Here is a 72089-nt window from a genome sequence, read left to right on the forward strand (position 1 = left end):
TGCATTTTCCCCCTTGTAGAAAGATTGCACTGTAATCACGTGATCGAACGTCTCGGTGGGCAATGACATGATTATATCACAAGTAACAGTAAAGGAAAAAAGTAACAAATAAAGAAAAGAAAAGTTGGAAGTTACAAATATTGCGCAATCTAGGTAACAAAAGAACCCCATGGGCCTACGTGTATATAAAACACCAAATGTCCATGCATCATGAGGGGCATGGCAGGTGCAGAAAACTGCATCATTGATTTAAGATCAACAAACAATGCACGCCAAAATAAACAAACAAACAACCAACCTATAACTAACTGACTGACTGACTGAATAACTAACTGGACACTAAAAATGATGTCTGTTTAGACACCTGTTTTCTTGATATGTATGATTTTATGATGGTCTGAGTCACGAGATTTCATTGCATGTTTTTTAAAGTGCTTTGTTGAAATTACTATGATGTACTTTGTGTTCAGATGAATATACGTTTGATGTAAAATGATAAATATCCCAATGGGGAAAAATTGTACCATAAAAAACTGACTAACTAACACTGTACCAACGAGGCTTGGAAATGTACACAACAAAAGCCTTGCCATTTTCAGCAGTACAAAAATGCTGCGAGACCCTTAAACACACCTAGACAAGGATAGTACGAAGGCATGAGATAAGCGTGAGAAGGTTCTATCAGATAGATAGAAGAGACTAACTTGTCTGGTGGTACTGGCCGGGAAGCGCGCGGCCGGGAAAGGGGGGGGTGGGGGGGGGGGGGCAGTAGAAACGTCGCACACAAAGATATCACAAGTGATATGAACTTTGTTCCTATTTGACATACAGCTTAGAGAGCAAGTCCTGCTTCTGTGAAGAAGGAATATTGTCAGTACTGCCGAAATTTCTAACTTGAAAATTAGTATATGTACTTCAAAGTCTCCGAAATTTGATCAAAACAGGATAGGCCCAAGAACTAGATCATGTCACGTTGCAGCTTACATTGCCTCCTTGCGTGGTATTAGAAATTGAAGTCTCTTAGAATGCTTTTTTCTCCCTTTGAACCTTGAGGGCGTCTTCCCAATCACGCCCAATGTATCAAACAACGACTTAGATAGTTATAAGAATTTGTATCCCAAGCACTACTATGATTCTGAGTAAATTAACCACAAGCTATAATGGCTCTCGAAAAGAATAGCACTTTTGAATGACAATATTTCTGCTCGGGATATCTCTCCCCGATATTTCTCGTTCAAGTTACCCCATCTCTTCAGAGATGCCAAGTTCAAAAAACTTTTATGAGCGAGATTTTCATGACTGGGCATCTCGGCACTCGCGCGCATGCGCGCGCTAACGAGAGGGGCGTCCCCCTCCCATGGTAGGGAGCTTATTTAAATCATTAGCTCTTAAAGGTACTAGCCCACATTTGCAAACCCACGAAAATCAAAACTGCATAAAACAGGTCCAATATGACTTCAAGTTAAAGTTATAACAGTAACATACCTCACCTGTTGCTCTTTGTCTATACCATTCGATAAAAGAGAGAAAAATCATCGTTTTAAAATCAATTTTCAAACCGGGTCAACCCGACCCAAAATCGAATTATGAGCGCGGGCTAGCTACGTACATGTAACTTACACATGTATCGCATGCATGTAGTACGTACGTGGACCGGAGCTAGCGAGCGTTATACGCATGCATACGGTGCATTTTCATTTATTTTTATGAAAGTAATGGACTAATTGGAACGAAATTTTGCACAGGTGTTACTGCAATCACACCCAAACTCCATGCTAACTATGAGACCAATTGCTGCAGGTTTACACATGTGGGCTAATACCTTTAATGATGCGATCTGATGCATACTTAAGTGACTATTTTTTACTAATTTTGAAAGACAAAGGGGAAATATACCTTCAATTGCAACTATCACTTTAATCCTTTGAGCTATGCTCCTTATTTTTGGCCCAAATTGCAGACTTCACCCGATGCGTGAGAAAAATGGGTGCCATGCGTGAGATCGTGAGACATACCCTAAATGCTCGAGTCTCACGCAGAATGTGTGAGACTTGGTAGCTCTGTCTCTTAGATTGATGCAATAAAGGCTTTATAGAGGGGCGGTTGTGGTCGCTGGAAATGTCTTCATTATAGCCTTTATTATCTATCGTGCACATCCATTGTGGAGAAACTTGCTATATGGAGGTGGTTTGCTATATCGAAAAGTGGTAAACTTAGCAAAATAATTTTCGTACAATAGACATTTCAAAATAATTCACAATGAAATGTTTGGCACTTTGGCTTCATAGAATTGTCATAGTAGACTGTTATTGTGGGGGGGGGGGGATAAGAACCTGAAACCATGTTATAAGTTTAGACTTCATTGAAGACATGGATTATTAACGTCACAAAATAACCAAGACAAGCCAAAGACAGACGGACAAACATACAGACAGATAGACTGGAAAGGAAGTGAATGGGTTATAGAGATGGATAGATGAAGCTTGTATGTAACGGAATTTACATGATCCTTATTGGCAGACAGACATTCATTTTGTCTCGCACAATCGTAAATTCACCCATCTTCCAAACACACACACACACACACACACACACACACACACACACACACATCACACACACACTCACACACACACATACACACACCACTACCACCACCACAAGTCCACACCCATCAAGGGTCAAAGGTCGCGACAAGCCGTTCCCAGCTCGGCTCCTTGTTAGTCTTTTCTTTGAGCGCGTCAGGGCCAAGTCTCGGGGGAAATCTCAGAGAGTAGCCCAAAAGGAAGAGAAAGGTTTGCGATGGGCCAAAAAGAGAAGACAAAAACATCGGGACCATCAATCCAGCGCTTTGTATTTACCTACAAACGGTTCTCACTTTATTGAGGAATTGTATTTCCGCCTTGGACAAATACACACAGAAGACAGGAGCTACCACTGGAAAAAAAGAAAGAAAGAAGAAAAAGAAAAACAAAGAAAAAAAAAAGAAGAAATAGCGGAAAAATGGAATGCATTCTTGGGCAATCATTGAGTGTGTCAACAAATTGTAGGTGCAAATGGAGAATCGCTCGAAATGAATGAGATAAAAAGATTACACCGGATCTGCTGAGTAATTGGAAAATAGCGATACCTCGGTGAAGGGGGGTGGGGCAGATGGACAAGGCAAGCTGGGCTGATTTAAAAGTGATAAAATCAAGAATCTTTCCAAGCCAAGGCTTCTTAGATAATTAGAATAATAACATCACTGACATCCTTGTGACAGAGGTATACAAAAAAAATGTTGATTAAGACGATTCCTTGTAACACACTTATATCACAATGATCTAATCTAGTAACACTTCATTACAGTAATTACATCCCTCACTCATAAGGAAATTTAGTTCAAGATGATACATTCTATAATCCCGGTAGGATTTGTTGTCACAACTTTAAAACATTTACAGATAAGACACTTGCAAGCAAAACATACAAAGTCATAAAATTTTGAAAAGCTTAATTGATTCACAGTGGACATTTCTGGTATAAAAGTAAAAGTTTCTTGGAATATAGTACGCAAATCTATGATATCTTTGGTGTGAGGTACAAAGTGTGATATGTAATCTACTGAGTGAAGAGGTAAGCGCTAACCTGAGGCCTCTTTCCAATCTTCTGATGATATCTACTATAAACATGAATACACACTTGGGGCCGTGGTTTGAGGGTTCCCTGTAATAAGGCTGTTGTCGCAATACTTAACTAGTCGCAGCAGCAAACCTTCTTGCTGGGAACTGGCAACCTCTGAAGCGGAACTTTCGCTGCGGATTTTGGCTTGCATTTTACTGGCCAAGCCTGAAAGAAAACTTGGTGGGACTCAAGTCTCCATTTGTGCCAATTGTACGTAGCCTTTGTAGTATCAGCCTCTTGTTGTGAACGATAACGTAATTTCTCAGAATACACAATAAACTTCTTTTTTTTTTTCAAATATCTGATGGCAAAAAGACATGTATAAAAGCTGTGATGCAATTAAGGCATGGCTGTGCAATATCTATCACATGACAATATATCTGCACCACATATATTATTAGCATGTTCGATCTACACAAGGAAAACTTACATAACCTACAGACAAATGACCAAGTAACATTGAATACTCTTTACCACACTGTTGTCATATTGTACCATATCAACACCACAAGCTGAACCAAGTTATTGAGAGTTAACAGAGAACACTTTGTTACTTCAACCCGGTCAACTGCAGACAAGCGGATCAAGATAGAAAAACAAACATCCCAATATCGCTAGTTTGAAAATTGGAGAAAAGTGTTGGGAATGTCTACTTGCCATTCAGCATCCACTCAAATGTGGTCACTTCAGTATTCATTTTAAGAGGCACAAATGAAGTAGTTCTACAATTACTGCATCCGTGATTAATCTGAAAACATGACCTTATCTTTAAACTTCGTCCCTCTTAACGTCACCTTTCATCTAATTCAAAATGAATAAATGTTATCAACCCTTCATGATGTTAATCAGAATCATAGCCCAATTCTGCTATCTATAATGAATATGAGCCTTCATGACTGACATGATTAATCGCAAAGCATTATCTAACTCCAGTGACACAATTTTAATAATAATCATCGCAAAATTTCATGATTAATATCTCATCACAGAATAACACCTCAAATTAGTGGCACAAACTTCAACAACATAATCTGTAAAAGCTACCTGCACAAATGTACATTTGAAGGATAAAAACATTGATAAATAGTATTTCAGTCACAAAGGTCACTCTCTTAAAACAGTATATAATTTAGAATACATATATTCACACACAAAGCTTGGAGGATGAAGTGAAAGAGATTGAAATATATGTAATACATCATTTTATCTATACAAGACTGTTGTTAATCACACAGTACACAGACAATATTACTGACCTTCGTTCAGACACAAGACAACTGCATATCATCATCACATACTCAAAATAATAATAAAAAAAAAGAGAAAACAAAGAGAGGTCATACAGGCATGTTTCTAGAGTCACAGTGGAAAAATAAAGGCACAAATGTCTTGGTCTACACATACAGTGCAGTGACTCCAAACTTACTAACAATGAAACACAACTCGACAGTACAGTTGAACCTCTCTTATCCGGCCTCCCTTTATCCGGATCTCTCTATTATACGGACGCAATCTCGCCGTGATTTAAAAAAAAAATAATTACGGGAGGAAAGGGGGATTCCCAATTCCTTGAGAACTCCTACACAAACACACATGAATTACATATACTTGATACATTTCTTACTAATTATTTAGGTAAATCATCCCAAGAATTTATAAAAGAAAATGATTTCATTCTTGCAAACACAAACCTCTATTTTGGGGTCTGTTACTGAGTGTAACAATGAAAAGGTTGCAGTATACACATTACTACATGTGGTACTACAATGGGCTACATCAGTACATGTGTATGTATATGTACATGTATAAAGCATTGAGTCTCCCGTATCCTGCCAAATCCCTTATCCGGATGAGCCCCGGTCCCGACTTGTCCGGATACGAGAGGTTCAACTGTACTTGATTCCTCCTCTTTAAGTGTTTCACAACAGTAGTCGGCAGTTCAAAATGACGAAATGGCTCTCGCATACAAATAAAATGATCCAGAGTGTTCCACATTATTAGTGTCAGACACAGAATTGGCATAGGCTATTAATGACTTCAAAATGCCCTCTTCATTGCTGATCAAACATATGATTATGCTATCAATGTTCAGCTTAATTTGGAGAGCGTAAATGGATTCTTAGATGTGTTTTCTAAATCATACGATTGAACATGAACACTTGAATTTGGTGTTGCTCTCCTACAAATTTTCATCTGCAGCCACTACAAAAAAAAAAAAAGGAAAAAAGAAGAAGCTAACATTCACTGAATAGTGGGCATTTACTTTCACTTGTTACTGTCACTGACACTAAAATTCCAGTTGTCAACATAAAAATAATACAAATACATTTGAGCATTTTTTCCTTGTCTTAAGAGTACAGGACAAGAAATGTTCACATCTACTTACACGCGTTTAATATACCTGCTGTAATCTCTCAGAGTTGAAGAGGGAAATATGTTTGCTCAGCTAATCATGTGATGTGGCAGAAACTCTGTTGGAAGAGTGCCTTTATCACTCAGACAATAAATGAATCTGAAGTTAATCTAAGTTCACTGGAGTCAGGACCATGCCACATGTCCCTGCGTATGGCGTTCAGTAAAACTCCTACTATTTTCCATCAACAAATCCCGAGTAATACCTCCTGTCAATCAGCCATCTAAATCATTTATGCTTATTCACAGACACTGCATCTTAAGAAGCTCTCCACTCAACATCAAGGCAATGTCATTCAAGGCTTTGCTAGCAGTATGGCCATTTAAAATTCCAGTTGTCAACATAAAAATAATACAAATACATTTGAGCATTTTTTCCTTGTCTTAAGAGGTATTTCACAACTGCCCATGTGAAAATGCTTAGATAGAAATTATCATAAAAACTATACTTTAACTTCATCTCTGTTATATAACTTTCCAATCTAGTATACATATATGTTGTTTTTCTGATACGACCATAAAAATTATAACACTGTATACAAAAAATGGCCACAGTTTGGTGTCCTCTTGCTCTTAACATAGGCATACAAATATTTGTAAATGTTTCCATATCCCATGAAAATATAATAAAAGACTGATAATACTGACAAATTGAATTCCTTGACTTTGCTGATGCTTAGGATTGGACGACTGGTGGAGATGAAGATCAAACTGTCTTGACAGTTCCTTCTGCTATCTTCTTGCGTAGGACCATGACCAGTCGCTCCAGTCTGTTTTTGAAAGAGAAGGAAAACGTGAAGGGATTTTGGAAGTCATATCTGATTTTTATGAAGACACCTCTTCATACTCATGTCTCTTCATACTCATGGAGCAATAATCCTGTCAAATTTGGGAATGATGAGTACCATTTGGAATGGGCATGAAACGGTCTGCATAATATTGATACTTTACAGCCGATAGAAATGCAATGCTTCTTTCTTGTCTGGACATGTAATTTGTTTGAAGAGGACCATTCCATGCAGGATTAAAGCTTGCATGATATGTGGTGAGCAAGAAGATTGTGTCTACAGTGGAAATGTGACCAATTGCTCCTATTATACATCATACACTTCAAACTACCATTGTTACGTCATATTCAGTGTGTTCCTGCACTCATGTTCACTAAATATGCTTGCAAATTCCAGATAGGTTCCCCTAATGATTTTATCTGACATACTGTTAAAGGTTTCACACAATATTGATAGCTTTTCTGTTTTACAGCAGTATTACCAGCTACTTCACTGATGCAAACAAGTGATGGACAATGCCACTACAGACAAGAATGCCAGGAAAAAAAAAATCTATATAGTACCAAACCAAATGTTCACCTTGCGGTATTCAACACTTTTACATTCAATTTGCCATGTACTGAATATCACTTTTCGGCATTTCGCCAGGCTCTGCAGGAAGAAGTGCAGCTTGCTTCTCTCTATTTTGTTGCATTTTTGAAGACCTTCTGGCATCTAAAAGTGATGAGAGCCATTTTTAAGTATCAGGGTAACTTTGATACAACAAAGACCTAGAAACCACAAGAAGTCACAGATTAGGATTCTCTGTATTGGACCAAAATATGTCACTTGGGTTGACCAGCTCCAATTTTTAAAGTTTGTCTTACCTGAGAAGGTAATCTTTTCTCTACCTTCTGTCAAAATTGGCAGTTTAAAACAGAGCCGAAATTAAGATATCAGCAGTTTTCTCTGGACCATATTTTGGTCACTAATACTTTGCACTGCACACTTGATGGCCCTCATCTTTACATCCTCTTCTCTTTGTTTTCTATGTCATGGCACCTCCTAACTCTCTCTTATTTCAATCATTTTTTGAATGGGTTGGGATGGTCGAACGTTGAATAAGTTATATATCTTAAACAAGAGACCCGCGGGTCTAGCGCTCACCTGAGTATCGCAAGTTCACCTTTCACGCAGTCACTAATCTAAATTATTCACAGCTCTACCAAAATTTGACCAGGCATTCTCAAGTAGAAGATGAAACTGTACAATAAGGGCCCAAATTTTTTAAGATTCCTTAATTTGGGGGGGGGGGGGGGGGGATTGGGGCCCCCTGGGGCCCTCTGGGTGGGGCATGGTGCCCATTTTTATAAATTGAGATCCTGACCCCCTAGGGATGCTACCTGCCAAGTTTGATGAAAATACATCATGAGGTTTTCAGGAAGAAGATGAAAATGTACAATTCAGGTCCCCATTTGGATCTTCCCAACCACCCCCCCCCCCCCCCCCCCCCCCCCCCCGCCCCCAAGAGGGGCACCCCTTGATCTCCTATGAACAAACTTGAAAATACAGTCATTAATGTACTCACTCATAGTATTATCTTACCTCTATAACTTCTGATTCTAGAGAAGATTTTTAAAGATTCCTTCATTTTGGGGGTTTGGGGCCCCCCTGGGGGCCCCCTGGGTGGGGAATGGTGCCCATTTTAAGAAATTGAAATCCTAACTCCCTAGGGATGCTACCTGCCAAGTTTGGTGAAAATGGGTCATGGGGTTCTCAAGAAGAAGATAAAAATGTACAATTTAGGCCCCATTAGGACCCCTCCTCACCCCCCTCCCCTGGGTCCCAAGGGGGGCACCCCTGATTCTGCCATGAACAAACTTGAAACTACAGTTATCAATGTACAAACTCATAGTATTAACTTAGCTCTATCACTTCTGGTTCTGGAGAAGAAGATTTTTACAGATTCCTTAAGTTTGGGGCGTTTGGGCCCCCTGGGGGCCCCCTGGGTGGGGCATGGTGCCCATTTTAACAAATTGAGTTCCTAACCCCCTAGGGATGCTACCTGCCAAGTTTGGTGAAAATGGGTAATGGGGTTCTCAAGAAGAAGATGAAAATGTACAATTTAGGCCCCATTAGAACCCCTCCCCACCCCCCTCCCCTGGGTCCCAAGGGGGGCACCCCTAATTTTGCCATGAACAAACTTGAAACTACAGTCATCAATGTACTAACTCATAGTATTAACTTAGCTCTATCACTTCTGGTTCTAGAGAAGAAGATTTTTACAGATTCCTTAATTTTGGGGGGTTTGGGCCCCCCTGGGGGCCCCCTGGGTGGGGCATGGTGCCCATTTTAACAAATTGAGTTCCTAACCCCCTAGGGATGCTACCTGCCAAGTTTGATGAAAATCGGTCTTGGGGTTTTCAAGAAGAAGATGAAAATGTAAAAAGTTTACGCACGACGCACGACGGACGACGCACGACGGACGACGCACGACGCACGACGCACGACGCACGACGCACGACGCACGACGGACGCCGGACGAAGGGCGATCGCAATAGCTCACTTGAGCCTTTGGCTCAGGTGAGCTAAAAAGCTTAGAGCTTACTCTTTTAAACTACGTAGAAAAGTGGAAATTCATTTTGGCCTACTTTTTGTGGGTCTTGAGCAGGGCACTCACACATGAACATGATACATTTCAGTGTACTGAGTCTGAGTGAGAAATATGATGTCTTACTGCTCATGCTTCCTCCTCAGTTGCTGGTTCTCTTGCTCCTTGACCTGTAGCTGGGCGGCCATCTTGTTGCGTTCCTCGTTGGCCCCGCGGACCTGGGCCGCCAGCTGGCTGTTGTTGAGCTGGGTCTGGGCCAGGACCTCGTCCCGGGCCTTCACCTGGTCCTCGATGGTGCCCAGGGTGTTGTTGAACTGGTCCCTCAGACTGGCCTCCTGGGAGAGAGACTTGTGGAGGCTGAGAGTGGGACATGAGCGGAGGAAAAGCAGAGGAGAATATAATAGAAAGATGGGCATGTGATGAAACAAAAGATTAATAGTTGTTGTTTCTAGTAAGTACTGTAAAAACCAGAAATTTTCACTAGCACGAAACTTTTGTGAATTTTGCAAGGAGCCAAGATTCGCAAAAGTAAAGTGCACTCAAAAGTTTTTTTTTCCACGCAATGCATTGAATATAGTACATGTAGTACATTCAAGATTTTGTTGGTCAGCAATCTGTGAAAGTTTCATGCCACAAAAAAATGGCCATTTGTTTGAATCTGTGAATATTTCTGGTTTTGAAGTAATTTAAGCACCAAGCATTTTACGTCAATGTTTTGTAGACCATATTATACCTTTATTTGAAAAAGACATTTAAAACAAATTCATGCACAAAGGGAAATATAATTCATATGCTTTAAACACTATCAGGGAATGCACTACAATCTCATCCTTCTCTCATTCTGGTGACCACTTAACCCTAACTTACATGGGGGGGGGGGGCATAATGGCCCCCCCTTGACGAATTCCGCGACCATTCCGGTGCGCAAAATTTTTTGACCGCGCCGCTCGTTGACTTTTTACTTTCAAATCTCGCGCAACTTTTGAGACCAAATTTGTCGTGCCCGGGCATACCGTTCCGAAGCCACGCCCCTACAAAAAATTTTTGTCAACCCCAAAATTGCTCAAAAACGTGATTTTGTGTACAAAGTCAATACAAATTGTGTTTTTTCAATCAATTCATATAAAGATTCATATTTTTAATTTTAATGGCTGAAATCAATTACTTTTAGTATAATTATGCTTCAAAAAATATGTATGACAAATTCTGCTGAAAAAACCAACAAAAACAAAAGTCAGAAAAAACAAAGAAATACATTGAAAAATTGGTAAAACAATAAAAAAACATAAAAAATTAATTTTGATACTGAATTTTTTTTTTTACACACAAATGTGCGGAATGTCACTAGGAATATTTACACCAAAAAATCAGCATTCCATAAGCTTTTATAAGCCAATTACAGACGAAAATGAGTTTTTTTTTGCATATATTTGCATAATTAATTAATCTAAAATAGAAAATGCAAATTTTTTTAAAATTTAACTGAACAGTCTTGTAGATTACATCCGGCTTTATGTTCAAGCAAAATTTTGCGGCGATCGCGCGATCAACAGCCGAGATCTGAAGGGGGGGCCATAATGGCCCCCCGGGAATTCAAGCTCGCTAAATAGCCCAGGTAAGTTAAGGTTAAATGCTTGAAGGAAGAAACCTGCAAGAGTAATAATGGCTTCTGTCTATGTGTAAATTAACAAAATCTCATCACACTAATAAAAAAAAAAAAGCTGTAAGAAGAATTTGCATGCTTATGAATAAGTGCATGTATGTATGTATGTATGTATGTGCTGGTATGTTGAGTGTGAATGTATGCATGCACATATACACATATAATGTTGTTGTGAAAGCTTGTGTCAACTTAATTATTTCTCTATTGAGGAAACATGTATACTTAGAGCTAAGGCAACACTCATCATTTGGCAGCATTCAAATGTGGGTGTCATTTTCAGAGATCTGCAAATCAAAACACCAGGCTAATCCGGCAGTTATGAATGTTTCTCTGCTCCACAAAATCAGATCAAATCGTGCCTTATTCATCAACGTTCAAAAACACGGATCCCATTTCATGTAATCAATTTGCTGACATCACACCAGGTGCGATTTCAAATAGGCGATGTCGGCAAACATCACAGCTCAAAATCAGACACTTTGTGGCATTTGCCGGCATTTGTGATTAAGCTTTAACAGTCGAACAATCTGCAAAGAATCAAAAACATTGTGGAGGTCTCCTCTCTGCATCCTACATGAACACAGGTGATGTCTGCAAACTGATCAGACCGTGGTGTTAGCGTGACAAATGTGAGAAAAATATTTATCATCTCAAAGACAAAAAGAACAGAAGTGCATTCATAGGAATTTACTTGGTCTCAACTGTGACAGCTTATATTTTCTTCCTTTTTTGTGCTTTCATTTTTTTTTTTTGTGACAGATGAGTAGACTGCTTTGATGAATGCTACACAATAAAGCTTGATGTGTGATAGGAAGGCGGGGATCTGGTTAGCAAACAAGCAACATAGAGCAAAGAATAGTCTTTGCTGTGCCGATCACAGCGGCTTGCAGCCTCTCACACAGAAACAGTCTCGGAGAGCAAGCTGCACGAAAAAGAAAAATATATACATATCCTTGCAAGCATTGACGGGCTATTAGGAGCAAATATGGCGATCTGAATACTTTGTATGGATCTACCAACAATTGTGCTGCATGGAACACCGACATCAGTCCACGGAAAGATGCAAAATACAAACTATCAGCTGCATATCGAGAGGAATGTATGGCATATTGTCAAGTCTAGAGAGTTTATTTCAGCAAAAGGCGGGGATTATAATTTTGTATGATAATTCATGCATTTAAAGGACCGGTACAAATTCCGCATCTGCGCTTCAAACCAAAAGAGATTTCTGTGTTGTAATACACCCTTGCAACATATACATAAATGGAAGTCTTGTCGTGTAATTATGCCTTTCACTGTGAAGTTGTTGATCTCTGTGACTTGTTAAATTTATGGGGACAGCTACCTGATCTTTGTTTGAAAGCATCTCTCTTTGAAATATTAGACAAGTATTAATGAGTGAACATCTTTAATTCTACATTTCTTCTTTTTGTGTGTGTGTGTGTGTATAAAACCATACACCAGAGCGAAGGAGAAAGATGAAAAGAAAGGGGAAGTTTTGGTATATCATGATAGATTTCTCACCTGTAGTACATCTTCAGCGAATCGATCTCACCCTTGAGTTTCTTGGCTGCCACCAGTGCCTTGTCCCGCTCCTCTCGTGTGATGTCCAGCTGCGCCTGGAGAGGGAAACAAACATACATGGAGCAAGCTATGAAAAGATATAATTGTTTTTCCATAGCACAATCAACTTTCTATCCAATTGTCTGCCATTTCAAAGATGATAGGAGAAATGTGGTTCACTATGTGCACATCGCACAAAGGCATGGCGTCATAAAGCTTGAATGTTTTTAGATCATATCGTGATTTGAAAATGGAGAGCAATTGCTTTGAGGCAATCTGTTCAGAACACTTGGCACTCACTACCTGATAAACACAATAGATATAGATACATGAGTCATGTTAGTTTACTCACAAACTCAAGTAAAAGATGTGACCATGTAATCTGTTTGTTGTTTTTATGCCTCCGCAACGAAGTGGCCGGAGGCATTATGTTTTCGGGTCGTCCGTCCGTCCGTCCGTCCGTCCGTACGTCCGTCCGTCCCGTTTTGTTTTTGTCGATATCTCAAGAACCGTGTAATGGTTTTACATCAAACTTGGTATGAGGGTATATCCTTGGGGGATAATACTTTGTGTGGATTTTAGGGTCACAGGGTCAAAGGTCAAAGGTCACAGGTTATTTTGTGAAAAAAAGATTGAAATTTCATGTTTTTCACCATATCTCGCAAATGGTTCAAGGTATCTTCATGGAACTTAGTATATATGCTTGTACCGATGGGCAGTGATTATCTAGGGAAGTTGGGGGTCATGGGTCAAAGGTCGGGGGTCAAAGGTCAAGGTCAACTTCTCAAAATATCACTACTTTCCTTAAAATGCAATATGCCTGAAGGGTTTCTTTTTTTAAACTTGATGTATGGCATGTATTACCCAATATATATTTTTGGGGAAGTTTCTTGCCAAAAGGTCAAAGGTCAAGTGAAAGTGCTAAATTGCACTTTTTCCTCCATATCTCGAAAGTAACTCAAGGTATCATCATGAACATATTTATGCATGTTCAACCTAACAGTGATTCTCTTTGGAACTGTGAGGTCAAAGGTCAAAGGCCAGGTTTAGATAATGCTATTTTCCCATTTGATACTGAAATTATACTTTTTCTCAATACCTTGAAAATTACTCAATGCATAAACTTATAAAAGGGTCAAAAGTCAAGTAAAAATCATCAGTTCCCCAAATACCTGCACTCCAACATTTTAATCATTCATCCAATTGAACCTAGTTCTAGGAAAGTGAACATTCAGCACATTTGTGTCAAACCTGTCATTTTAATATTTTGCCAATTGTGTGAAACTGTCATCACACATTGTCAAGACATTGTACTATAGACCTATTAGGAGAACCATGCATTATGGCGGAGGCATATCAGTAGCCGTAGCGATATATCTAGTTTTTTTGCATGGATCATCACACATATACTGTATAAGCTATTACTTTCTCAAATGAGGTCACAGACATTTTGCGACATGTTTTCGCACATTGACACTGACGCTATGGTAAATGCACTATTCCCCTAGCGCATGGCGACATTTTCGTGTGTTGCTAAATTCGCAATCCCACCGTGATTCGCGAAATTCACGAAAATTAAACCCTCATTAAAATAACAGCTTATACAGTATAACAATCGCAACATAATCAAACAACAGCACTATAATCACTATACAGTCACAGTAAGAAGAAATGTGAATATTCCTCTGTATATTTGAAGATTTGGAAGACATAAATAGAAGTATAGAGGCGGGAGAGAGAAAGATGATAAAGCTAAAATTAGATTGAGACTAAGAGAGGACTGAGTACACAGTATTCATCAGAACAATCAGTGGTTCTTGCCCGTAACTTGACGGACAAATGCGTGTCATCTAGTGCCCTACAAATGAGATGATGTGCGGTGTCGCCCTTCAACAGCTGTTGGCTTATCGTCATTAATTGATATTGCTCGAAAAGTGGCCCAATGTCACGGAGAACGCCCAAATAGCACAGCACACATTTCCACTTGGTGCGGGTAAAATCAATGGGAAGCACAACTACAGGGTAAAGCAAGAAAGAATTAAAAATGGAGACTGCCAATTGACTGAGCCAGAAACCCAGTATGGCTTTACCCACACAAAGCAGCTTTTTCTTTGCAAGCCTTGCAAACTTTTAGCTTGCTTGAAATGCTTCAGAGGTTAATGAAGGAAAGAAAAGAAAACAGAGTATTTTGAAAATTCATTTGAAGTTGTCGCTACTCTCACGAGAATATGCAATTTTGTGTTAAAATAGCAAGAGCCAATTTCTAGGAATTACATGTAATGAGAAATCAAATAATCATCAGTGAATGTGCTTTCAGTGCTAAAGAATAACCTTCCTGTCATCTTACAAGCCTTTTGCTCTCAGGTACACTTTAACAGTATAAAATAGGTCATCATAATAAAGCTACACATAACAATCTCTGTTAAATGTACACTCTCATGATTCAAAATGAAGCAACTGCCAGTAGTATTTTGGTTACTAGCTGTAGTACTATTGATGATCATATAACATCTCAAGTTTCGCTAAAACAGACATGACAAAAAAAAATAAGTGTAAATTTCATTCATCTAAAATACTCTGCATTAACAAGAGAGCACAATTCTGTACTATGACTATCTTTGGAAGGATGTTTTGAACCGCAACCTTCATAAATTTGATTTGAAAAAAAAAACTTCAAACAATTTGATTTCAGGCTTTCTAAAATCATATCTGACGTCTTTTGCCTAATCATGTCAACAGCTTCAAAATTGTACTCTGACAAAGACACTTTTGAAGGCTTTAAACCCACACAGTCACTTAAAAAAAAGAAATACACACACAAAAAATAACCAACAGAACAAAATTCACAATGAAAGAAATACACCAAAGTTACAGGTATGTATGACTACCCCATATTCTGTCATTTTTTTTGAGACGCTGTGTACATGTTGAAAGGTGGCCGGTGTGCCTGATTGCTGGCTAGCTATATTGGCAGGGTGAAATTACTCTGTGCAAACAATGCAATTATCGAAAATGGGATGAAATGTTCCCTTCTATGAAAAGCAATACACTGCAAATGAGAGCAACTGTTTCACCTTTAAAGCCAGGTGCAAATGGATGCATTTTCCTTCCCCCACCCACTCTGTGCCTTTAAATAGCCCATGGATTATTCCCATCTGAAGCTGCAGGTATTCTCTGGATCAGCTCAAATCTCAACATGTGCAGCGGAACCCTAAGGGAATGGCTCTAATGTGGAAAATTTTAAACAATGAATTAAAGTGGAATGAATTACATTAGACTGTCCCATGTGGACGGCTCAGGGGCAGACAAGTATTAGTCAGCTATCTGTGGACTAGAGGCAGCTAAGAGCCATGAGAATGCATTTTTATCTACATGCTACAAATTTGAATCATTCTCTGCGCTTTGCAAAAAATGTACGCAATCATGTTTTTTTTTTCTTTTTCTTATTCATGGCTATACATGTAAGGATCCAGGCATGCACATCTTCATGACTAGCTACTACTATTTTTTTTAAAAATCTTATCCTCCCATTTCTTCAGTTGCAACTACAAATGTTACTGAAATAGCATGCAGATTTAATATCTAATTTCAAAATTTGAAAATGAAATTTAGTACGTGACTGGTATTGGGATATTGAATAGGAAATGACAGGTAAGCACATTCACGCATAAACATGTTATAGGTACCAAGAGGGCATAGCTTGACATCACAATTACTTTGACGGAAAATTCATTGACCCTGCAAAGGTAAAACCAAACCAAACCAAACCCTATATAACTAGCTATCATCATATGTCACATGTGATTACTGAATGCTATACCTTTGTAGCTGCCAATCCTGCCATGAACAATATGGTCCAATTTCAATGGAGATATATACAGTTTGAGTGCAATGCAATAACTGCAGTTACTACAGCTTCAAGAAAAATGCTCAATGCTGATAGGTTATGGCCTTGGCTGTTGCCATAGTAACAGTCATCACATACCAGAAGAATGGGATGCTATTGCAGCAGTCTAGTGCTTGGAGTAAAATGTGAATCTGGGCCCCGTTTCATAAAAAGTTGATATGATAACAACTCTTGCTGGAATGTCAATTGTCATGGTAACAACATGAATGCAGCTTCCCGATTGGCTGTTGCTATAGGAAGTTGTCATTCCAGCAAGAGTTGACATCCTAACATCTTTTATGAAACGGGGCCCAGATCTCACTTATATGCTGAACAGAGAATGATCCATGCCAAGAAGGCAGTTATTGGTGTGGATAAAGAGTGTGGACTATTTCTGCTCTGTGAGAGTGATTTTATTGAGCATGACTGGGGGGCTTCTTAGGATTGGAACAAAAGATGTTCAATGGTTATGCAACGTGTGAAGTGTGGGCACTCCCGACTTGAAGGCAATGTAGCAGGGTTTGCTCAGCATGTTCACAATGTTTGAGACCCCCGAGCTACGGCAGGTGCTAGTGCAGAGCGGCGAACAAAAACTGAATGTTGAGCATGGTTTGTGTGTGATTGACTACTTGTTTACACTTTTCTGCAGTGACAACACTTCCATGCACTCTTACTTTTCTTCCCCGTAAGTAAAATACGAGGCATAAATAGAATGGAGTGTTTGACAACATGGTAACAATTGTTTGCAAACTGTTTACATAGAAATGTGGCAAAGTTGGTCTTGCCTGATAATTACGAACAGCAGGGTATGTGCGTCTGTGGGTGAATGAATGTATATATGTATGCATTGTGTGTTTGTGTGAAATCTTTGTTCTGAAACACGGTGCTAATTTTGATGAATAATATTGCGTGCACGTCAATTCGTTATCATTCAATCTTAATTATGTTGACAACTTCAATAAATGATCTTTGAGCAACGTCTGCTGGCATTTGTGTGCACATTGTATGTGTGGTGTGTATACAAATGTGTAACATCTGTTTAGACACAAGGTGCTAATTCTGATGACCAACATGTGACCCATAGTCTATACATTTATAATGAAATCTACAGAAAATCTAAGGAAAGTTATATCAAATAGAATTACGTGGAGGCCTTTGTGCCTTTTTTGTTAAGGGCAAGCTACTGCTGGCTCAGCATGCAGCATACAAATTGTAGGGAAAATGCTGACTACTTTTTACACTCACTCAACAGTTTTCTGGACTTTTCCTTTCTAGGGAGTATACAACTGTACCATCCCTACAAGACTGTTCAACCTTGCAACAGAATTACACAGTGTGATCCCTAAATATTGTCATATTGGACATAGACAAATTAAGAGTGGGATTTCAAGGTGTCCACATATGAAACAAATCAATTACAAAGTAAAACATTCAAATGAAAACAAAAACAACAGCAAATGCAAACACCTAAATGCTTGTTTTTGTGTTTGGTGATACAATATTTGCTAAAGTGATCATGAGCATAACATTCAAAAGTTACATTGACAACATATGCCTGTATAATGTGTGACAATAGTGCCTGTATAATGTCTCTTTGCAATATGAAGTGCATGACAATGTTGTACTATGTGGTTTACAATACACACATCCTGAATTCATGCAATCTCTAAAACCACAAATACGTGTAATCAAATCTCTTCTTTGCCTGGAATAATGAAAAATGTCCTTTTTCTTCTGTTTTTTTCTCTTCAAAGCACACTCTAAAAGTAGAGCCCTAATCCAAACTTAAGCAAAACATATTAGAAAGGCATACGCACAACCACACAATCACGGGCACACCTAATTTGCTCAACCGAGAAATCACATTTCATAAGATCAATCATGGCAAATTCTGTTCCAATGTCAATCTTGTGACCATGCAAATGACAGGGCATTTGTAGGAATGTGTCATATGCAATCTTTTGACAACACTGCCAAGGCATTTTTAAGTTTGTTAATGTATCCAAGAATATGTGTGAATTTCAATAATCAATCCATTAGACCACGTTATTCATAGTCCATATTCTCTCTCTTATCCAAACTATTATGAACCTTTTTGCCATCCACATGCAATCTACCCAGTCACAGTCTGGAAGTACTTAACATGGGGCTGCATTTTTTCATTAAAAAAAACACCCCAAAAAACACAAAAAGTACTCAGACATACCACAGATTAAAGTGAAAATAAGAGCAGATAGGACATTGTCAACACCCACCTATCGTGAATTTGTTCGCCATACTTCTGATAATCAGTCGATGTCATATTTTAGACTATATGTGTGTATCAAACTTGCCACAATGAGCTGAAATATCATGCAGTGCTGGCATCAGTTGTTTTGACATTAACAGTACCTCCTTTGCCTTGTTGACAAAAAGAAACAACAACAATATGCAGGACTTGCCATGAAACCTCCTTTTTTTTTTTTACTTTCCCTTTTACAATAGACAACCCGTTAATCACATGACCACGCAGATGATATGCTAGGATGCGATTCTTTGTAAATATTTCATGCAGCTGAGAGAGAGAGAAAAAAAAAAGTCAAAGGGAGTTATTCTTGTATGTGATACAGGCAGGCTGACAGAAAAAGAAAGAAAGAAAAAACACCAACTAGAATATGAAAAAAAAAAAAGAATTGCCCCCCCCCCCCCCCCCCATAATGAGATGTAGGTATGGAGTTTGTGTGGTGAGAGATAGAGGAATATTTGTGGGAGGAAGAAATTGTCTTACAATACCCAAAATCGACCTCCAGAGTAGGGGACAAAAAGAAAGGGAGGGAGAGAAAGAGAGAACACGCAGGGGGAAAGGATGAAAAAATAAAAAAAGTTTGGTCAATATTTGTCCACCTCTGAGATGTGTGCGCTCATTCAATACAATGGAAGGGAGAGAGAGAGGCAAGAAAAATTATTATTGGAATTGAAGAAATGCATTACAGTGTTCTGCTTTGTGGGGACGTGCAATTTCCCCGTTTTTCACATGAGTTTGGAGGGAGATTGTTCGTTTGCTGAAGGAACACATGTTTGTTTGGCTAGAAATGATATGTATATATGAGTATTCCTTTCTATGTTTCTTTCTCCTCTTGCCCCATTCGCTTTTATTCATATACTCATGGAGTGAGGAGTAACCCAGGTACTAGGCGTGATGAGAATACGGGGTTTCACGGTGACGCTCCTTGTGTGATGAAATGCGCAGCCTTTTATGATATGTTCTTCCTCAAAAGGGTGTCAGCTATTCTTTGTCAGAACACAGTAACACTTTTTTTTTAGAACATATTTCAAAATTTCAAAATAAGATCATGTGTGTACATACACCTGTAATTATGTTTACGTATACATGGATTATCATCAAAACAAAATACAAACAGTAGAGAAAAAATTGTTTCCAATTTTTTTTTTTAAGCCATAGGCCTTCGTCAAGGAAGATATTCCTTCCCAATTTTTGAATACCTTCCCTTATGTTTCATGTGTGTGTATAAATACAACTTTAGGTATACACACACATACATACCATGGTATACATGGGTACATCTCTTTATATGTAGGAAATGTTTCTTTTGGAGGAATTCTGAGTAAGTAAAGCCACTATTATTGACAGGTGGAGCACACTTCCGCAATTAATCAAAAAGTTACGACAGGGCATACAGTATATCTATACCCTGATACAGCATATACATACAACTTGTATATGATTTAATAATGTTTTGAAAAGAAAAATGAGAATTTCAATGGATGAATAAAAATTTATAATCTTTACATGATCATCCATCATTTTTCTCAATGGCAATATCGGCATGCTGACTCTATACTGAGGAAAAATATTCTTGTAGATTGTGTATAGTTGATTTGTTTGCTTACAAAGTGTTAACTTGTTCTTTTTTACCGACTTGGGATTTCAAAGGAATAATCAGGTTTGAAAGGTCCTGATGACCCCTTTACCATACTGGTTGCCACATATAATCATGAATGGGTTCAATATAACACAATATTTTCTGTGCTAGATGTCTAATCTATTATTTTTTTTTGTACAGCATCTATTAATTTATTAATTCATTCCTTTATTTATTCAAATAAATAAATAGATAACGAAGAAATATGAAGAAATAAAGAGTACAGAATAAATGGCAAACTACACAGACACTATTCAGGTCCATGTGTGTACACACACCTAAATTGTAAATATGAATGCATTCAGCCAAAGGAACTTGTAGTGGGTTCTGTTGTATTTCACACTGCTATTTGCTATGGACCTAAGCTTTGGCTCTGTCATTCATTTGAAAATAGCCTTGTGTTTCAGCTTAATATCTAATTGTATTCTGACCACTTTGATACCGTATGTCCTGTGATTTGGTTATTGTGAATTAAGAGGAATTAATTCATTTCAATTCAAAACAAATTGAGTACAAACAATTACTGTGTACTTGCTCCTTGTCATGACAGCATATTCATTCTCCCAGTTTTAGCCCTGTGGTTGTATTGCTGCCCCTCAAAGAGGCAGGTAACAGGTTCAAGCCTCAATTCAATGACCACTGTTTTACTTTTCCTAACAAATAATAAGCAGATGTAGCATGTGATCTTCATAATATGAGAAGCACGCCATAAACATGTTTGTTTGTATAAACTTTATATTGTTCCTGTATTTCTGATCAACAACACGGCATCCCTCTTGCATGTTCACATACATTTTTCTTCTTCTGTTTTTTATTTAAAGAATTTTCTCTGCCTTTTCAAGAGTCAACTTGAATGTCACTGTCTGGGGAAAGTTACACGAAACTTCTGATGTGTTTTTTTTTTCCTGTTCTTTATCTCCATTCTGAAAAATAGATTAAAAACACCCTGAGAATCTATTGTGGTCTTTATCAATGACATTTACCAGGAAAAACTCTTCAGGATTCAGAAGCAACCACTATCAAATTATAGGTAGTTGCTGGCGATTCATTGCAGATTTACATTCACTAAAATATAGTTCAGATTGAGACTTATTTTCATGCAAGTGATTGTAACAAATTCAGCTTTCATTCTTATTGTTTGGTAATCAAATCAATTCTTTTTTTCAAAGGAATCAATTTTCTGTTTTCAAGTTAGTCCCAATCCTTCAATCTTTCATGAAAAAGAAAGGCACATCAGATGCTGAGACCCATTCCAAATGCAATAGAGAGTGAAAACACACTTTCAGCACACCTGATAATCCGATACTCTTCAGTGTGAAGTGAAAATAATACAGAAAAACCTTGAAAAGTCATGATTTGTGGACCTCCTCCTTTTCGGCCATCTGCAAAAAAAATAGGTATAATGGTGGGGGATGCGTGTGAGATTGTGTGTTCGTGGCTGTATGTAAATTGTGGGAAAAAGGCGGGCATTAAAATATCAGCAGGTCCGGGGGAAGAGTGTGATGGTCAAATACGGTCTTGCTTGTTGAACACACACGCACACACACTCAATTTGATAGCAAACGTCATGAGCAAACCCCTACTTGTTTGATATGGCTGCTTCAATGCGGCCATTAAAGATGATAGAAAAGGGGGAGGGCAAAGAAGAAGGGATACCAAAAGGAGGACATTTGAGTGTCATTCTAAGGCATTTCTTGTGAGCTGATCTGCGGGTCATTATTGTTTCTTTCATTTTTTGTTTTCTATTTCATCTTCACTCTGCTCAAAAAGGTGGTGGCAATCTTGTGTTTGCAGAAAAATACAGAGATGTTTTAGTAATCTTTTCCAGCTGATCTGAAACTCAAGTATAGGTTTCACTGTTGCTTTATAGACCTAGAAGTATCACTGCTACCCTTGTTTTAATAGTACAATTTATTAAGCTGAATAGAGATTGACACTTGTATTGACAAGTGAATACCATTCTTGTACCCATTTGCAGTGTGCAAATGCAAGAAAATATTTGGATTGAACAGACCAGGCTGCACACATAGACAATATGCTGTATGAATACTGGCTTGCTTTCACTGTTACCATATTGTGCTTTAAAATGTGAACAAGATAAGAATGTATGCACACGTAGTCATACCCACTGGCTGGTGCCTCAGGTTTAAACTAAACCAAAAATGTAGTTAGTGCACGTGTATCGCAACTAGAGCTTACCACAAAACGACTACTAACAAAATGTGACGACATGGAAATACACTTTGGTTTTTTATTCTAGTAAAAGAAAACAGCAGCACACAATGACTGCTCAATCATTTGGTAAAAAGTTGAGATTATAACAATCATAAAGTTAACAAGTATTTCATTCTACTCATAACCTGACCAGGTCTGTCTGTACTCTAACAATTGTGGATATATGCATATATTCATATACCTCATATGATGGATCCTTGATTCTGAGCCCCATAGTACTAAAGTGCCCTATAGTACTTTGGGGTGGTTGTTGTTGAAATTGCCTCTGTGCATTGTACAGTCACAGATGTACTCATAATAAGCCAAGGGTACAGACGCACAAAATGTCTTTACTGCAAAACTGTCTTTAAAAAAAAATTGAAAAAAGGAAAGCTATTCTATATATTTTGCATTCATTTTGTCTCACATAAGGCAAGTATGATGATTCTCTGTCATCAAAGCCATCCGACTCACAAGATTTACCAATACGGCTCAATCTTCTCTGTCTTGTAGTATTAGACATGTGGTGCTGCTGATTTTCTTTTTTAAAAGTAATTTACTGAACTGCTCTGAAGTTTCAGAGTGCTTTGGCACATTCTATTCACTTTAAGACAAAGGAGTATAATACGGGAGGTCATTAGTATAACGCAACAATGATTTGAATGTTACGTTGTGCTCACAACATGAATTGTTTATATGAAGCTGCACTGCACCCACAGCTTGGCTTAACATAATGCTACACCTAGTTTTGCAAATTAGAGCTACTACCACTGGGGAAAACTCACCCTATTAAAGACAGAAAGGTATTTAAGACAGCAGGTCACTGAATATTTGAGCAAATTCAACCCATTACAAAGAAGCATGAATGGTAATTCTATTTAAGTTATTTAATATGCAAAACTTTATGAAATGTTCTCTTTGTCATACAGCTGTAATGTTGTCTGCATTTGAATATGATGGATCTATCACAGTACTTGGAGCTCCTTCACCATGATATGAACTTTGCCCCTAAGAACTTTCATAACTTCGTTGATAAAGTCACATGCATGTGTGTTTGCAAGATATCCTCATAATACAAACTTTTGCTGCAGTTTTCATGTTGTTCTGTTCTAAAACCCTGCCAAAAGAATGTACCATGAAAATCAAAGAAATAAATCCTATCAAGAAAAGTGCACATTCATGTTGGAAAATGATGGATAACTTGGTACACAGCCATTATAGCCCCCTGAAAAAAATATACAACATGCTGGTTCGCCATGCAGATACTTGTCGTGCATATGGCTTTGCGGAAAGAAAAGCCTGTTGTCGCGCCCTTTGCCATATGTGGGCCCTATCCCGGTATGGGATAAATATTGACACTTCATTGTGGTCGCAAATTATTGAGGGTATCCGATTGGAACAGCCCTCTATGGAGGGGAAAAAAGCCCTCTAAATTCGTCCTTTGCTTAAATACAAAACAAGACAAAAAGGGGGAAAATATGAGACTATTGTGTGCCACAGAAAACATTGACATGATTGAGAATCACTGTCAAACATGCCCTGTATGACAATGACAAAACATGGATTATAAAAATGACTTGATTTAGAGTGGGCAATATTGTATTTATATAAGAGAATGTAATTGTAATTACGGGACAAAATATGGAGCAATAGCATTACTTATTTGGACAAATGCGCTTAATTATCTCTCACCATTAATCTGTGTGATATATGGCGTTCCCTCCCTTGTAAGTGGGTCCTTATGGCCTAAGGCAAACTGCCCCATATTTGTTTTATATTGGATGGCCATGAACGGGATACCAGTGAATATTGGCCTGAAATGAGTGCAACATTAACTGGTATTCCATGAAATAAAGCCCTCAAATATAATGATTACAATCTATATAAAATCATCATCAGCATAAACAGCTGTTAACAGCAGTTACTAGCATTTGATGTAGACTACCTGGGTAGACCAAGTCGTGACTGGCACTTGTAGCAAGAGTTCACGCACGTAGTGAGTGTACGTGTGCTCGTGCAACAGACGAGTCAAAATACAGTGTATTATTTACGGGGCCATTTACGACAGTAGTCCATGAGGGATTGACACACTAGCCTATATGTTTCAGTGAATATGCTCTGATATTGTGCATGAAAATCAAGCAGACAATAACACGTTTTCAATACAGATAATGATGCACTGTGTTGTGTATAGCATGGCGAGGTTGTGTCTTTCTACCTTTATGAGCACTGTGATTGAATGTAATCATACAGCAGGCACTTGGACCCAAAGTGTGCTATTTGTTCTCACTAAAAGAAACATAGATCTGATCACTCTGGTTTCTATGTAGGCCCTATGTATCCCTGTTTTGGCCACTATTCAGGGAACATACCAAACTGCATGGAAATAACACTAACTCCTTACAGCCAGCTGGTGCTGTGAATTTTACTTAACGCTCTGTGCCGTGTCATACAGTCTATTAGACACGTAGTGAAATATATACACTATGTACCAAATGTCCCAAATTGAAAGTAAAAATCATACTAGATGAAAGGAAAAATCATACTAGCAAGTGCTGACAAAGGTTGGGGGTGGGGGTAGACTTGGGAGGAAAGACATAAGCAGATGAATGTACCAGCCAAAAAGAAACTAAAAGCTAGTATTTCTATTAGTGTTACACAAGACATCCAGTACTGGAAAGGCAAAAAATGACAAAATGCACATGTACGGCAGAGACATGTATGGGATGAACTAAATATCTTCTCTTGTTGGCAGCACACAGACCTCTCGTTCACATTCTAAGTCTTGTTTGCTCCCTATAAACGTACACACATGCAGGCGCGCACACACACACATGTACACGGTCATATCGAACTTCGCGATAGCTGCCTGTCAAGCTAAGCAAACTGCATGCAAATGAAGGGGGTGGAGCTGGGAAAAATGATGGGCGTGTCTACCCATCTGCCCATTTCAAGCTTCATCAAATTCAACACAGAGGGCGACATTCCCGTTAGATTCATGCCAGAAACGTACTAGCTACCAGTTAAATAAAGGTCACCCCAATTTCAGGTAGTCAGAGATATATCACAGACCAAGCACAAATATATCTAATTTTTTGCATGTAAGGTAACAGTGCATATTTTGACTACGCTCCTTTCTTTGCTAAATGCCTGTTAGAGATATTACAGAAATCCCATGTGATTTATGGGATTTTTTTTATTGTACAATAACAAGAGAGATAACACAGTTGAACTGCCTCTCAACCACCCCCTCCATTGTTTTGTTTTTTTCTCTGTTATTTCTTCTAATTTCTTGTAGGTTGTTATACACTAAATGTGTTGATATGTTCCCTAATCTCATCTAAGGTCTATTAATCAATCAACATTATGCAAACACGTTGCTTTACCCTGTGTGTATCAAAGATGATGAAGGGATCCACAGCAAGAACAAAAACAACAAAAACAAACAAAGAAAGAAAGGCATGCAAATATTAAAAAAAAAAATTTCAAAAGTGAAAGTGAAGTATTTCACCGTGTAATGCCAAGCATGGAAATACTCACTTTGAGAGCCTTTTCATTGTTGTTCCGAGACTTTGAGCTCTCACGGTTCTTTCTCAGCTCTATGACTTCTCTCTCTAACTTCTTGCACTGGAAAAAATAAGAGTGAAAAGTGAAATGAAAGACATACCTTCAATACACTGACTCAATTTTTTGTACTCTTCTCTCCACTGACGTACAGTACAGTACAGACAACTTGCAATTTACTTTCAGCAGATGTAGCCATTCATATGCTTTTAAGCATATGAGCAATCTTCAGCCATTGGCCATTCATTACTTACACAAGATTTGAAACTGCTATTTACACAAAACAAAGATATGCACACAAATGTGTGTTGTTGTTGTTTTTTCCTCTCTTTCTCAATTCTGTTTATTCATATCTTGCATATCTGGAAAAAAAAAGTATTCCTTTCTAACATTAGTCTGAACTGTTATAGATAATGGACATGAAACAATGAGTGGGTTAATCCGTTTCTAAATAAGAGCCAAACTGGTGGTCTGAACAAAAATTGATTTCCATTGTGCAATTCACACACAGCATATCTGCAGTGCACAGACAATTTAGAAATTAACATGCATATAAAGAATGTTCATCAAAACTATAAAAGAATTTGACTGTGCGAGGCTTGCATGCAGGGGGATATTGCAATATGTATACTTAATGATGTGCTTAAAATTAAATGCGTCTTTAGCATAGATCAATTCTTCTAAATAGTTACAGATGGGCTTGTCAATAAAAGATAATACAGTGTACAGCTGTCAATTTCTACTGAAAGCTGTATTATTGTCAACATTTCAACCATGCTGAGAGCTGGACACGCACATCTTAAACAACATGACTGACAAGAAAAGGGCAATGAACCCAACAGGGAATTTCAAGTTTGGTGCTAGTGCTAGTGTTCAGCAGATGATATTCAACACCGGGCCCAGCACCAACTACTGGAAATATGTCGTAATTTTGAAGTCAACCTCCCAACACCGACTGATTTCACGTCCAGTTTTATCGCCAGTGCTAGTGTTGAAATAGCACTAGCACTAGCACCAAACTTGAAGTCACAAGTTGCTTCTTCAACGTAACAGAGTGACAAGGAAAGAAGAGTGGGATGAGATCGTTACCTTGGCAACAGCTATGTCTTTCTCCTTCAGGATGGCTCTCATCTCCTCTGATGTAATCTGCTGCCTCCTACCCTTCGTCTTGGAGATACGACCGACGATGGCCGAGCCGAATCGGTCGATGGAAGACTTGTCATTAGCGACGGTCAGACGTGACAGCAAATTGCCAAGTGTCTGTTGGAGATTTAGTCATGAGACACATCATGTCAATTATACTGTTTGGGTTCTCAATCAACCATGTTTCTTATTTTTTGGCACAAGAGGCAATTCAGCAAGCATTTTTGTGGGAAAAGAGCAAAATTTTATGTTATAAACACTACTTGTGAAGTGACAGAAAAAAAAAGGTCACAATTGTGTGAGTACTCATGATATCAATAATGACAATAATAACAGTTACTGTAACTAACAATGCAATAGCATCCTCTCATATGATGCACAGAAATATGAAAAATGTTAGGACTAGATGGGTATGATGTCTCTCTGGACACATTAATTTTCATACCAGTTATCTTCTTTTTGTCACTTGGCATATCATACTCGACATTATCAAGTCACATAAATTGTAAAAGGAGACAAAGACTTGAGTAGACATGCAGCTTTCTAAATGCAGTTGCAGGAAACATCACAGAATGAAGACTAATCCCTCTTGCATCCAATATATTACAAAATCTATACAGGCAAGTCTCTGGATTGGTGTCACGACATTTGCTCCTGCGACAATTGCTCCGGTCTTATCTTCTCCGAAGACTTAGGGTTAGGGTTGGGGTTGGGATAGGGTTTTAGATTTAGTTTTAATGTGAGGATTAGGATTTGGGTGAGGATTATGTCTATGGGTAGAATTCATGTTTGGTCTAGTGTGTAGATATTTCATGGGAGCAATTGTAGCAGGAGAAAATGCCATGGACCCTGTTCACACTATTAACTAAAATTGTATGTTTGTTTGTTTTTATTATCTCAGAAAATATGTGCAAATTTACCGCATCAGCAGGAGAATTGTCCTCTTCGTTTGAGTTGACGTCAGTGCCCGAATCAAAGCCATCCTTGGACTGCTGGTATTTATGGAGTCTGGCGAAAGCGTCATCTCTCTCGTCATTGGCCAGGCGGAGGCGCCCCATGATGGCCTCGTCGTGTTCCCTCTGGGCGGTGTAGATCTCCTCAATCAGGGCTGAAGGGTAGAAACAAGAATTATTTCACACATTAATGGTGTTTCATGCCAGGCCTACATAGAGTTGTGCAGTGCTGCATATCAACTACGCTATGTCGAGCTTACGCTGCAAATGTAGTAAGTAATTGTATGCAACCGTAAGAAAACCTATGTAAATGTACAAAACCCTACGCCTGTTATAGGCTTTTCTACAAGTAAGTACACCAATTGAACATACCATTGCTTTGTTGTGGTTATGCACAGGGTTTGCAACCATACACCACCACTCACCAACCTACATATAACCTATGCAGGGACTATCTCATGTGAAGCAACATTTTTGCCACACATATGTAGCCCGATTGCAGCATACTTGGTACGCTGCACAACAAAACTCTACGCAGGACTGGTGTAAAATCCCCTTTAGGCAGCTCAATGTAATTCCTTCACACAATGAGGATGCCTCGAGATGGTCTCACTTGATGTCACTAAATCTCAAAACACACGTAGGGTAAATTGGATATGAAAGCATAACATATGCATATCATGATCTACCATGCCTGTCTTTTGAATTGCCTGCAAAATACCATTTAAGAATCTCTACTCAATATCACAATTAATAAATCCTTCACTGCAAATCAGATGCATAGCAAAAAGCTCATAGCAAAAATATCAATAAACTCACAATGCTGAAAGATGTGTTCATTTACTGTATACATGATATGTTTCACCAGGGTTTTATTTTCACAAATTTTGCCAGTCAGGTGCCATTCGTTAATTTAACAACAAATGAAAATATTAACTCTGATCCCTACATGAGTGGATGTGCCGGTGTACATTTCTCCATTCAGTAATTTTAGCTACTCATGAAAAATTAGACTTGCTAAATGGCATATATGCTTCCCAGTTCAATTGTTCGTATGCTTGGCATGTGAACATCCCATCTAATCATAGTATTTGGAAACAGCAGCAAACTTCGACGTCGTAACGTCGATGCAGGGCAATTTGTCAGTCAGTAGCAACAATCCTGTCCAAATGTGGAGGCCTAGTAATAATCTCTTGAGATCAGATTGAATGTTAATACCTGCTCCCTTGGCTGCTATCTCTGCTTCTGACATAGCATCCTTCACTCCCAGCTGCAGCTGGAGAGACTCAATCTCCCTCTCCGCCTCTGAGCATCTCTCCGCGAGCTTGGTAATGAGAAAGAAAAGCAATTTCAAAGAAGAAAAGAAACAACAAAAGAAAATAAAAACATGAATCTACTAGAGAACACAACTATTTTTGTTTTGTAATTTGTGCACAATCCCTGCAAAAATGCAGAATAAGTACAACTTGCTACTCTCTTGTTGACAATTTCAACTGTGTGATTTATGATCTCCATGTTCTGGAGAACTTGATTTCATCTGTTTTCTGTAAGAACAAAAAGCAAAATCAGCGTACATATAAACTGGTGTACAGAAAATAATTAAGGAAGTATGGGTCAGATGATGTAACAAGCCACAAGGCGCAGTTGGCAAGAATTCAGTCTGGATTCTGCAACCAGCACCTGCCAGAGCAAACCTCTATAACAGATGATTAAATCGAACAACACCCTCAACAAGAGAAGAAAGCCCTTTACACACCTTGATCATCTCAAAAGAAAATGATGCCAATGAGGAAGACAAGGAGGAAAGGTTTCCAACTGAAATTAATTGAGATTTACATTTAAATAATCCAATATCAGACATGATTTTTAAGTACAAGAAATTGATCTTAATCATCAGAGGCTGTCCATAGCTTTTGGAGTGCATAATCTATTCAACCTTTTTATGATTTGAGTGATTATAACTTGTCCTGTTAACTCAATACTTTGTGAGGAATACACTACATGCTATACCACTTGGACCAATTTATTGTAACACAGTAATATACATGAGGAAAAATGAAAACTCACTGCTTTATTTTTATCTTTGGTAGCACCTAGCTCATCAAGCAGTAGTGGAAGACCCCTTTCATCAAAGCCATGATGCTGGCTTGGTAAAGGTGGTGGGCTGGCTCCAACACCGACGTTCACCATCTCCGAGTGGTGGCTTGTGTCCAAGCCCTGATCTCTGGGTGCAGTGGACACTGACAGGGAGGGGGATCCTTGGTGGTTCGTCCTGGCAGTTGACAGCTGGACACTTTCGGGTGATGGCTGGATTTGAATAGTGACAGGGATGCGCTGGCTGGTTGGTTGTTGCTGAGGGCTTGCGTGCTTGGGGTTAGCCCCGTCTTGCTTCCTGACCCCATCCCCTTGCCCGCTCTCAGTGTTCTGCGTGGGGATCACCAGCGTGGGCCCTGTAAATGGGAGCTGGGCGTCGCCGACGCTGTGTCGGCGTGGATGCTGTGGTGTGGAGCTTGCGTGCTGGGCGTACGCCTGGGTGGCGAACTCAGGACCTATCGTGTGCATGAGACGCGGGTCGTAGGATGGGATGGGAGGTACCCTGTGTGGACTTATCCAGAGGTTGTGGGCAGCATAGGCAGGGTGGTGCAGAGGAGGTCCATAGTCCCCATACCATGCGGGGGGTTGGTGTCTGCTCCCGGGATAGGTGCCAGGCCTGTCATCCCAGTCGCTGTTGTCATACCCTACACAGCAGTAGAGACATCAAAAGTGCAATACATGCATTTAATCTGTCAACCATCCTTATCAAAGAGATCTCACTGTGAGTATGTTAACTGCATGAAGTTGTGATATGAGGTACCAGTATTGACTGTGTAAAATCCTTTAGCATCAGCAGGCAAGAAGAAAAGAAAGGTTAGGACATTTGGGGGGGGGGGGGATGCCAACATGTTCAGACAATAATGGCAGCCTGTCAATATGTTTTAAAAATTTGTTGCTTGTTTCCGTCATATCAAGAACAGTTTGTGAGTGTGCTCTTGAGTTCTACATACTGGTGGTGACACACAATACATAAGCATTCACTGCCAACTATACTCTGAGATCAAAGACTCCAAGACTAAAGAAATGCACATTACCAGTTTGCACACATTACAATTTACTGAGTGCTCTCTCACATGAATCAACATTAAGCTTTTCTCCTACCAGCTCTCTTCCGCTGCCTTCCGTGTCTCCTGCCCGCCTCTTCCCTTCTATCTCGTCGTTTTTCCGGCTTCCTCTCCTCCTCTGAGGTGTAGTAGTAGCTCTCCGTCAGGTGCTCCTGCCCATTATCCTCGTCCCCTGGTGTGGGACTCCTCCGTCGCTCCTTACCCCGGGTGGCCTTTGAGCCCCTTTGCTGGGGAGGGGAATTGCCCCTACCTGTTTGCAACAGAAATCCATTCCACTCTGATTGTAAAGACATCTTGCAGAGCAAAAGCTAATGCATTGTATTGAGAAGGGTGTGCATGCGCACGCATGAGTGTGTGTCTTGATTTCAAATTTGTAAATCCTCAATCTCTTGTTGAGTTGCCATATTATATCGTATTCCAGTCATTTCTTGATTCCAATGCAAAGTGATGCACATTAACAATGCCCATACCACAATCACATGACACAATGGCAGGCATATTTCACATTACAATAGTCTGGGAGATCAATGCAATAATCTAACTCAGAAGTATGATGTATCTTAAATAAGCAAATCCCATGTCTGCCTGTAAATATATTTAAAACTAGAAATGTCGCTATGGCGACTGGTATGCCTCCGCCATAATGCATGATTCTCCTAATGGGTCTATAGTACATGTGGACAATGTGTGATTACATTTTCACAAAATTGGCAAAATATCAAAATGACATGTTTGTCACAAATGTATTGAATGTTTACCTTCCTTGACCTACACGTGTATGTTTAATTGGATGAATTGGAGGAGAGCATGTATTTGGGGATTTAAGAGCTTTAACTTGACTTTGACCCTTTCATAAGTTTATGCACCGAGTAATTTTCAAGGTATGGAGAAAAAGTGCAATTTCTGTATTGAACAGTAAATTGTTATCATTTTCATCTGGCCTTTGATTTATAAGGGAATCACTGTCAGGCAGAACATAAAGTTTCAAGATAACTTGAGCCACTTCCGAGATATGGAGAAAGAAGTAAGTTCAGCACTTTCACTTTGACCTTTTGACCTTTGACCTTCTTGGCAAAAAAAAAATCCCAGATAATTTCTATTGGGTTATACATGCATACATCAAGTTAAACAAAATAATCCTGCTGGCATTGCATAAATATAAGGAAAATAGTAAAATTTTGAAGTATTGCCTTGACCTTTGACCCCTGACCTCTGACCCAATGAACCCAGTCAGTACATGCATATATACTATGAAGAAGATATTTTGAACAATTTCCAAGATACAGAGAAAAAAGTAAAATTTTAACACTTTACTTGACCTTTTGACCTTTGACCTTTTGACCTCATGACCCCAAACTTTCACCAGAGAATCTTAATTGGGTAATACATGTATACACTAAGTTTCAAGAAAATATCTTTAGGCATTGCATAGATATGGGGGAAATAGTGAAATTTTAATCATTTGACCTTGACCTTTTGACCTTTGACCTTGAGCATGTGCACCCAAAAGTTGATAGGCACAACTTCACCCCCTAATACACATACATGCCAAGTTTCATTAGGATACCTCAAAAGGTTTTGGTAGTTACCCTGTCCACAAAATTCATTACGGACGGACGGAAGGACGGACGGACGGACGGACGGACGGACGGACGGACAACCCGAAAACATAATGCCTCCAGCACCACTTCATGGCGGAGGCATAAAAAACCAAACCCATCCACAAACAGTTGATGACGCTTCCTAACCCCCGTGCCAGCTTAGCAATCTGTTGTAGACTAAAACAACAAATGGTGGACTTTGCCATTGTTTTGATATTCACACCCTTCGCAAATCGTTTGCATGCTCCATGAAATCAGCCCTTTAGTGAGATTTAACAGCTCTGCATGGAGGCGAATAAGGCTATGGGAATTGGGGTTGCTGATTTCTCAGTCACTTCTCTAACTCTATCTACATGAATCTAAAATGTTAGACTACACAACAAACACAGGTCAGGGTGGTCAAATGGACATGAAACGATTTCTGTCAAATCTTGTAATCTGTATAAACTTGACTCCTTGATGAAATTAGATTAATTACTGATTGCATTATCATTATTATTATTATCATCATTATTTATTTGGCAATTCAACATGAAATACAAGTGGACATAAAGTAAACAGAAAATCATATTACATGATATAAAGATTGTGCTGATTCTGGGTGCATGCCACTGGTTGCCAGGGGAGGAAAAGGCAAACTTAATCACCAAGGCTTGAGGCCTTCCTCCGCGACCCGTGCATGCACCCAGAATCAGCAATATCAATGGAACACAGTTACAAACATGATCAAATAATACATTATTACACAAAAATATGCACTGAATTCAAACGCAAATATAACATGTGGCATGACATGCTGTGATGGCAAATCATATTACACACTACAAATGGAGGAGCTAAACTGGCTCTGAAAAGAGGTGCTCAGTGGGGGAACAATGGCAGGGAAGTAATTATTGTCAGGTAAGGTGTTAAGGTGGAGGGCAGGAGGGATGTGTCAGCATTTGAGGCCCTACCAAGAAGTCTTTTTCGTTGGGCTGCGGGGGACAGCCATTGCTTTAGCTCCTCGTTGACTGATGGGGTAGAGCCTGCATAGGGGTCAACATAGCTACCTTCTGACGTCTTGTCCTGCTCCTGTTTCTCTGCGGCTTTTCGCATGGCCCGCTCACGCCTGATCTCCCGATCTCTGATGGACACAAAAACAAAGCACAACGTCATTACTTACAAATATTGCTGGATATGTGAAGGACTCTTCATTCAGTATGAATATGTCAGTTTCAGGAATTTTTGTGCATCTTTTTCAACAATCATTTTCAGATGCATGTGAAATAGCAAAGAAAATATAAGTTTCTATTGATAGAGAAAGGGTGTTGATGTATTAGACACCCAAACATATCACGGTATCACTGTTTCGCCGTTGACCTTGTTTATCATCGGGTTTCCAGTAGAGTAAACATGCCATGATTCGGTCACTTAAGGGGCTATTAGCGATATTGGCCAAATTCTGAATGTTTTTGAAGTAATTTCTTGCTTATCTAGACTGAAATATTGTACTTTATTCTTTTCTTATACTAAATTATTCTCATCCTCACAGAATATATTGGGATTTTGCGATTCCCGACAACCTCTTTTTAAGCCATAATTCGGTCGCGCCTGCCTTCGTTCGGTCACGCGCGGTACGGTGATTCGGTCTGTAGTTTTCTGTATAGTTTGTTAATACTTATTGGAAAAGATAAGTAACCAAATTCCACAATCTCCTTCGCAAAATACTACTTTAACTAATGCTGATCTAAATTTGTAGGTAACTGCTTTTGAAATGGGTAAAGACAACTGATTAGAAACACTCACTAGTTCATACTTGTCTCGTACTTTTCTTCTCGTGCATGATCGTGTGTAACATGTTGCTAAACTAACCAAGTGATTGCGCACTTGCAATCCAAATGCGCGCTCACAAGTGGTCCGGTGGATCGCCTGACCGAATCATAGTCGAGCGCCCTCTTAAGGGCATGGGGTTACCTTTTTTCATATAGCTTCAACCACAGTCGGCCATTTGCAATCTAGCTGCAATAGAGTGAAGACCAAAATCTTTGCTCTCTCATACATATGTAATTTTACGCAATTTACATAACAACTCACCACATGGTAGGTCTACCAAAGGCTCTAATTCTTAACTCGCCTGTTAAGAAACCCCGGAAATGGCCTCTCAAGCGTTGAGAGGATGATTTTGCAGGCAGTTCTGGGGAACCAAAAGGTATGTATACCCCTCTACTGTGGCGGTAATTTTAGTCAAGGACTTCAACATTCAAATAGCCCACTGAGACTTCTCATGTTTATTCATTAGTTTCTAGCGAGACTCAGATGCAGGCGTGTGACCAAATCACGGGCGTGACCGAACGATGGGTCGTTTACTCTACCGTAGTTATGAGTAAACTCGGCCTAGCGGGTAAAGTCGGCCCCCAGCGCGCGCAGTACAAGTAGTTGTACTGCGCGCGCTGGGGGCCGACTTTACCCGCTAGGCTGGGTTTACTACGGTAGACATCTTCTAATATTTGGACATTTTCATATCCCAGAGTCCAGAGAGAGCAGAAAACCACTCCGCATAGCTAGTCTGACCAGACCGCTGTGCAAAGCACAGCAGTCTGACATGTACTAGTGTTTAAACGTTGTAAACGACCGTCGCTTTTGACGGCAAGGACACAAAAAATGTCTTTTATTTTGTTTGATTTTAACAGTAATACCACCCACCTATATCGTATGTTGCTGATGGTTGAGTTGAATTTGGTGTTTTGTTGGTATCCAAACCTTATTGTTGAATTTTTCGGAGTAGATTGTGCGATGATTCACAAAATCAACGAACAACCACGAACGCTCAACCCGAGGTACCGTGTTAGCATTTTACGTACGCCCGTGCGTTTCGTGTGTTACGTAAAGCTTGTCGTCTTCTACGTACACGGCTGTACATGTATTTCCGCGCGTGCTGCTCTCATGATTTGACGTCACTCCGACTACCTACGTTGTAGTATAGGAGAGTGATTGCCATTCAATAACACGCAGAAGATGAGGAGTGAAGCTATACGGACACTTACAGACCTGATTTTAAGGACGGATTTCCGTAGGTTTTTGACGTAATTAAAAAAAAATATGCATACCGATTATTGGATGATTGTCATAGATTACGGGATTCCTTATATTTTAGTTTTCCACGATTAATAAAGATATTCATGAAGGAGTCGCACAACCACCACTGAAAATGACAACGTCTGCGAAGGAGTAGACGTGCAGCCGCTGTCGGGTCGCTTCGCGACAGCGGCTGCGTGGGGGCTCAGTTGTATTCTGAAAATCTTCCTAAGTTTCTTTTTAAGTCTGTTCCTAAGTTTTTTCCAAACTTCGGAAGAAACTTACGAAGGGGGCGGGAGTATGCAAATTTCTGACTTAGGAGAAAGAAGTTGGCTATGCGGATAACTAAAATCCTGTGGTGCCCCATTCTGCCATAGCCCATGCCCTGCCCACCGCCCACCAACAGTGAAAGACATCATCGACATGCTTCGTTATCCTGCGCCGGTGGCGCCCCGTCCGCCGTGACTCTACGTCCGCCTCGAACGTTCCGTATCATTTTATTACGCGATTCTGTTCATATCTTTACTCACTTTGCTTCAACTTCCTGTTTCAGATTGGTAATTTTAGTCTTCGTTCTCTTTACAGCACAATGAACTTTGTCTGAAAGATCCTCGTTAAAAGGATGAGCAACGCCGTCAGAGTAAGGGGACGTAGTAATTGAAGATCGTTGATGGTGTCGAAATCGGCGATCGTTGAAGGGAACATCGGCCATTTTGGACGCCGAAACAGTTACCGTGGAAAAGACTTCTGGGAAATTTCTACGCGCAATTTCTCTTTGCACTGCATTCCGTGTTCCACCCAAAGAGATTATACCACCTCCCTTTGGCTTTGTTGGAACCGCTTCGAGCATACAGGTGTACAAACTCAATGCGAAAAAATAAAGAATGAAGAAGAAGCAGAAACTGACTCAACATGAAATAAAACAGATGTATGAACATAATCAAATTATTGTCTGATTCAACAATTTTAGTTGTGTCGATTTTCAACTAATTTTAAACGTACATTGTAGAAGTTTACACAGGGCAGTGGCGGATCCAGGGGGGCGCACCGGGCGCGCGCCCCCTCTGTAGGCCTACTATATGTTGTTAAAACAAAAGAAAAAAAAAATGAAATGAAACCCTGAAGTAGCACCAGAAATATTGTTTGCCCCCCCCCCCCCTTTGCAGAATTCCTGGATCCGCCCCTGCAGGGGATGTATAAAGTGTGGAATGATTGTCCAGATAATATCAAGATTATGAGTTGTAATAATTTCAGGGTCCATTTAAAACAGCAGCAGTTATAGTTTAATTCACTGTATTATCATATTTATCATATCAATATATCATAAAGTTTCATATCACGTTTTATGTTAATCTCTTGTCAATGTCGTTTACGTGCTGTTGTATGTAGATATATTTCAGGGCCGGCGGAGCGTTTTGAAAAAGTGGGGAAGGGGGCACTTCCGGGTTTCATGAACTAACAAGCAAAAAAAAAAAAAAAAAAGGGGGGGGGGCCTGAGCTCACCTCTCCCCTTCCACTGGTTTTGTTCAGCTGACAAGCAAACCAACAAACAAACAACCAAAAAAAAAAAATAGTGGGGGCCTCTAAAGCGATGGCACCTTATGTATTCCTTTGTATGGTGCACAGAAAAGTGTGGGGACCAGGGCCCCCATGGCCCCCATGGTTCCGCCGGCCATGTATTTTTTCTCTCTCGGTGATTTTCCGAGGGCCTCTGTGTTTTTTTCGTTTTTTTAAAAACTATTATTATACACTGAATCTACTGAATCTAATGTTTTTCTTCTATACATTGTATACATGCATGGACTTGCAAAATAACAGCCGATGGCTGAGCAAGTTCCTTTTTTTTATTACTGTGTTGAAATAAAATGAAAAATGAATGAATAAATAAATAAATAAATAAATGAATAAATAAATAAATAAATAAATAAATAAATAAATAAATAAATAGATAAACATGGTATTCAACATGCCCAATAAAGTAAACGATCTAGAATTCAGAAAATGAATGCTAGCATCTCATCATCATGGCATCAATTCGCAAGGTTTTTTTTTCCCCCGCAAGATTGTTGACCTCACTCATAAAACGGCTGAGTGAGGAGTGAGTAATGTATTAATGGATGAATGGATGGATTAGATGGATGAATGATGAATGAATGAATGAATGAATAAATGAAATGAAATGAAATGAAATGAATAGACACATGCATGAACGTTTAAGAACGCGAGCAACTAAGTTTGAATTATTCTACACCACTACTTGCTTGCTTTATATTCACTGGTTCATGTTTTTCAATGTTTGTACACCAAAAGGAACTTTGTTTGAAGATTTAAAATATCACTTTTAAGAATCGACGACAGGTTTACTGGTGCTCAGTAGGCAGTAGGAAATTGAAATAAAGAAAGGAAATAGTTTTTATACCAAAATAGTAGCAACTCATTATATTCCCATAAAACGAATGCTGAGTCGTTTGAGACGACTGTCTATTGAACACAAAAAAAGAAGAAAAAGATATAAGCATAGAGTCCAGACACTGCTTCCATCTTGACAATATCAATTTAAACTTACGCAGGCCCTATACACGTAATGCATATTATGTTCTATCCATCTAAGTACATGTATGGACAAGCTGTTGTAAAATTGCTATGATATCAATGTGCATGACGGATACATTTTGTTCATGTCCAAGCCTATAATATAGATTTTTTCACTTTCTTCCCGTTACTAAAGGACCAAAGTAACGGTGGAATTCATCTACTGGAGATGTGACACGCATCACCCTGACTATCTGTGCCATTGCATCCGAGTGACTATAACAAAGGTAAAAAAGGTTTTATTTTGGATTACAAGTGTGTCCCTTTGTCATCTGTGTGGATACATTATACGTATATTATGATAATGCAGTGCGTTATCATTCTCGTCAAAAAAAGGTTTATAGTGTTTTTGTGAAATATTCATTTCATATTTTTCATTCTTTTTTTATCGAATCGGCATACTAGTATTAACCAAGCGGGATGGGTTACGTTTTCTTTTCCCGTTTGAGGCCGAAGATGCTGATAAGTGGGTCCTAATGTTAAGTTAAAGTCATGCATGTGCACATCGCAATTTTTTTTTACACTTATCCTGTATAGGCCTACTCATAAGATACAAAAAATTGATACAATCGAAATGTTAATTGAAAACAGAGAATAGTAAAAGCCGTCAGGGGGAGGGATCGAAGTAGTCAAGAAACACAAGTGTGAATTCAACCAAAAGAAAGAAAACCATGCAGTTTAAAACATCTTGACTGAAAGAATTTCACGAATTTGAATAACCATGCAGCTATATTACATTTAAATACGCATGCATCGCTACACGTTTGGATTTACAGCAATTAATATCACTTTTTTTTTTCAACGTAGGCCTATACCAAGGACCGACGTTTAATGATGCAACTTCCTAGTATCCTTGCTCCGGTATCACGAAAAATGAATATAGATTTTTTTTGACTGTCTATCCGGTGTCCCGAGTTCGAATCCCGTCCAGTACCTACGTCCTTGGACAAGATTTTTAACCCATCACCGCTTGATTCAGATTATGTAATAATCAAATGTAACCATTATGCACTATAAGAGGTTCCAGTTACTTGAAATTATGGATTCTGAGGGGCTTGGCTTTCTGCTATTTTCTGAGGGGCGCCGCAGCAGCGAAGAAAAGTTAGTGCAATGCCAGTCACCGAAGAGTCCACAATTCAGATGGTACCTCAAAAAGAGTGCAGGCATAAATTTGATTTATTTATACCTGCAATGCCAACCAAGGATAATCTGTCAGGGCCCTCTGGTAGAGCAGTGTGCACAACACTGAAGAGCTATCCAAGATCTAAAGATGAGACCATTCTAATTACCCCCTCAACCCCTCCCCCTCAAAAAACAAACAAACAAACAAACAAACAGTGACTTACAATTATTATTCACAACATTTCAACATGAAAGAGTTATTTACTTTCCTAATGCCAAGCAGTTATGTACCTGTATAGTTTAAAAAATTGTCCCCGCCTTGAAGACAGTTGACCGTGTGTTTTCAAAAGCGTGTCAATGATATTTAGACTGGGTTTATCTATATCGCCCAAAAATGCCTCAAACGCGTTTATGATTATGATTATGATTTTTTTTAAAGATAGACGCAAAAGACATCTTTACAGAAAGTTTAGGAGTGTATCAGGAAAATAAACTGTATATCAGGAAAATGGCGTAAACATTCACCTCTGAGTGAAACACGCCAATCAAAACAACATCAAATATGGGGGGGGGGGGGGGGACAGAGCCGCTACTGGGGGGGGGGGGTGATGCGCACGACACGTAATGATGTTGAAAATGTAAACTGCGTGCACGTAGTCTTATAAGGTAAAATGTAACCAAATATTATCAAAAATATTTGCAGTGTTGCATAATGCGAAGCATTGTATAATAATGTAAAAATAATTTTGTAAAGAAGCAATAATAATATGTATTTTGTATTGGTACGTACGCAGAAATATTTAAAATACGTAGATTTATTTGCATAAACGACTAACAAAAAAGACTATGCACTAAATACAGAAACAATTGGGACAATCCCGTTGACACGAGTGTGGCGTGTGGCCGGTTGCCCATTCATGCAACGACCTCAACCTCTGTGCTACTGCATGCCCCGGTGGTGCTCCGGTGGTGTGGACAACGGGACGTGGATCCGTTCGGGCGGGTGCGGCTGGGCAATTTCCATTCATGTCAACTCATGGGATGATCACATTTATTAGTTCCATTTGCATGCATACAAGGCATGAAATAGTGTAGAAAATACCTCGAAAATTTGCCTTTCGACTTTGAACTCCACGACTTGGATTCCAGCCCCAGATGCAGATCCAGCTCGTGTTCGGACGTTCCACCATCAGCCATAATAAATTTACTCCATAGAAAACTGCGCTTGACCAGCTATGTTTTTGCTTGTGCAAGTTTTGACTTTGTGAAGTGGAGGAATGTGTCAGTGTTCGCCTCGATCATTCAGAACCCAGAGAATATTAAATATCAGTCAGTGTAGGTATGGATTCCAATGAATATTTTGATGAGTTATTATGCAGTTTTCCGTTCATATCACTCAGTTGGTGATCACAATGAATAGATAAAGTATAAGTAAATTTATTGTTGATTGTGGTCGCTATTAAACCTGGAAGAAGAACGTGGAAGAAGAACCTGTCACTTTCATCCTGTTCATTTCACTTTCTGTTATTCTGAGATAGTGCACTAAACATGCCCAAGGACAAAGTGGTAAGTTGCAATGACCTTTTGGGATTGCAGTTGATGCTGCTGGTAACACCTTCACTTGCACTTGGATTGGAACTGTCGAGTGAGTTGAGCCACTTTCCTGACTGGTGTTGTCATGGCAACTGCAACTTGCCTTTCTTTTATCCAATACAATTAGGAGCGCGAGTCCATAGGACTACTGCAAGCCATAGCAATTCCACTGCCTTTCCACCCAGATTTTATTCAGCTGTGATGTACAGTTTATGACCTTGAAATTGTATTTGCAGATGCCATGGCATGGTAATTTACAAATTAATAAACTATATCTACACAACCTAGTCACTGTAAAAAAAAAACGTTTTATAGTGACTGGGCTGTGTATAGTTAAGTAATTAAGTTAACGGAATACAGAATAGATATGGCATGCTTCATTTCCTCCGCAATGCGTGTGATTACACTCTTATCGTTATGAAGAGTGAAATGCATGCCTTAATTGCTGGAAGCACAGTAACCCCGGGGCGCTCCTTGTACACAGTTACTAGTATACTTCGCGTTTGGCGTTCGGGCTGTGTTTCGCAGTTAGAAGCACAGGTACAAACACACTCATGGCTGGATTGCTATTTCTTATTTCACCCCTTCTTGTACACTTGATTTGTAATTGTATCACCCTGAATTTGAAACATCTGTAATATTTGTCTGGGTAAGGAGAAAGATGATGCTTTCAGGAGATGAATGACTGTCTTTTTTTTTCCTTCTGTCACTGACGGGTCACTACAGAGCCCAGTGGCTCATCATTCCAGCAGAACATGCTCATTGTGATAGTAGTAGCACGCTACGCTATTTCCATAGATTTATTTAGTTGTTCTATTGCAGTGTGCCACAAACCGCTTGTCCTTCTGCCATGGGCAACTGAGCTTGATGTGTGTGGGGGGGGGGGAATGAATTGAATGGGCACTTGTCTGTTAAGGTATAGTTTTGGTTGAGATGGGGCTTCAGGTTTTCTACTTTTTTGTACGAGATAATGAGAAACCTCTCATGAGATATGAAAGAGCATACAATTCTAAGGAGAATTCAAAGTTTAGTTGATAAGAAATAGTTTTGAAATGATGGAATTATCCCCCCCCCCCCCCCCAAAAAAAAAAAAAAAAAAAAGGTGGGACCCACCTTTTATGAATAGGACCACTTCATTTTACTCTGTTTTTGGATGTCTCGGCCATTTCAAAACCGATTTTCAGCAAATAAACTTTGAAATCTCCTAGAATTGTATACCGGTACTCTTTAATATTTCATTTGAAGTGGTTTCTAGTTATCCCACAAAAAGTTAAGATTGGAATCCCCCATCTCAACCAGAAATTCCAACCTCGACTCTAATCTTGTCCTCAAGAAGTACTAATGTTCAAAATATTTTCCACAGTGAAGTCAATATTCTACCAGCTTTATTGGGGGGGGGGGGATTATGATACAAATTGAACTTCACCAAAAATAAAATGAAATGAAGAATTTGATGCATAAAGATATAACTGCCAAGTGCAAACATGTACTGTACATTTGTTTCTAGGTTCCTTGAGATTTCATGTTTAACCCGTTGAGGACTAGTCCCGAGTATACTCGGGCAGAGGTCTGTAGGAAATGCGTGTTGTAGCAAAATCAGTCCGTCCTCAACGGGTTAATACCCTTTTGTTTGGTTGGTTTATATTGCAGTGAAAAGAGAGGTGATACTAAGAGACCTGAAGTGGCAGACTGACCAGCCTTCTCAGAACGACAGCAGCTGATCAGCGATAAACCATGGGCAAAGTCAAGGAGGCGTGCCAGCAGATTACAGCTGGTGGATCGGCAGGTAGGACAATACAGTGTCAAATATGAACCGATTTGATCTATTGAGATAAGAATCTGCCCCCGCCACTTGTAGCCCTGAAGCAGGCTGTATGTGATTGATTATACCCTGGGTATTTTTACTGTGAAGTAGAGTACATAGTTCAAAGTTTTCAACATATGAGTGACTTTGCTCTCAATTGATGCCACTATGTTCACACATTGCTTTTAATATATACAGGAGTATAAATTGCAAGAGGAAAGCAGTAATTTCTGTCTAAATGTTGTACAGTATTTTGGGACTACCAATCAAATTACCTTGAAATTGCCTAATGAATGCACCTCTTTCGAGCAGAGGGGTGTACCAGGGTATTAGAGAGACTTAATTAATCCTGAGCAGTGGAGTCAGTGGCTTCTTTGTATTGTAATCCCATGGACAGTGGGACTCTTTGGATCAAAAGGTCACTTCACTTTAATGGTCACTTGCTGACCAAGCTTGGGTCATTTCACTGCAGTGTAGTAATTTTCCTGGTTAGGAAGAGGGGCCATTGTTCTTCTGATTCAGAATGGGTCAGTGACTTGATCACATGACATTAAATCCAGTCTCAACCCATTTTCCCTCTTTTCTTTGATTTATCCCCCCCCCCCAAAAAAAAAAAACAGATTAAAAGTCTGTAAAATGCTTGTGTGCAAGGTTTTTGCTGCACAGCGTTAGCCACACATCCTGTCAAAATTTCCTGAGGCAGCGCAAAAAAGGATTTGTTTTGAAACTCAGAAACATCAATGCACATTTTAGAATCTCTGAAACATCAATGTACATTTGATCAGTTCTCTTCAATGTGGCAGGATATCGAAAGTGCAGTGATCACTGCACTTTTATTTTAAACATAATACACATCAATGTGTATTATGTTTAAAATAAAAGTGCAATGTTGTGTATTATGTTTAAAATCTATCATGCTTTGATTTGCCAGTGCTAAATAAGTAACCTACATTAGAGTGACTGAAGAATGAATCACTTCGCATATTTTGCCAGTATGGACATACGATGTATCTCCCTAATGGCAAGAAAGAAATAATCGTTGCCCCTTTTTAGCTCACCTGAGCCGAAGGCTCAAGTGAGCTATTGCGATCGCTCTTCGTCCGGCGTCCGTCGTGCGTCGTGCGTCGTCCGTCGTCCGTCGTGCGTAAACTTTTTACATTTTCATCTTCTTCTTGAGAACCCCATGACCGATTTTCACCAAACTTGGCAGGTAGTATCCCTAGGGGGATAGGATCTCAATTTGTTCAAATGGGCACCATGGCCCACCTGGGGGGCCCCAGGGGGGCCCAAACACCCTAAAATTAAGGAATCTTTAAAAATCTTCTTCTCTAGAACCAGAAGTGATAGAGCTTAGTTAATACTATGAGTTAGTACATTGATGACTGTAGTTTCAAGTTTGTTCATGGGGGAATCATGGGTGCCCCCCCTTGGGACCCAGGGGAGGGGATGGGGAGGGGTCCTAATGGGGCCTAAATCGTACATTTTCATATTCACTTTGATATCCCCATGTCTGATTTCCACCAAACTTGGTAGGTAGCATCCCTAGGGGGATAGGATCTCAATTTGTTCGAATGGGCACCATGGCCCACCTGGAGGGCCCCCAGGGGGACCCAAACCCCCTAAAATTAAGGAATCTTTAAAAATCTTCTAGAACCAGAAGTAATAGGGCTTAGATAACACTATGAGTTAGTACATTGATGACTGTAGTTTCAAGTTTGTTCATGGGATTGGCGGAATCAGGGGTACCCCCCCCCCCCCCCTTGGGACCCAGGAGAGGGGATGGAGAGAAGTCCTACACTACAGTTGTAATGGGGCCTGAATTGTACACGTTCATCTTCTTCTTAAAAACCTCATGATGAATTTTGACCAAACTTAGCAGGTAGCATCCCTCGGGGGATAGAATCTCAATTCCTTCAAATGGGCACCATGTTTCTCTTGGGGGCCCCTATGGGCCCCACCTCCCACCCCCTTCCCCCTCCCACATTAAGGAATATTTAAAATCTTCTACTCTAGAACCAGAAATGATAAAGCATAGTGAATACCATGAGTTTGTACATTGATGACTTTACGTGTAGTTCCAAGTTTGTTCATTGCAGATCCAGGGCTGCTTGCCCCCCCCCCCCCCCCCCACCCTGGAGTTGAGGGGGGGGGGATCCATATGCAGACCTAAGTTTCCAATGTTCTCAGGTAAGAGTGTGCAAGAATGCATGGAAGGTGAAATTGCGATACTCAGGTGAGCGCATGACCCGCGGGTCTCTTGTTTGTATAAAAGTATACGCCCTGACACTTTAAAAACTAAGATTTTATGTGGAAGGATCTTGTTGCTCGTAACTGGAAGATGACTCGCAAGAATGATAGAGAATAAAAGAAGCTCCATATACAACAATAGGTTGCTTTACCCAGTGACAATTATGTTGCGAGAATTTAGGAGCTAAATTTGGTGCATGTCATTCTTTTGTTAAATGTGATCTTCACTGTTGTCATCTAAAATCATTTGCTGTCAAAATGTGACTGACTGAATTTAACAATTCTTTCTCTGACATGTGCAGGGCTGGTTGAAGTCAGCATCATGCATCCACTGGACGTCATCAAGACAAGGTAAAGTGTTTTTTTTTTTTTTTTCATGATCGATTTTCATCTGTAATATGTTTTTGATAAGTAAAATTTCCTCTACCTTCATAACCAGGAACACCCATTGAACATTTATTGAAAATACACACACACACACACACACACACACACACAGAAAAAAAAAATTTGATGAAATTTTAGTGCATGCTGTAAGTATACATCATACAGTACAGTGGCGGATCGGGGGGGGGGGGGGTAAACTGGGCGCATATCCCCCTTAATTTTTTTTTTTTTTTTAGGTTAAAACAAAACATATTAAAAAAAATGTAATGAAATCCAGAAGTGGCACCAGAATTATTTTTTTGCACCCCCCCCCTTTTCAAAATTCCTGGATCCACCCGCACTATATTTGTGATAAGTAGACTTAAAAATATTTCAGAAGGAATGATGTCACTTTAATACTTGACCTGCTCTTCTTTCATCTCCAGGTTTCAGATCCAGGGCACTCCAAATAGCAACATGCAATATTCAGGGATGTTGGACTGTGTCAGGCAGATGACAAGGCAGGAAGGGTGAGATGTGAAATGAAACATATTTGTATATTGCCCCAATCTGTGGTAGACAATGATAGGGGGCATATTGTCTTAGTGAGGGCAATATTTTTACATTTCCAAATTTCGTACTTCTAAAGGAAGTCTGGCAGAATGAATAATGATAATTTATTATCATGATTGTCCCCGCCGAACGAGTTCGAGCAGGGGACTATGAAACGGGCTCCGTACGTGTGTGTGTCTGTGCGTCCGTGTGTCCGTGTGTCCGTCCGTCCGTCCGTGCGTCCGTGCGTCCGTCCTTGTGTGCGTCCGTGTGTGATCAAAATGTTCAATTTGCTACTTCTCTGGCATTTATGAGCCAATTTTGATTCTCTTTGCTTTATATGATAGCACTACATGGGAGCTTTAAAACTTCTACATAGAATTTCAGTTGTGACCTTTGACCTTGACCTTTGACCTATATTGTACATTTTGCTACAAAATGCTACTCCTTCGCCATTTCTAACCCGATTTCGATTCCGTTTGCTTTATGTGATGGCACTAGGTGAGGGCTTCAAAACTTCTACACAGAATTTTGACCTTTGACTTCTTTGACCTTTGACCTTGATTTTTGACCTATATTGTACATTTTGCTACAAAATGCTACTCCTTCGCCATTTCTAACCCGATTTCGATTCCGTTTGCTTTATATGATGGCACTAGTTGAGGGCTTCAAAACTTCTACACAGAATTTTGACCTTTGACTTCTTTGACCTTTGACCTTGATTTTTGACCTATATTGTGCATTTTGCTACAAAATGCTACTCCTTCGCCATTTCTAACCCGATTTCGATTCCGTTTGCTTTATGTGATAGCACTAGGTGAGGGCTTCAAAACTTGTACACAGAATTTTGACCTTTGTCTTCTTTGACCTTTGACCTTGATTTTTTACCTATATTGTACATTGGCTACAAAATGCTACTCCTTCGCCATTTCTAACCCAATTTCGATTCCATTTGCTTTATGTGATGGCACTAGGTGAGGGCTTCAAAACTTCTACACAGAATTTTGACCTTTGACTTCTTTGACCTTTGACCTTGATTTTTTACCTATATTGCACATTTTGTTACAAAATGCTACTTCCGGCGGGGACATATATTACGCACCGCGTAATTTCTACTTTTCCTTGTTGTTATGATGATGCTGCTGATGATTATCATTATTATTATTATTATTTTACAAGAGTTAGAATGGAAAGACGTGGCAATATGGGTGTTGGTGTTAATTATGTCTCTATATCCATATATTTTGATGACTCCTAGGCCAGGGATAGTTATGGTATTAATGTCACATTATGCCACCCTCAAGCACAGTCAAGCCAACTGCTCTTTGCACAGGTGCCATATGCTGCTGTCATACAAAGTGTAATTTTTTTCTTGCATGGTAGGATCGCATCAGATTGCGTTGAATTTTGCAATCCAATTCATAATGTCAAGACGATAATGGAAATAAATTTGTAGCATACGGCTATGTTCCATATTCTAAGGATACACAATGCCTGTTCATCTTCTGCACAACAGCAATAAAGCAGTCCATTTGTTTTACATAATTCTGTGGGCATGCAATATTGGTTGTTATAATGGGTAAACTGCAAAACGAGGAAAGTTCACGTGCATTTTAATTTCGCGAGTGCCAAGATTCGCGAAATTAAAATGCATGTGAAAGTTCTTGTCTACACTATATGCATTGAATGCCAGTGGCATTTCGCGAAAATTTCATGCCGCGAATATACCATGTTTTAAAGTAGGTTAATAGGTTTATGATTATTGGGAAAGAATATTATTGACCAGAAATTAGTGTTACCTATTGATTGTTTTAAAGATATATTATCTTAATGGTAAATCAAATTTAGGCAATATGCACTATGGTCTACAATGCCATATGCTGTGTGTGTGAAGAAGTAATGGTAGACATGTTCCTGTACTTGTTAAAGAGTGGTGTACATTGCTGTTCTTGCTGTTCTACACACACACACACACACACACACACACAATAGAAAAGACTGCCTGCTTGAGTGCCATGCTACCTTAGTGGCTTGTAGCAGAGTAAACATTGCATTGTGTGGTAAAGAATGGTAGGAGAAACTGTAGGGAGTTTGACATGGGGAGTCCTTTGCTGCAAGTCGTAGAATGCATAGAAAACATTCTCTCTGTAGAGTGAGGGCTTGCCCTTAGTGTTTCTTACACAAGATGGGGAACGAGGGAAAATGAGAGTCTGCCAAAGTGTGCAGCATAGAGAAATTATGTGATTATTCTCATCAGCTCTTTAGAAAATACATGTTTAACCACCGCTCGGCATATGTTGAGGATGGGTCTCGGGCAATTACCCCCTGGGCAATTACTTCAGACACTTGTCCAGACCCTAACCATAATCCTAATCCTGAAGCTAACCCTAACCCAAACTCTAACCCTAAACCTAAACATAACCTTAATCTTTACCCTAACCTTGTCACAATATTACGCGGGGGGTGGGGGTGGGGGGGGGGGGTGGGGTGGAATTGCCCTGATACGGTTGAGGACCCCTGAATAAAGCATTATATTTGATGGTTAATTTGAAATGTATTGTGGATAAAACTCATTCATCTACAAATTAAGATACGAGGGAGCATATTTAAAGGTGTTTTTCTGAATGTTTTGCATTTATTTATTTATTTATTTATTTATTTTTCTTTTTCTTTTTAATGGAGTAGCCCCATCAGTTGGCAAGTACTGTTCTCCCAGGGGGGTCTATATACATACAATCAAACAATAAACTTGACAATGGTATTTACATGAGTGCATAATTCATACTAATTACACAAATTGTAACAGCCATTATTATGAAAGTGTCATGCTTGTCTCTCCTGAAAGGATCTTCTGAAAATGTTGACTCATCAGATGTTGAGATGCAAATTTACTCATCAATACGTATGGTTCTGCTTTTCACCACAATTATGTAGACACAAGATCATTTCAAGGTCCCTTGATATCCTGTGCATGTTGACTTGTTCTGATATGAATAGGTCTACAAATCGCAAAGTCTGGAACTGCATGTACTTGATCAGAATATGTTTTGCAGTTTTTTTATTATCATTTTAGTTTCTTTTTTTTCTGCACCATTAAGCCCTTCCCTCAAAAAGCAATTCTCATCTTTCAGAAAGTCATCAAGAGGAAATTCAGCTGAAATAAGCATTACAATGCTTTAAATGTTACGCACTGTACCTTGACTAATGCACACATTCACAATAGCAAGACAGTGTTCACAGATCTGTGCCTCAGATAGTATGATGGGCAAAATGTTGAAGGATTGTGGGTATTGAAAGAAAAGGAGCAGAATAAACAAATTGTATTTTATGCAACCTGTCTTGCTATTGTGAGCTGGTGCATCTGGTTTGGGCAAGGTGCATATCACTTGGTATTAAATGCATATTTCTGGCGACTTTATTATGATAGGCAAGAAAGATTTTTTTATGGTGTGGATCTTAAATGTGTGCAAACTACCAGTAATGAAAATTCTAATGGTCAGAAACATCTGATGCATATTTCAAGCAAACAATTACTGAATTTGTGATAAGATGACCCCTTTCATATCGGCAGTAGTCATCGATACACAACCGAAATAGGATGTCAGGGGGTCTTGAATGACCAAGTCCTGTACAGAGGACATGTGTGGCATAATATGGATTTTCTGTAAAAAAAAACAAACAACAACAACAAATGGTCACACCTTGGATTGAAGAAACAACAGTAGACACTACTGCACACTGGCACTGGTCCAACAGTCCCTGACCAGTAAATATCACTGTTGGACCAGTAACTCTTTCAGGAATGGACCTGTAAAAAATGGGTTAGTGTGCAGCCTTGTATAAGAATAAGTATCATTTATGTTTCCATGATGCTCTCACTTTCTCTTTATCTCTTCCGCTGCAGAACTCTTTCATTGTACAAGGGCATTCTACCTCCCATCATGGCAGAGACGCCAAAGCGTGCCACAAAGTTTTTCACGTTCGAGCAGTACAAGGGTCTGTTTCTATTTGGCAGTCCCACGCCGACACCGCTGGTAAGTCTGCAGTCACCTACATGTTGTTGAGAATGAGAGTGAGTAGTGCATCAGATGTGTGTGTGGGTGACTTTCAGGATTTAAGGGGGGGGGGGGTTACCAGCTCCTAAATCATGTTTGAAAGTATAAAGTGCAGGAACATAATTGAAAGAGCAATGGTGTTAATTGCAGAATGTGATGTGAGAATATGGATATTGCATAACTATTCAAAAGGGTTGTCTATATTAGTTTGTGTGTTTGTTTTTTGTAGTTGATCAAGCAATTCTGAGGTGGATTGGTTAGACGACTTCTTTTTTTGTGTGTGCAAAGGTCCGAAGAAGATCGTGTAATCTGAAATTGAAAGGTATATACTGGCAAACCTGTCTTCTAGACAAGAATTGTTGAAGTAATTTGTGTGTCATTCATCAGCCCACTATGGGTTAGTTTCTTCCTTTTTCTCTATCTGTGAGAGAAATGTTCGTTTTATTTTACATGTACAGGTTCTTATTTTCCAATGTCATCTTCAACATTAAAGGGACTGTACTTTACTGTTTGAGGTGGGGATTCATGTTTTGAGCATTCCTAACTGAGATAATGAGAAACCTTTTATGAAATATGAAAGAGCATGTAATTTTAGAAGGATTCAACGTTTATTTGATGAAGATTGATTTTCAGATGGCTGAGATATCCAAGAAAGTGATAATGATAAAAGGCGACAGGCCACGCCTTTTATTAGGATCTCTTTGTTCAACCTTGTTTTGGGATATCTCAGCCATTTCCAAACCGATTTTCATCAAATAAACTTTTGATACCTCGTAGAATTGCATGCCCTTTGACATCTCATAGAGTGGTTTCTGAATATCTCGCAAAACGTTAAAAGCTAAATCCTCACCTCAACTAGAACTGTACACACCCTTTAATGCTCCTTAACATTAGATAGATGCCTTGAAATTGAAGAGGCTTTTGATTAAAGCAACTTTACTGCCTTTTTTCTTTCATCAGACATTTACTCTTGCTGGACTCTCCTCTGGACTGACTGAGGGAGTTCTCATCAACCCATTTGAGGTTGTCAAAGTCAGATTGCAGGCAGACCAAAACAACTTTAAACAAGTAAGTCATGAGAATGCTTCCATACATTTCTTCTTTTTTTTTTTTTGGGTTGCTTGAACCATATTATTTATTTGCTGCTACACTTTTACACCTGGTATAGCAAGCTAAAAGTTTTGATCACAATTATTTACCGTGATAAATTCTAACCTCATATTATGTAGATGCTATAGTTTCAAAGCTTGAAAGCATGTTTTAAAATGGACAAGCAGAGAACAAAAAGTACATACAGTTTGTAAGGTGATGGGGGTGGGGAGGTACTTAAAAATAACAAGTCGATAATCGTATTGTGACTGACCAAGCAGTTGCAAAAATTGAAGTGCATAAATTGACTTCAATTTTTTTTTTTTTAAATTCATGTTCCATATTCCACATTTCATATTCAGGTTTCATATTCCATGTGATTTCGAAGTAAAATATGTTTAACACAACAGTCAATTTTAGACATAATTTCACAAATGTTTAAGGACATATAATATAATGATGTGTAATATGAGGAACCTAATAAAAAGCAATGCTTGTAGGATGTTGGTTCCAAAGTAATAATATAAGCGTTTAGTACAACATGCTAATTACGAAAATGATGAAACACATGCAAAATTTGATATGTCGAGATTATAATAAAATCTACAGAATGTACAAGATAGTTTATAATGTTCATGATAAAACTCAGGGTTTCAATGCTACATCAAGTTGCAATATTGGTCAAGCAAATGTAGTCACCCGAGCGAGGCATCATTGCGAATAAGCACAGATATATCAAATGATCATGTCAAGTAATTAAACATAGGATTTTAAAAGATTGGCTTTTAGATTTTGCTTAAAGGAACTCAGAGAACTTGATTGCAGCCAAACAGAATCTAACTCATTCCAGAAAGAAGGACCGGTAGAAGTAATTGTCTTAAGGGCTAAAACTGTATGAACGGGGGAAAAGTGATATGATCCACTGTGTCTTGTAGGGCAATTAGGAATTTCACTGCTTTTAACAAACATTGAGGAAAATAAACTAGGAAGATCGCCAATACTCAACTTATGCGTAAAAATTCCAATGTGATGCAAATACGAATCAGATACTTTTAGTAATTTATTGGAAACAAACAATTCATTTGTATGATCCAAAAAATGTGCACGATGTAAACAAGCATGCAAGAGGTATGGTTCAAAAAAAGAAAAAGAAACATGTCTGCTTTACATGCTTCTGCGTCACACTCCTGCATGATTATTGTGAATGTGTTTGTATGCAAGCAACAGTGAATGTTGCAATGGACTGCCACATCCATTCAGTGCATGGTAAGTGTTGCATTATTACATGCCTGCTGTGATATATAATGGCTTACGGATATGCTCCAAGTGTCTGCATGCCTTTATGATAAAAAAGGTGTTTATTAGAACCACCTTTAACTCTATAAAGCGCGGGCTATTTTGAAATTGTAAACATTGATCCTAGGCTTCTTGTAAAACCCATACATTGCTCACATGAAAAGTCACTAGTAACTGCCATTTTTGGTAACATTGGTCACCAAAATGTGCTATATCTCGGCAAGCATACCCCTGATTTTTGCAAATAGGGTCTTGAAATGTTTGCTAGGTATGAAAGAAAGAAGTCATGAAATTTCAGTGAAAAGAAAAAATAGCGCATTTTAGAATTAGCATGAAAAATTATTTAAGGTTTATGTTTTCCCCTCTACAGCAACCGAGTGCCTTTGCCATGGCAAAACATGTCATTCGCACGGATGGCTTTGGGTCGGAAGGGCTTGCGCGAGGACTGACAGCAACACTGGGCAGGCATGGCATCTTCAATATGATCTACTTCGGCTTCTACCACAACATCAAGGACTATTTCCCCTCTTCATCGGTAAGTCACAGGAAAAGCAGAGCGGTGAATCTATCGTACCACCTGAATCTGTCCATGGGGCTATCCATCTAAATGTAGGTGCTTGATTTGTCTTCATTACATAAGTAGGAAAGCAAAGAAGGTGCTTATAGATATATATACTGTATATGCCAAATATTTCGTGAGGTTTTTATTTTCGCAAATTTTGCGTGTGCTATTCGCGAATTTATAAACACGCAAACATATTTTAGCTCTGATCCTGACATGTACTGTACTCCACAATTGCAAATTCAAGCAGTCCCGATTCATGAAAATATAGACTCGTAGACTCTATTTGTATGTAAGAATATTAGGTGATTTATTTTATCATTTCGTAGCATTCACCGCCACGTTGAACAGCACTGTCTAGAAGAACAGTGCTTTCAGTGATGAGGCTAACCCTAAGTAGATAGGACCAAAAATGCATATCATCCCTGGATTGACAAGACCTTGTATCTCAATCGGCTCACATTAAAAAAAGCTCCTAACGCAATTTGAATATGAAAAATACTGATCTGCATTGTAAAACATTACAAATTATCTAATTCTAAACAATGTCTCTACATCATGTGATGTCGACATTGATGTAATTTTGCAAAAATGTTGCAAAATTATTTTTGAAAATTGTGTTCTCGAGAGAAATTATGAAAATTATGAAAATTTTATGAAAATTTTGTGTTCTTGAGAAAATTCATGATTTTGAGTTTAAAAAGTTTTGTCATCCCAAGGAGGTTTAAGAGTTGGAGTTCCAACTGGCTGTAATTATTCAAACAGTTGTCAGATTTCTATTGATGTACAAAAGAACTTCACAGGTGCATTTGTGCCTTTAATGATTGATGTTCGAAGCCGCCGTCTTGCTGAGCAATCTGAAGATTCGTTTTGAACGTTAACATAATATTGGCCATATTTTGTTTATTTATTTATTAAATGAAATGAAATTTCACTTAATGATAAAGCACGTGAAACAAAAATCAATCCCGTGCAGAAATTTGTGCAAAAGTGTAAATCAGAGCTGTATCATGTGAAAATGTTAAAACTGTACCATCCTGGAAAGCCGGTTTTATCACTTTTCCGCTTAATTCCGACAAATAAAACTGACCTGGAATAATCTTCAAATAAAATTCTTTGTTGATAGATATATCAAATTAGTGCCCAGGTATGCCCAGTCGAGTAATTTTCATCTTTATTTCAGCATTTTTTACGCAATTTCTATTCGCACATCCTCGTGTCTGTACCACCTACCTTGTATGTATAAGAAGGGATAGCGAAAAGCAATTACCATCACAAAGACATATCTTCCTTAGAAAGTGGCTGGTAATTATGCAATGAGACACGAGTCAATTGTCTTCCTATCTGCGTGGCAGATCCTGTTTGGCACATGCTTCAAATATTTCTGAGCGGTGGCATCGAACATCTAGTAAAGGAAATAAGACAGTTGTGACTCCATTCTCTTGAACCTCCTTGGTCATCCCAAGGATGCTATCATGAGTAATTGTTAAATCATGCTGAAACATCCCTCTATCTTTGCTAACTTCTGCAGTAGAACTTGAATATCAAGTCATAAGATTAAAGTTGGCTTAAGTTAGATGATATCCACTCTTCGACAGAAAAGAGATTAGTAACATTAGATAGATAGCACTGACCCAAGAATCATAAATGTGGGAATGTTCTGTTGTCCAGTAAAGCATAAACCTGTTCTTCTTTCTGGTGAAAACAGGACCACAGACTAGAACTGTTGCGGCGCTTCACGATAGGCACGATCGCTGGCATCATCGGCTCCACGGTCAACATTCCGTTCGACGTGGCAAAGAGTCGCATCCAGGGGCCCCAGCCTGTCCCAGGTCAGGTCAAGTACAGGGGTTGCTTCAGGACTATAGCCATGGTGTACAGAGAAGAGGGGTGAGTAGCACAAGGGCACATAAGAGAGAATGAGAGAACTACTAGGTGTTACAAAAAACATTTCCCACTTTTGATGCTTAATAGCTCTAAAACTATATATCAGATATAACTGTCATTGATATTAGTAATAGCTGAATAGTGTACAATTTAGTTGGAAGTGATTTGAATATGAAAACCTATATCAGTTTCATAAAATCAATGATTGATTTCAAAGTTAGGTTCCAGATTTTGGTCGAATTCTAACCCTCTGTACAAAACCTGAGCTTTACACAGTAACCAATGATGTGTATGTGAGTGTGTATTTGCAATGATCCTGAACAATGGACCTGGATACCACCTGTTCAGAGCTCTGCCCCAAGGCACATGAATGCTTTATTAATTATTCATGATGGATTGCCCTGGGGGAACTGCTAGTCTGAATTCCTAGCAAAGGGTGAAATGCATGCACATGAAAAATGTGAGCACATGTTTCCATGTGTTTACATACACCACATTTCAGAATGAATAAAGACTAGCTGTGATAGTGGAATTCCTCATGAAGAAATACCCATAGAGCATTCAGTTCCTGGTCATTGTCATGGACCATTGTCTTGGTGTCAACTACACACTCCCATACACACCAATTGACTTCTGTGCAAAGTTAAAGTTTTGTACAGAGGGTTGAAAATAGAACAAAATCTGAAACCTAACTGACAAATTAATGTTTAATTTAATGAAACTGAATCATGCTGTCATTTTAAAATTGCCTCCAAGAAAATTGTACACTATTCAGCTATTGCTCATATCAATGTCAGTGTTATCTGATATATAGTTTTTTAACTATTAAGGATCAAAAGTGGGAAATGTTTTTTGTAACACCTTGTAGATATAGAAGTGTGACAGATCAACTCTTTTTGTGACTCTTCACCTAAATTTTCAACCTACTGTCATATGGAAATGTTTGTCAAAACAGTTTAGGAATTTAAAAATAGAATGAACTAGTAAAATTTTACTGAAACATATTGACAAAGAAGGAGGTGGTGATGGAATGAGTGTGGACAAAAAGGAGATACTCTTAGATAGATGTTTGGACAGAGGAGTACTGATGTGTGTTCGTCTTGTTAGAGGCATAATTCACCATTTGCAGATAAAACAAAAACCCGCAGTATTAGTGTTTTAAAATAATTCTAAAATGTGAATTAGGGATAGAAACAACTACTGTAAAAAAATTGATTCCGCATAATCGATGTTAAGTTTTATTAAATATACAAAATGTAAACAATAGTTATAGAAATAGTTTCCAGACTAAACCGTCTACAGTTACAGTTTAATGAGAAAAATATTGATATCTCCTTATATTTTAGGCTTTGTTGCAAAAATGTTATATGGTAGGATGTTTTGTGATACAACAGACATACACATATGAATCATATTAAAATCACTGCTGCCAAAGGTAAACAGGACCTTTAAAAGAATGCGATCTTAGGGAAAAAAATAGATAATGAGAATAGATAGACTGTAATATCAACCAAGTATTGGAGAAAGCTTATTTGAGAAATATGTAAAAGCTGATAGAGAATAAACAGAGATACCAACCCCAAGCATTTTTTAAGCAGGATATTCTCCCACCTGAAGCCCTGAACTAGAGACCCGTGGATATACACACAATATATGTGCGCATCACCAGTGCAAAGCACAACATTGCTTGTGGCTGGAGTCCAGGACCCGCTTGAAGCTTCTTGGAAGCTCTAGAGTTGTAGATGCTATCTTGTTGTATCTTAACCCTAAAAAGACTGGGCTATTTTGGTAGCTCGAAAGACTGGGGGGGGGGGGGGGGTGGGCGCCTAAAGGGCCCCCCTTAAGATCTCGGCCGTGGATCGCGCGATCGCCGCGAAAATTTGCACAATGGTAGTGTGCGATGTAATCTACAAGATCGTATATTTAAATTTTCCAAAATAGTCTTCTTTTATTTTATTTTGATTAATTATGCTAATTTATGCGAGAAATCAGACTCTTTGATCTAAATCAGTAAATAAAGCTCCAAAAGTGCTCATTTTTTGTCTAATAATTCTTTGTGGCATTCTTAGCAAATGTACTTGAAAAAAAATTCGGTATCAAAATTAATTTCTTATTTATTTTATTGTTTTATGAATTTCTTATGTATTTCTTTGTTTTTTGACCTTTTGTTTTTGTTGGTTTTTTAAACAAAATTTGTGGCAGACACCTTTTGAAGCATAATACTCCTAAAACAAATTAATTTTAGCCATTGAGAGTAAAAATAAGCATATTTATATGAACCATGTGAAAAAACTCAATTTGCATTGACTTTGTACACAGAATCACATTTTTGAGCCATTTCGGCCTCACGTGCATGTACAAAAAGTTATATAACTTCAGAACCGTATCCCCGGGCGTCACAAATTTGGTGTCAAAATGTGCGGGAAACTCGAAAGAAAAAAGTCATAGAGCATCGCGGCGAGAGCATTGCGTGTTGCAGAGTAATCGCGCGAAATGTCGAGGGGGGGCCTTTTAGGCCCCCCCCCTGTCTTTTTAGGGTTAACCATATTTTTGAACATATTTGGCAAACCTAAAGTTGAGTATTAGAAAGCTAAAGTTGAAACAGGAGAAAATACATCTTAAGCAGGAGAAAGGGACATTACTTAGAATATGGCCTCAAAGTGGGCAAGTTGGAGTCTCTGAATATACGACATTATGCCACACAGGTGTCATGTATATTACCCAGTATACCTCAGCCCCAAAAGATGTCAGGGCGTTATATTTGGGTTTGATATTGAAATACTCCACTCTGATAAAGATAATTTTTCCAAGGATACATATGCCATCTGGTATGCCTTGTAGCTATCAAGGAGAAAGGTATGTATCATCTAAACATGAAAGTACTGAATGTTCTTATCACCTTCTGGTTTTTCTTCCGCTCTATCTTGTTGTAGGTTCTTTGCTCTCTACCGAGGCCTGGTGCCGAAGATCATGCGTTTGGGACCAGGCGGCGCCATAATGCTGCTCGTCTACGATTACGTCTACACCTGGTTGAGAGAAAACACTTGATGTTGTAAGGTTGTGCCAATTATGTAGGTCGGGTTTAGATAGTAGTATTTAACTTGCCAACTTGGAGTCTTCTTTCCTTGTTGATATTGTCTCCTGGTGGCTGCTGCTGACGGGTGCTGATTTACAATCTGCCCACAGTTTTGTCTCCCTTTTAACAGTGCAACTGGTAAGGGAGATTTACCTTTTTTTGTTTCAAGTTTTCTTTCTAGTCTCATGTTTTAACATTGATGTATTTGATATTAATCCTTATTAAAGTCACATGGAACTACAAGTGAAGACAGTTATAAGGTCACAGGCTACTGAACACTGTTAAGGAAGGTTATGTGTTGTGTTTTTAACAGGGAGATGGATTTAGTTCATATCATGTCTTAAATCCATATTTTCCTGTTCAGTGCTCTACCTGTTGATGCCAGTTACACACTTATTCAACACTTTTTTCTTTTTTTTTTATCGTCATGAGGCTACATGTTGCTTTTGAATACTTTGTGAGGATAGGATTTACACTTCCTCCCCTTGCAGGGTCCATACAAAGAATGGCATGATACTCACAATACCATAGCCCGTAGCTGCCTACGAGGCCTCAAAAGCCATACAGAAGCTATTGCACGCCGCCTGGAGCAAATGACAATCAAGCATTATAATGCATATTCCATTTTGTGTGAAAAAATATAGCTGATATCATACAATGCAACTGGGAAGTACATTTGTCATTCCTTTTGCTTTACATCTTTGATGCTGCATATTTTTGGTAAGTGAAGCAAACTGCCGACCACTACAAGCATTCTATTTTCTATCTGTATCTATCTATATGTGTGTGATTCAGTATTTTGTGAAATGGTTCTCATTTATGAATGAGAATGCCATCATCATTATGATTACGATATATCACAGCATATTTCTAATTGTCCTCCTTTGGCTGTGTATCACCGGAAATCAGGATGAATTTATATTGCCTTTACACTTAAGTGCAATTGCATGCCAAGTTCAGTTTGGTTTTGATAAGTAAAGAAAAAACAGATGAACAGAATGAATGATTGAGGTTTCATGAGAATTGGACCAAAATCAGAGAGTTGAGAAATTTTCAAAGTTTTGCACATTTTCACAAACAATGATGTAAGCAGCAGATCTCCTCATAAGTCTCCCATTGACCTTTGACATGTGCAAAAATCGTCGCTTGACTTCTTCCTTTTCTTAGAAGGACATGAAACAGTGTATGCAGCTCCCGTTGTAACAAAGTCCATGGGAACAATAGTTTTCTTTCATTTGTATCGAAACTTTGCCATAGCAGAACAGTAAAGTATATAAAGATGTAAAAAATTAAGATGATTATTTTGGGACCTGAATTTTTACTTCTGCATAACTGTGTTAGTGATAAAGGGAGTGCACTGTTTTAGGAATACTTTCATCGAGTAATTGTGGTCTTGTTATAACTTGGCAAAGGCGACTCATGGAGGGAAAGGAGTAGTACTTGTGAAGTTATTGACCAAAAAACATGAATTTTGCTGTGTTCTTGTGTACAAACCAGAGGGAGAGTTGTCAGATAGGCCTAGGAATATTGTCACCTCTTCAAATTTTTGCGTGCAGTTGTGGCCAATATCAAGATTCAGTGAAAATATGTGAAATCTTTAGAATTCAGTAACTTTCTTATTTCACACCCAATTTTGAAGGAACTTGTACCATTCTGTTCATCTGATTTTAATACTCAATTCATTACTGTCTATTTGAACGTGTATTAAAACTGCACTACAATAATTGTGTGAATGATACATTACATGTACTTCGTCCAGCCATACCTCACCTCATTATTGCATCATTATTGTGATCACTGCTGTTCATCTTATTTCTTCGCCCAGTAACAAGAATGTGAATGCTCTACTTGAAGGATAATGATTCATAGTTGATTTGGAAACAGGAAGGCCTAATCTTCATCTGCTTTGTAGCATATTAAAGACCTGCTAAAATGGTTCTAATTTTTTTCTCTCAGTAATCTGATCATGTGAAATGTCAATTCCTGAGCAATGTTCATTAATTTTGTGTAAAAGTCCTAGCTTTTTTCCCTAGATTTTTACACCATTTTGTTAATTAGCCGGGATGTTATTCCCTTTATTTTGGAGAAATGTGACATACACTGCCTGTTGTACTCTTTCACAAATAATGGGTGATGACGTATATACATGGTGTTTAGATCAGGCTCACCATCTGCTAGCTGTCCAATCCGACTACAAGAGTGCAGCCCTGATTCCTGTCCAAAAGCGATGTGAGTGTAGTTTTGAGCATTATCCTTATGTCAAGTCTTATTACATAGCCCCACTAAACTTCTGACCGTCGGGCCAGTCACCTTGCACCACATATCATGGTACTACATGTACTTCTGGTGTCTCCGTTGATGGTGCAGCCTATCCCTTTCTTGTTCGTCCGTCCTTTCTGTCCGATCCCTCAGGTACATGTAGTACGTTCTTACAGGAGTTACCTCACCTGGGGGAAGCAAGGCCACATCTAGGAGGGAAAATTCCTTATGACCTATCATCAGGATGTTTGATGATTGTCCGGTTGAAGCTCTGGGACAGTTTTATATGTGCCCGTGGCAAATGGAACAAGTCGATCCCAGTCCCATGAATTGATGTCCATCCATAAGAGTTGCTAATGTCCCAACAAAAAACAGAAGTGCAATTCAGCATTCTGTTTAGTCATATCTGGCTTTGGATTATATGCTGTGGTCCTGGTCCCTTCAACCCCCCCCCCCCCCCCCAGCTGTTTTCCAAACCTTCATGGACACGTCTGGCACAAAATTTCTTCTCAGATCGGAGTGGGTGTTCTTTGGCACACCATAACGACATGAATTCTGTGACTAGGTGTGCGGCTGCTGTCTCTGTCTTTTGTCTGGTGTGGCACAGGCCTCCTACCAGAAAGTATAGAAGCAGGACCTGGGTTGACTGAGCTTTTTGGAGGAGGTTTATGTGTTGACTTTTTGTCATTACTTGTTTGACCGCATTGGAGTAAGATAATTGGTTTAGTATTTTCACTGATTGTATTTTTCTGGCTTGCTTAGATTCAGGGCATCTTGCATATGCAGTGCTGTGGGGGGGCCCCCACATCTTGGATATTGAGGTGTGCCCTTTATGGAGCATCGATCAGGATGGTGGGGGTCCCACATCGGACACAGCACTGCTTGAAGCGGCAGGTATTGACGCCATGGCGAAACCTTTGGCATCTGAAGCAGCGAGTGACCGGAGGAATATACGTGGATACTTCAAATCGTTCGTAACCTAGGAAGACAGCTGGAGAATGAGATTTGGATTTGAAAGTTACTACGATGGCGGATGTTGCAAGAGCAGGTGTTATTCATTTTCTTGTAGATGCAGTGTGCATCGTTAACTCCCTGGTCACTGAGTTCTTCCAGAATTATATCAGATAAGTCAAGTGGAACTCGTTTGATCACCCCCTTTGTCGACCTAAGTGAGGTCTTGGTGGTAATTATGGAGACAGTGATATTGCAGAAATTGTGTGTTGCTAAAAGTGCATGGACCTGTTTTGAGTTCACTCCTGTAGATGCATAATTTTGAGATAACGAAACTGAAAACAATTTGTCAAATGTCTCTAATTTATGAGCATTTTCTTCCACTTCCAGGTTTGCTTGCAATAAGATTTTGAATATAGTTTAACTACCTTGTGGATTTAGTGATAAGGATAAAGTCCCCTTGATCCTGATGTCTTATTCCTGTGCAACTTTCATTTAAGTTTAAGTCAGAGGGGAGTTTCAGGATTTGATTAGCATTGGGGGGGGGGGGGCAGATTGTAGACCCTACGGTGCTGTTATCCTGGGCCTGAGGGCTTGGCAGGTTTGATAATTCCTTGTTTCTTGACCTGACTGGGTAGTTGGGCTTGTTGACGCCTAAGTGGCTTGGTAGACACCTTAATGTACCCGATCACAGCCGCCATGTCTTCATCTGCTGACTGCTCCCTCTGGAGCTCCTGTATGCTCATTGATGGCAGGGCCTCGATGTGCGGTTGGGGAACTTTCACCTGTTGGGCAACTTGAGCAGTTGGGACAGCAGGCTCAACTTTACCTTCATCACCTGGGTGGAGTGGGGGGAGGTCCTTCTTGTCGGGGACTGGCAACCAGGGGAACGCGTCTGCGTTGGCTGGCCCCACGACGCCTCAGTCATTTGTCCTCGTCATAGGGGTATGAGTCGTTGAAGTCATGTTATTTGAGTGGGTTGTCATTTTGTCGGTCTTAGTCAAGTCAGGGGGGTGAAGGTCAGTCTTATTAACACCCACAGCCACCGCTGTGGGCCTTACCCATTTAAAGGATGGGCAGGCACTTGAGAAGGGCAGTTCCTAGCGAAATGTCCCTCCAGTCCGCAGATGTAGCAGGCAGTCGACCTCTGCGGAGGAGGGGGAGGGGAGTGTGGCTTGGACTGCGTAGGAGGTTGTGCCGGCGCCATTTCCAGCGCCGTCAGTCATCTCTGCAGGTCAGCCATTCTAGACAGGTGGGCTTGCTGGTCCTTCCGCACGTCTTTCAGCACCGCTAAAATCTCCCGCACTGCCGGATCCCCATTCTGCTTGTTGCTCTCCGCCACTTTCCCTTGCTGGATGTTGACACCTCGGCAAGCCTGGCCAAGATGTCGCCTGGAAGCCCTCTCTCTGGCAAGGTGACGGAGTTTGTCCTTCAGGGCTCGAAACCTCATCGGTCGAGGCCGCATTGGTGACAGTCTAGCCCGGACCTCTTCATCACGCAGGCCCCTCATAAACTGCTTGGTCAGTTTTGCGTCCCTATCCTCCATCTGTATGCCGTCATAGAGTGTCTCCTCTATATTGCGTAGAATACCCTCGAGCGCGATCGCAAAAGAGCCAGCTTCCTCGTGTTGCCGCTGTACCCTCTCGTAAAACTGCATCATCGGGTCGCCATGGCAATTTCCATCTGCGTACTCAAGTCTCATTTCATTGAAAGCGGCCTCTGGAGTGCGCTCACTCGGGGGAATGTTCAGAACAAGGCGACGCGCTTCGCCGCTTAGATTTGGTACGATGGTGGCGAATGCGAAACTCGTGGGCTGGGGTGCAGCAGCCAGCAAATAGTCCATGTCTCGAATCCAGTCGTCCACGCTGATTTTTCCATCACGCTGGCCGGAGAAAATGGGGAGGTTCCTCACCTGCTGGGCCGCCATGAAAGTTGGGGAGTTCGCCGCCTGCCTATTCGGAACCGTGCCGTTGATGTCGACGTCTTCTCGAAGGATCACAGGCACTCGTCCGCATCCGCTCATATCAACTGCCATATTTCTGGTACCACAATGTCGATGTAGTATGTAGATTAACAAAAAGGATCCTGCCGACTATGCCAGTTTCGTGTAACGCCCATGTTTCGTTCCAAGCGCGACAGCTAACAGCGCACTTGCTCTCCTAATTGTATAGTCGTAGCCTGCTTGTGGGTAAAGGGGATGCAGGGGGCGTTCACTCAACAAAAAAAGGGGTGACGATGCAAGAACTGGTCCCTAACCTTGCGAAATATGACACCTGTATAGAGAGCAGGGGGAAAACACATCTGGCTTGATCAACACAGTTCTGCAAAGTGCAGAACTTGTGTTGACCCACGCCAGATGATGTTCATTCAGCTCTCAGGTAAGAAAGGGATTTGTTTACAAAACAAACGCCGGGTGCTAAGGTGGTCGCCTGGTGGCCTTTTCATCAGGAAACAAAAGAATTTACCAAGGAGGGAACTTGAACTCAGAAACTAGAGCAACTGTATTTTCTCCAACATACCCGTGGTACATGTAAATTACTGTGTAAAATTTAAGTCATCAATTTTGAAAAAAAAAAAACAACCACCACCACTAAAAAAAAAAAGTAATAATAATAATAACAATAATAATAATTAGAAAATAATAATAATGCTGATAATGATAATGGTAATGATAATGATAATAATAGTGATGATGATGATAATGATAATAATAATAAGGATAGTGGCTTCTTATACAGCACATGCTCTGTCATACAACGATGCTAATACGAGAACAATGGTATATCCATATCCATTATTTAAAACTGTAATTGACGAAGTATCATTTAATTCATTAAAACTTGAACCACTTACGCAAATTATAGAAGCATAGGAAGCCATGTTATCACCAGTGATGACTCAATGAGAATATAAATGTGTAGGGGACATTAGTACAGTGCAAAGATGAGTTGATTGACTGAATAAAGACAGTTTACTCAACACTTAAAATGTACAAAACATAATCAGCAAAGTTAATTTACCTCTCTGGCGAATAGCACAAAACCTCGCCAGAACTGTCTAGGCATCTGAATCGTGCCTTAAAGACACCGAAGGCTCTTTCAATGCACACATGTGTTCTTGCAAAGGCAGCATTGTACCGTTCTTCGGCGGCAGAGGCGGGATGTGGTGCCGATGTCATTAGCCAGGGCTGCAATGGGTAACCACTGTCACCTATTCAGTGTCGTAGAAAAAGACAGCATGATTTAACAATATTAGTAGACGTATTTTGGTATTGGAAATTATTTTTGAATCAACCATAAATTCCACAATGTTGTGATTTAAGCCGCAAGTGTTTAAAGATTCAAGGGTAATGGTTAGTCTGTCTGTGACATGGAGAGACACTTATGCTATCACTGCCTTGCAGGGTAGGACCTTAAAGGCATAATTTACTATTTGCAGATGAAACAAAAACCCAGCATTAGTGCTTTAAAATAGTCCTAGAATGTGAGTTAGGGATAGAAACAACCACTTTAAAAATTGGAATTGGTAAAATCAATGTTAAGTACTCTTAGATATACAAAATGTGAACAATTAATACTTAAAATAAAAATGATTCCAAACTTAACTGTCTACAGGTATGGTTTATTGAGAAAAATACAGATATATCCTTATATTTCAGACTTATCGTGAAAATTGTATATGGAGTTACCCAGCAACTCCTTGATCATGGTTACGCATAGCTCTGTAAAGTACATTTGGATCGTAATATCAGAACGTTCAAACTCTACGGTCAGGTGTGCATAATATGCACGATAACTGTTGTTGTTTGCGCTTGGTGGTGTCCACGCACGCATCCGTACTGCAGATTTATAGTTTACGCTTCCTCTTTCAGACTGATCAGCGGACTTATGTTAGATGTTAGATTTACCAATGAGCCATTCAGAGGGAAGTCGCCTGTTTCAAAGATCGGAACAAATATTGCTGTTTTCCCAGATGAATGCATCGTGACTTGATCCGGGTCATTTCAACACCACATTTACGAACTGCAGGTCTGCATTTACGATAGCTTGAACATTGATACTGTGTTTTCCTTTGCGATTGACATACACCTGAGAGTTTCTTTGGGTGCTCGAATGTTCACATGTGTACAATCAGTCACCCCGATCACATTTTTTTTTTTCAATTCAATAATGGTTTTATTTCAATCGCATTGCAGTCAGAGACTGAATTGCATGATGTTACAATAAAATCTGATACATACAAAATACAGATAAAAGAGTTATAAGATTACAAAAAGCATTTCCATTATGAACACATTGTATTTAACCAGTACAAAGACTCGAGAGGAAGTGAGGAAGGGAAGAAAGACAGAGGTACTGATAGGGGGTTAGAGAGGCAGAAATGAGGGTGGGAGAGAAAGGGAAAGTGGGAGTCGCGTAAGAAAAAATAATTATAAACATCAATTAACATACATGTGCTCTATCATTCATATAGAATTGTTCATTACTTCAAAATGTTGGAGCATCCAAAAATGTAGTAATTTTATAAAAATTAATCATACCATAATAAAGTTAAAAAATGTACAAGATGGAAAAATGAGAATGATGAGATTATCAACTTATAAAAATAGTACAATAACACAGTAACAAACATATGTATTTTCATAAAATAGATTGAATTCCTCTATAAAATTATACACTCTTCCATATTGCATAAAAAATTCTCGTTATTTTAAAGTCATCGTCAAAAGAAAAAAAGAATTGGAAACCATAAGCCCCATTGAAACGGTAACTGTACCATCCTCTTGATATCATTTTTTGGCATTCCGGCATATCACATTTGGCATTCCGGCGATTTGGGAGAATTTTGCTATGGTGGAAGCAAAAGTCCCATACCAGCCAAAATTCATGAACTGCGATGCTCTTGCAAACAGGGCATCGGTCACTGCAGCTACAATCCTGCTCTGCGCAGGCTGGCTCAGTCCAGAAACATCCCCACACACATTTTGAAAAGATCCACTTGCCAAAAAGCGAAGGCAGCTTGCAACTTGCAGATCTACAGGAATTGTTCTGGCACCCTGGTTTATGCCAAACTACTCCTTCGTCATCTTTTAGGATGTTTCATAGCCTCTGAAAATCCATGTAGTAAAGACGGTAGTTCTTTCTGAACTCTTCAGGTGATAGAGAATTTATTCTAAGTCTCTCGTGATCATGAATGTTTCTGTTCGCTGCAAAAGGGTGTGCAAGAAGAAGAGCAGCCATGATGCATTGCCTGCATAACCAGTCTACGTGTAATCCTATGGGCCCTATGTACTTGGGACATGGGTGAAGCTTTCCTAAATATTTTCCTAAAATTCTTTCCTAAGTGCATTCTAGAATATCAACTTCTTCCTAAGTCAAAATTTGCATATCTCATCCTCATTTGCATACTCCCGCCCCCCTTTTAAAGTTTCTTCCTAAGTTTAGGAAAAAAGCTTAAGAATAGACTAAGGAAGAAAATTAGGAAAATTTTCAGAATACCACTTAGGAAAAAATCTTGACCTAGGATAAAATTTCTTCCCAGGAAGGATTTCAGAATACCACCCCAATTCTGTCCTTCCTAGGCACTTCCTAAGTTTCTGACTAAGGAAGAAACTTAGGAAGAAACTTTGGAAGATTTTCAGAATACCACCCTCTGTTTCTGTTAGTGGCAGCTATCCAGTCAAACGTTGTGACAGCTTTCCAGGACGCACCAGTATCTTGCGATGTTATGTTTGGGCATATTCATAACCTCTATGGAGGCATGCTCCAAACAAGGCTATCGCTCATCCGTCGTCAATCACTGTTGTAGGGTCGGTCTGGTGATGCGATTGTTCAAGAAAACTGCATCTACTTCATCAAAATATGCGACAAGTTATTTGTTTTTCTATGAGATATACGTTGCACAATTTCAAAAGAATTGATAAACTTAGGAGGAAAATCATAGCACTTCATAGACATTTCAAACAGATACTCCATAATTTTGAATCCATTTTAGTAGGTCTTTAATTCCTTTGTTTTCTAAATATGCAATGCTACATTAATATTATGTGAATTCATATTTTACATGTTTTGTGGTCATGTGCCTTTATTCATTATCTCAGTAGATGTAATGGGAAAGTAAGTTTTTTGTTGTGTTTTTTTTTAAACATTTATATGGCAAAGTGGAGTATAAGGATGGTGTGTTGTCTCCAGTTGGTGTTTGAAACATTTACCCCCACATCAGATATGATATTAAAAAACCTGTGAATGAGGTGATGTTACAATATGTGATGCGTACCATCAACATAAGAGTACTTCCTCAATTTTCAGATCGTTTTTGTGGAGAAATGGCCCATTTTATTTTGCACATAACACATGTGCCTATTCAAACAGTGTCTATCTTGTGCCAACCTCATTTTATTGTTGAAGTGGTTCGTCGATATATGAAATACAGTCATGGTTTGTGTGTCATTCATTATGTTGCTGATTGGGAATTTTTTTCTCTTTTTTCATGCTTTCAATTGAAAATGAACTATGCTGCAATGGAGGCATTTCTTGAAAGTTTGGTATAGTATATATCTTTCTATTTCCTAGTATGAAGAATTTGAAAGTGGCTTATTTGACAAAGTGGTTACATCAATTTTGTATGATGTACGTATATCCAGTGTATTTTCATGATTGATTCACTTCTTGTCATTGTATTCCAACTGTTGAGAGTACAAAATATAGCAAAGGAGTGTTGTTGATTAAAGTGTCGTAGTATACCATCTACATATTGCCCCATTTATGCTGTAATGTATCATGTATGTGTAGGGATATAAAATATCTATTTTTCTATGTCTCTTTTGAATAGTCCTTCCTTATCAAGGAGTTTAAAATGGTTTGTCAGTTATTTTTTGAAAGTGGAAATGCCACGTATTAAGTGTGAAAAGTCACAAAATGTTGTCTTTCTTGTAATACTTGTAAGAGTGGGTCATACATTGTACATGTTTGATGGTATAAAATATATTTGTTGGAGCCAGGCATTGTGAATTCAATGAAGTAAATTATGTTTGCATTTTCCTCAAGAGGTGATAACTTCTAGGTACAGTGTACATTTACTTTTTATGCAGTGGGCTTTGAAAGCACTCTTTTTTCCATACGTTGGATCTCTCTAGAACTATGCAAGAAGGCGGTGGTCACAAAGTTTATTATGAAAAACAACAACAAACAAACAAATTATGTTAGGCATGATGTGAAAAGAGAATGGAATAATTCGAAGATTTCAGCAGTTTATAGGAGCCTATGGTTGAATGCCCTCTCCCAGTCAAAGTAGTCTGCAGATACCCACAATTTGGACAGGATAAAAGAATATTCGTGCATAAAGCATTACCACAATCTGTCAGTTTATAAGTAGGGACTTTCAAGATATCATGTGCCAGTGTGCATGCTAACTGATTGCGAAGATGTGCAGAACAAAATTCACCAAAAGGTGAGCTGTACTTTACAAGGGGAAGAAGAGGAAATTTGACACTTGAACACAGGTCTAAGTGTGCTGGCTTCTTGATGAATTTATGACCCTTGACCTTTGTAGGGGGAAATGAAAAGTGTGCTCACTTTCCTAGTTGGCAATCTTTCTTCAGTAAGAGTTGTAATTTTTAAAAGATGTGCAATCATGTAATCATGTGGTACGTAATCATTATGTTCCATATACAGTTTGATATAATCCCCTTTTGTACGGCATGGGTTCTTTTTCCAGTTACAGCGTATTTCCCAATGTTGCTGAGAATCGTTAATGAAATCAAGATACACTGAGATCTTAAATGTTAGTTTGTATGACGTGTATTCATCATAAAACATATATCACATTCTGCCATATCTTTATCACAGGAATGATATATATTTTGACAGTGTAATTGATGTGATATGTATATGTCACCAAAATGTATGGACATAATGTAATATGTAATATACACATATATCAAGTCGGAGCATTTTTGTCTGCAAGTAGACACGGGTCACAACTGGATGCAATTCTTGTTATCAGTTTATTCTATTCCTAGCATAAACAAATGGATGTTGCATTACTCAAAGCCAAGTCAAATACAGACATTCCCCTTATAAGCCTTTGTGTCTTCAGAAGATATGAAAACAATTGTATTTGTATGGCACGAAATAGACATAAAGTGTACTTATTCTACTCTCAGGCGCATTGGATGAAGACTTAACAATCTAATGTTATGCATCAATTAAGTTCTTTTCAGCCCAAAGAAATGATGCTGTGGAAGTAGGCTGTGACACATTAGTAGCACATCAGTTTAAATCATAGCACAAAAATTAAGACAAAGCAAAGATTGAACCTGGCTAGATGTATCATTCACCATTGCTGACTGCATTTACATTGGAATAGTTATCTCGGTCACATTTCGCAAAGCTTGCCGGTCATAATTTGCAAGGAAGGGAGTGACTTCCTCCCTCTTGGCTGACGTGTCGGAACATAATGTCCTTGATACATTCTGAGCGGAATTATGCAGACGCTATGTCTTTCACAGAAGTATGAAATCACCACTATACATTCCGTATGTGCCGTAGGGGCCTTCTCGATGAGTCTTGTTTTAGCGCCCTCACAGTTCATGTGACCTGAGAACGTTTCCACAATCCTTATGCAGGACGCTTCGTTAGACGACTCGCATTCAAAACAATGATGGCATCACTTTTTTCCACCTTTTTTTCCCCCCTTTTTTTTTTTTTGCAGCTCGACTTTGTTCCAATAGTTATTTTTTGATCGGAGATATCCATTTCCTCTAAACGTACAACAGTAATCTAAATTGGGGGTTGGAGATAAAATGTACATCAATTCACCATTCATTGCAGTAGCGTTACGAGTACTACTGCCCTCTTCAGTTAAATTTGTAACAAGCAAAATACTTACCTTTTATGCGGAGTGTCCCTCTGAATTATAGCAATACCTCAATATGCATTTACTGTGAATAGCACCGATAATTAGCGTTTGATTTCAGGCGTAGAGTGTTGATATATAATTCTAATATTTTACCTTTCTCAAAAGGTCAAGTTGATCTATCGTGTCCTTTGATCTGTATGTAAAGCTTTTGCACCTGCCAAAACTTTACAATCTCTTGAAACTAACTCGTCATGAATAGACCTATGCATTGTATCAACATAGCTGTGAGTGCTTTAGAAATTCCTAACTAGATTGTCACATTGTGCGGTAATTGTTTATAATCCTTGAATGTACCGTCAGTATTCTTCTTCCTTTTTTGTACTATTAAAATCACGCGTGTGCTATGTGTTTATAAGGTGATGTACAATTGTTTTGTAATACAGTGTAATAATCCTTCCAATAATTGATGTCTTGATACGCTATATTTCTCGGCAAAGGAAAATTTAAATTTTCCTGATAAATTTATACCGAATGAAATGGTGACTCTTGCAAGTGAATGTACTAGTATACAGTACGATCGGCAATGATAGAAGAAATGTTTGACCAAGGTGTCATAAGCATACAATTCTGAACTCTGTGACTGTGCGCACTGGCGGCAGTTTCTTGTTTACGTGTGTGTGTGTGTGTGGGAGGGGGGGGGGGTAGAAACACCGAAGGCAGTATAGCAATACCTAGTATCCTTGCTATCATTATAGATATATTGGGGTGATTCAACAACTAATGATCGTAATGGTAGTTTTTTAACGCATTGGTATTGCATTTTCTATTTCTTTTTTTTAAATAATTTCTGATATCCATCGCGACGAACTTCTCGAAAAAGAACAGTTACCATATTGATCCTCTTGAAATGCTCTTTATTTGAAAACCTAAGGAGTACAAAGTGGATAATCTGCACGTCACTATGGTCCCTACTTATTATATGATTATCTTTATTTCATGATTATTAAACAACAACAACAAACAAATAAAACTGATACAAAATTCATCAAATATGTCGACAAGATAGAAAACTGAGAATATTAAGCTTTAAAATCTGAGAAATCTTCAGAAAAAAAGAGGTGAAGGAGGCACACATAACCCCGTTTCCTCGGGATCGTCGCCTATATGGCTGTGCACACAACTTAACTCTAGTCAGTGTCGATATCGAAGCCGAATATTGCAGAAAATTGGCACGAAGAGAGGAGAAAAGCAGCTCCTTTCAATGTCTTGTCCAATTGGTTTATGTATATCATGCCGAATTCACTGCCACAATGCCAAACTTATAAACTTGAACCGCCAGTTCGTTTGTTTGTTCGTTTGTTGCTGTTGTTGTTTTTGTTGTTTGTAAGCAAACAGAAAGATGGGCAGAAGTTCTTTTGATTATTGTAAATTAGTGTGTTTGTTGTTGGGGAAGCAGTGTAAAAGAACGGTGACGTGTGCCTGTATGACAACACGTGTCAGTGAGGGTACAATAGAATGGCTCTGAAACTCAAGGCTTAAAATAGAAGGAGTCCAATCATAACGAATTGGTCTGTTACGTGATGTGACGCTGAATTATATTTGAT

General features: G+C 39.1%; 2 protein-coding genes across 2 annotated transcripts; one reads left to right on the plus strand and one right to left on the minus strand.

Annotated features, from left to right (window-relative positions):
* Positions 1–6558: 6558 nt before the first annotated feature.
* LOC139733211 (uncharacterized) lies at positions 6559–36887 on the minus strand. Its single transcript, XM_071644048.1, has 11 exons — positions 36706–36887; positions 34075–34244; positions 31558–31770; positions 30430–31100; positions 29581–29686; positions 28330–28517; positions 27356–27526; positions 26243–26329; positions 12641–12735; positions 9580–9810; positions 6559–6845 (listed from the first exon to the last, which is right to left on the minus strand). The coding sequence occupies exons 1-11, from the start codon at positions 36885–36887 to the stop codon at positions 6782–6784; spliced, it is 2178 nt and encodes a 725-aa protein (XP_071500149.1). The 3' UTR covers positions 6559–6781.
* Positions 36888–41094: 4207 nt separating this feature from the next.
* Positions 41095–58388, plus strand: LOC139733212 (mitochondrial 2-oxodicarboxylate carrier-like). The gene is made up of 9 exons (XM_071644050.1): positions 41095–41228; positions 43133–43268; positions 45836–45884; positions 46346–46429; positions 50356–50485; positions 51467–51574; positions 53262–53426; positions 55162–55343; positions 58274–58388. Exons 2-9 carry the CDS (start codon positions 43217–43219, stop codon positions 58386–58388), a joined length of 885 nt encoding a protein of 294 aa, XP_071500151.1. The 5' UTR covers positions 41095–41228; positions 43133–43216.
* The last annotated feature ends 13701 nt before the right edge of the window (positions 58389–72089 follow it).

This window comes from Diadema antillarum, unplaced genomic scaffold (genome assembly GCF_040938485.1).
Source record: "Diadema antillarum isolate AM-2024a unplaced genomic scaffold, OU_Dant_1.0 seq00000463_RagTag, whole genome shotgun sequence".
Lineage (NCBI taxonomy): Eukaryota > Metazoa > Echinodermata > Echinoidea > Diadematoida > Diadematidae > Diadema > Diadema antillarum.

Bases quoted from the DNA above. Each gene is read 5' to 3' on its own strand.
- LOC139733211 (XM_071644048.1), bottom strand. From the start codon at position 36,887: ATGGCCGATGTTCCCTTCAACGATCGCCGATTTCGACACCATCAACGA. The intron at 31,101-31,557 runs GTAGGAGAAAAG...ACTGCTGTGTAG, and splicing joins AAGGCAGCGGAAGAGAGCTG to GGTATGACAACAGCGACTGG. The intron at 26,330-27,355 runs GTAACGATCTCA...TATTTTTTCCAG, and splicing joins AAGACATAGCTGTTGCCAAG to TGCAAGAAGTTAGAGAGAGA.
- LOC139733212 (XM_071644050.1), top strand. From the start codon at position 43,217: ATGGGCAAAGTCAAGGAGGCGTGCCAGCAGATTACAGCTGGTGGATCG. The intron at 50,486-51,466 runs GTAAGTCTGCAG...TTCTTTCATCAG, and splicing joins GTCCCACGCCGACACCGCTG to ACATTTACTCTTGCTGGACT. The intron at 51,575-53,261 runs GTAAGTCATGAG...TCCCCTCTACAG, and splicing joins ACCAAAACAACTTTAAACAA to CAACCGAGTGCCTTTGCCAT.